At 38.7% G+C, this 69,773-nt stretch overlaps 1 protein-coding gene, 1 long non-coding RNA gene and 1 pseudogene across 6 annotated transcripts, besides 27 other annotated features; 2 read left to right on the plus strand and 1 right to left on the minus strand.

The window, feature by feature from the left end:
• Positions 3,315-4,136: an enhancer, noted in NCBI's record as "OCT4-NANOG-H3K27ac hESC enhancer chr4:88856983-88857804 (GRCh37/hg19 assembly coordinates)". NCBI's record gives its function as "activates a minimal SCP1, AML or CMV promoter by ChIP-STARR-seq in naive and primed H9 embryonic stem cells {active_cell/tissue: H9 hESC(naive and primed)}" and the evidence as "EXISTENCE:reporter gene assay evidence [ECO:0000049][PMID:30033119]".
• On the minus strand, positions 27,707-41,253 carry LOC124900730 (uncharacterized). Its single transcript, XR_007058172.1, has 2 exons — positions 41,123-41,253; positions 27,707-27,867 (listed from the first exon to the last, which is right to left on the minus strand). It is a non-coding gene; the product is annotated as an uncharacterized LOC124900730 (long non-coding RNA).
• Positions 40,952-43,194: a promoter, noted in NCBI's record as "-2267 promoter fragment". NCBI's record gives the evidence for it as "EXISTENCE:reporter gene assay evidence [ECO:0000049][PMID:23774402]".
• Positions 40,952-44,365: a biological region, named in NCBI's record as "SPP1 5' regulatory region". NCBI's record gives its function as "regulatory_interactions: SPP1".
• Positions 42,194-43,281: a promoter, noted in NCBI's record as "-1000 promoter fragment". NCBI's record gives the evidence for it as "EXISTENCE:reporter gene assay evidence [ECO:0000049][PMID:11861425]".
• Positions 42,204-42,213: a transcriptional cis regulatory region, noted in NCBI's record as "A/T element". NCBI's record gives its function as "mediates regulation by peroxisome proliferator activated receptor gamma" and the evidence as "EXISTENCE:site-directed mutagenesis evidence [ECO:0005528][PMID:11861425]".
• Positions 42,429-42,437: a transcriptional cis regulatory region, noted in NCBI's record as "ERRE-S1". NCBI's record gives its function as "mediates induction by estrogen related receptor alpha" and the evidence as "EXISTENCE:site-directed mutagenesis evidence [ECO:0005528][PMID:23680656]".
• Positions 42,456-42,476: an enhancer, noted in NCBI's record as "RAE (ras-Activated Enhancer)". NCBI's record gives the evidence for it as "EXISTENCE:reporter gene assay evidence [ECO:0000049][PMID:12650610]".
• Positions 42,504-42,512: a transcriptional cis regulatory region, noted in NCBI's record as "ERRE-S2". NCBI's record gives its function as "mediates induction by estrogen related receptor alpha" and the evidence as "EXISTENCE:site-directed mutagenesis evidence [ECO:0005528][PMID:23680656]".
• Positions 42,736-42,765: a protein binding site, noted in NCBI's record as "-443 site". NCBI's record gives the evidence for it as "EXISTENCE:protein binding evidence [ECO:0000024][PMID:18459127]".
• Positions 42,839-43,338: an enhancer, noted in NCBI's record as "H3K27ac hESC enhancer chr4:88896507-88897006 (GRCh37/hg19 assembly coordinates)". NCBI's record gives its function as "activates a minimal SCP1, AML or CMV promoter by ChIP-STARR-seq in naive and primed H9 embryonic stem cells {active_cell/tissue: H9 hESC(naive and primed)}" and the evidence as "EXISTENCE:reporter gene assay evidence [ECO:0000049][PMID:30033119]".
• Positions 42,950-42,965: a transcriptional cis regulatory region, noted in NCBI's record as "OPN/GLI site". NCBI's record gives its function as "mediates hedgehog-induction of promoter activity" and the evidence as "EXISTENCE:site-directed mutagenesis evidence [ECO:0005528][PMID:19556240]".
• Positions 43,024-43,057: a protein binding site, noted in NCBI's record as "-172 to -137". NCBI's record gives the evidence for it as "EXISTENCE:protein binding evidence [ECO:0000024][PMID:15479859]".
• Positions 43,029-43,052: a protein binding site, noted in NCBI's record as "-155 SRY site". NCBI's record gives the evidence for it as "EXISTENCE:protein binding evidence [ECO:0000024][PMID:26201802]".
• Positions 43,048-43,067: a protein binding site, noted in NCBI's record as "-147 to -127". NCBI's record gives the evidence for it as "EXISTENCE:protein binding evidence [ECO:0000024][PMID:14712233]".
• Positions 43,048-43,067: a protein binding site, noted in NCBI's record as "-147 to -127". NCBI's record gives the evidence for it as "EXISTENCE:protein binding evidence [ECO:0000024][PMID:14712233]".
• Positions 43,065-43,090: a protein binding site, noted in NCBI's record as "EBS". NCBI's record gives its function as "positive regulation of promoter activity" and the evidence as "EXISTENCE:protein binding evidence [ECO:0000024][PMID:21669963]".
• Positions 43,071-43,284: a promoter, noted in NCBI's record as "-124 to +90 fragment for core promoter". NCBI's record gives the evidence for it as "EXISTENCE:reporter gene assay evidence [ECO:0000049][PMID:7785924]".
• Positions 43,087-43,114: a protein binding site, noted in NCBI's record as "-108 to -80 Sp1 site". NCBI's record gives its function as "positive regulation of promoter activity" and the evidence as "EXISTENCE:protein binding evidence [ECO:0000024][PMID:17689681]".
• Positions 43,099-43,144: a protein binding site, noted in NCBI's record as "RE-1a; -96 to -51". NCBI's record gives the evidence for it as "EXISTENCE:protein binding evidence [ECO:0000024][PMID:11126367]".
• Positions 43,101-43,171: an enhancer, noted in NCBI's record as "RE-1; -94 to -24". NCBI's record gives the evidence for it as "EXISTENCE:reporter gene assay evidence [ECO:0000049][PMID:11126367]".
• Positions 43,110-43,130: a protein binding site, noted in NCBI's record as "AP-1 site". NCBI's record gives the evidence for it as "EXISTENCE:protein binding evidence [ECO:0000024][PMID:20609221]".
• Positions 43,116-43,141: a protein binding site, noted in NCBI's record as "-78 to -54". NCBI's record gives the evidence for it as "EXISTENCE:protein binding evidence [ECO:0000024][PMID:15479859, PMID:16009426]".
• Positions 43,140-43,149: a transcriptional cis regulatory region, noted in NCBI's record as "TIE1 site". NCBI's record gives its function as "mediates inhibition by transforming growth factor beta" and the evidence as "EXISTENCE:site-directed mutagenesis evidence [ECO:0005528][PMID:26584547]".
• Positions 43,145-43,177: a protein binding site, noted in NCBI's record as "RE-1b; -50 to -19". NCBI's record gives the evidence for it as "EXISTENCE:protein binding evidence [ECO:0000024][PMID:11126367]".
• Positions 43,184-43,193: a transcriptional cis regulatory region, noted in NCBI's record as "TIE2 site". NCBI's record gives its function as "mediates inhibition by transforming growth factor beta" and the evidence as "EXISTENCE:site-directed mutagenesis evidence [ECO:0005528][PMID:26584547]".
• On the plus strand, positions 43,198-50,895 carry SPP1 (secreted phosphoprotein 1). 5 transcript variants are annotated; one of them, NM_001251830.2, is made up of 8 exons: positions 43,198-43,284; positions 44,366-44,433; positions 44,543-44,581; positions 45,146-45,334; positions 47,530-47,610; positions 47,877-47,918; positions 48,959-49,282; positions 49,976-50,895. In NM_001251830.2, exons 4-8 carry the CDS (start codon positions 45,203-45,205, stop codon positions 50,378-50,380), a joined length of 984 nt encoding a protein of 327 aa, NP_001238759.1. In that variant the 5' UTR covers positions 43,198-43,284; positions 44,366-44,433; positions 44,543-44,581; positions 45,146-45,202; the 3' UTR covers positions 50,381-50,895. The 5 variants fall into 5 exon arrangements, with proteins under 5 accessions (NP_001238759.1, NP_001035147.1, NP_000573.1 ...); NM_001040058.2 differs by lacking the exon at positions 45,146-45,334; NM_000582.3 differs by lacking the exons at positions 45,146-45,334; positions 47,877-47,918.
• Positions 43,323-43,351: a protein binding site, noted in NCBI's record as "OPN/NF-kappaB site". NCBI's record gives its function as "positive regulation of promoter activity; antagonized by Brms1" and the evidence as "EXISTENCE:protein binding evidence [ECO:0000024][PMID:17227585]".
• Positions 44,336-44,365: a protein binding site, noted in NCBI's record as "CEBP intron 1 probe". NCBI's record gives its function as "positive regulation of promoter activity" and the evidence as "EXISTENCE:protein binding evidence [ECO:0000024][PMID:12837040]".
• Positions 67,721-67,885, plus strand: RNU1-36P (RNA, U1 small nuclear 36, pseudogene; annotated as a pseudogene).

A 69,773-nucleotide genomic window follows, 5' to 3' on the forward strand; every position in this document is an offset into this window, starting at 1 on the left:
GTGGTGTAGTTTTTAGTGTATAAGTCTTTCACCTCTTTGCATAAGTTTATTCCTAAGTATTATATATTTTTGATGCTATAATAAATGAATTTTTTTCTTAATTATCTTTTAAGGTTGTTCATTGTTAATGTATAGAAATGCAACTGATTTTTGTGTGTTGATTTTGTATCTTGCAACTTTGCTGAATTCATTTATTAGCTTAAACAGCTTTTTTTGTGGAGTTCTTACAGGTCTCTACAAATATGGTCAGAGGCGTTCGAACTAGAGTGACTCCATCTTGAATAGGGGGTGGGTAAAATAAGACTGAGACCTACTGGGCTGTGTTCCCAGGAGATTAAGCATTCTTAGTCACAGGATGAGAAAGGAGGTCAGCACAAGATACAAGTTACAAAGACCTTGCTGATAAAACAGGATGAGGTAAAGAAGCTGGCCAAAACTCACCAAAACCAAGATGATGATGAACGTGACCTCTAAACGTCCTCACTGCTCATTATATGCCAATTATAATGTATTAGCATATTAAAAGGCACTCCCACCAGCGCCATGACAGTTCACAAATGCCATGGCAATGACTGGAAGTTACCCTCTATAGTTTAAAAACAGGAGGGACCCTCAGTTCTGAGAAATCTCTGTCCCTTTCCCAGAAAACTCACGAATAATCCACCCCTTGTTTAGCATAAAATCAAGAAATAACTATAAATATATCCAGTTGAGCAACCCATACTGCTGCTCTGCCTATGGAGTAGCCATTCTTTTGTTTCTTTAGGTTTTTAATAAACTTACTTTCACTTTACTCTTTGAACTCGCCCCAAATTCTTTCTTGTGCAAGGTCCAAGAACCCTTTCCTGGGTTCTGGATCAGGATCCTTTTCCAGTAACAATGTCATCTGCGAACAGATAATTTTATTTCTTCCTTTTCAATTTAGATACCTTGTATTTCTTTTTCTTTCCTAATTGTTTTTGCCTAATTGCTAGGACTGCCAGTACTATGTTGAATAGAAGTGGAGAGAGTGGACATTCTTGCCTTGTTCCTGATCTCTTATATGAAAAGCTTTCAGTCTTTCATTATTGAGTATGATGCTAGCTGTGGGCTTTTCATATATGGCCTTTATTTTGTTGAGGTAAAGTATCTCTATTTCTAGTTTGTTGAGTGTTTTTATAATAAAAAGGCATTAAAATTTTGTCAAATGCTTTTTGTGTCAATTGAGATGATTATGTAATTTTTATCCTTTCTTCTGTTAATGTGGTTTATTACACTGATTGGTTTTTATATGTTGAATAACCCTTGCCTCTTAGAGATAAAACCCACTTAGTCATGGTGTGTAATCCTTTTAAGGTACATTTGAACTCTGCTAGAATTTTATTCAGAATTTTTGCATTAATATTTATCATGGATATTGAACCTCATAGTATTCTTTTCTCATAGCAGATTGATCTGGCTTTGCTATCAGGTTAATTTTGGGCTCAGAGAATAAGATTGGGTTTTGCCTCCTCTTTAATTTTCTGGAAGAGCTTGAGAAGGATTGGTGTTAACCTTTCTTTAAATATTTGGTAGAATTTTCCAATGAAACCATCTGGTCCTTGTCTTTTCTTTTCTGGGAGGTTTTTGATTACTGATTCAGTCTCCTTACTGGTTATAGGTTTGTTCAGACTTTTTATTTCATGATTAAATCTTGGTAGATGGCATTTTTCTAGTAATTTATCCATTTTTTTCTAGGATATCCACTTGGTATAAAATAAAATATTTCCTGTCATATGCAAAACAACTTTCATTTCATTCTTGAGTGGTGCTTACTTCTGATCACAATTGTGTATAACAGAGATGTCCAATCTTTTAGCTTCCCTGGGCCACACTGAAAGAAGAGTTGTCTTGGGCCACACATAAAACACACTAACACTAATGATAGCTGATGAGCTAAAAAAAAAAAAAATCACAAAAAAAATCTCATAATGTTTTAAGAAAGTTTACGAATTTGTGTTGAGCCACATTCTAAGCCGTCCTGGGTCACATACAGCCTGCAGGCCACAGGTTGAACAAGCTTGGTGTATAACCAAGTGCACTCTTAGAAAAATTTGAACATTTTAAAACCAAACTGCCTAATGAAAACCCCTATTATTCAAGAAGTGTCTATATAATATTTAATTTTTTCTAATTTAGCATAGACCATCAGTTAAAATTAAGAGAAACACAAGTATAACTATCAAACACACCCATGAAAAAAATCTCAGAGTAATAATTTGATTTTTGTTTGACTATTTTGTCTGTTTGCAAAGTAATGTGATAGATTTTCAGTAATTTATTGAGTCACTTTCTCAGTCATCAAGTTGTTATTGCATTTATCAGACTAAGAAGTCACTTCTTAAAGGCAGTTGTAATTACATTGTAGATGCAAAATAAAATAGAGAACAACTCTATCAATCCCCTTCATACTTCCTTCCTCTCAAGAGTAAGGCTCCATTTCTTTCAGAATATCCTTTAAAAACTAATTGAATAGAAATCCATCTCCTTCCTAGCATCAGGGATTGAGAATGGGTACCACACATACTTGAAAAAAAGTGCTGTAAAACGTTTGCATTTCAAGACAAAAAACTAACCGCTGGCTGACACACCTGAGCAAAAGGCAACTCTGCCTTCCCTGTAGTAAATGTAATTTAATATAGGTCATTAGCTAAGAGAAAAGCAGCAATTTGAATTTTCAAAGTTTGATTCTCAGGGTCCTCTACTTAAGAATCACCTGGGCTGCCCATTAATGGAAAGGGCAGGGAGGGTCCCATGAATTTGCATTTCCATGGGAAGCCAGAGTTATTTTTTTCCTTTGCAGAATCTCAATAAGCTCTGGAGAATTAGATGGACAGGAAAGATTGATTCTTTTGATTATTTGTGAGAATTATTGGCAGCTCCTTAAGTGGCAGTAACATAGAGTAAATTCCTACCTCAAAAATATCTTAATAGATTTTTAGGTTCAGACCTATAAATTATTAGATATATTAGTTTTTAGATTTCATATTTCAGTTATGTTGGATTCTACTAACTCATCAATTCATGGCATTAATTCATGGTATTTCCAGAGTTCTCTAAAGTCTTTTCATATCATACTCACTTTCTATATTTCAATATGCCCCAGGAGGGCAGGAATCTTTTTGTTTGTTCACAGATGCATAACAACTACCTAAAACAATTCCTGGCTCATAGTGTTACAGTTTGGATTCACCGCTGGTAACTCAGATACCTGCCATTGGTAACAATGGCAAGTGTTCAACAAATATTTGTTGAATGAATGAATAAATGTCAGATTAAATGTCAGTTTCTCATTTTGTTGAAGCCGTAACTGTGCGCACAAAGATTCAGAAGGGATTCTTAGGATTTGAACAAGGCCAGTGGCTTTTGATTCAAGGTACTAAGGTTTCATGCACATCCGTGTGAAGAGACCACCAAACAGGCTTTGTGTGAGCAATAAAGCTTTTAATCACCTGGGTGCAGGTGGGCTGAGTCCGAAAAGAGAGTCAGTGAAGGGAGATAGGGGTGGGGCCGTTTTACAGGATTTGGGTAGGTAAAGGAAAATTACAGTCAAAGGGGGGTTGTTCTCTGGCGGGCAGGAGTGGGGGTCGCAAGGTGCTCAGTGGCGGTGTTTTCGAGCCAGGATGAGCCAGGAAAAGGACTTTCACAGGTAATGTCATCACTTAAGGCAAGGACCGGCCATTTACACTTCTTTTGTGGTGGAATGTCATCAGTTAAGGTGGGGCAGGGCATATTCACTTCTTTTGTGATTCTTCAGTTACTTCAGGCCATCTGGGCGTATAGGTGCAAGTCACAGGGGATGCGATGGCTTGGCTTGGGCTCAGAGGCCTGACATTCCTGCCTTCTTATATTAATAAGAAAAATAAAACAAAATAGTGTCGAAGTGTTGGGGCAGCGAAAATTTTTGGGGGGTGGTATGGAGAGAGAATGGGCGATGTTTCTCAGGGCTGCTTCAAGCGGGATTAGGGGTGGCGTGGGAACCTAGAGTGGGAGAGATTAAGCTGAAGGGAGGCCTTGTGGTAAGGGGTGATATTGTGGGGATGTTAGAAGAAACATTTGTCGTATAGAATGATTGGTGATGGCCTGGATACGGTTTTGTGCGAATTGAAAAACTAAATGGAATAACAGAAGGAGAAAAACAGGCATAAAAGGTTTAAGAATTGGGATGACTCAGGACATCTGATTAGAGAGTGCCTAAGGAGATTCAGCATAGTCCTGCCAGCAAAGATTATTTATTTACTTCAAGAGTTAAGAGTGGCAGTTTGGGGATAGCACCAGGAGATATCAGCTGTGGTGGCTTGGAGAAACAGTGTAAACCGGCAGTGTAAACAAGAGCAGGGCATGTATGAGTAGTTGAGAACGCTGAATAGGAGTATGACTAGACAGAAGATAGTAGGGATGACAAGTTTTTTGGGCCACAGTCTAAGTTGGTCTGGTGTCTGGAATGAGACTGGGGCCTAATAAAAAGGAGCGTCTATACAGGAGCTTAAATGGGCTGTATCCTGTAGCATTCCGAGGACAGGCCTGAATTCTGAGAAGGGAAAGTGGTAAAAGTATTGTCCAGTCCTTTTTAAGTTGGTGGCTGAGCTTGGTGAGGTGTGTTTTTAAAAGACCTTTAGTCCATTCTACTTTTCTTGAAGACGGAGGACCGTAAGGGATATAAAGGTTTCACTGAATACTAAGAGCCTGAAAAACTGCTTGGCTGATTTGACTAATAAAGGCTCGTCTGTTATCAGACTGTATTGAGGTGGGAAGGCTAAACTGAGGAATTATGTCTGACAGAACGGAAGAAATGACTGCGGTGGCCTTCTCAGACCCTGTAGGAAAGGCCTCTACCTATCCAGTGAAAGTATCTACCTAGACTAAGAGGTATTTCAGTTATCTGACTCGGGACATGTTGAGTAAAGCTAATTTGTCAGTCCTGGGTGGGGCAAATCCTCGAGCTTGATGTGTAGGGAAAGGAGGGGGCCTGAATAATCCCTGAGGAGTAGTAGAATAGCAGATGGAACACTGTAACACCTTGTCCTCACAAGATTTGTCTCCATATGGTTCCATAAATGAGTCTACATATGCCATTCCACAGGAGACTTACCTGAATATCATGAATGGTGTCATATTTCAGGTACATATTGCTATAGGCAGATTGAATACTCAGTGACGGTGTAGACAAATCAGTCATGGTGAAACTGAGCTCATATTGGTGAGACCATGCATAGCCTCCATTCCTGCCACCATGTTCATTTTGTATACCACCATTGACAAATCATACAAATGGCTAGGGAATTAGGCAGACTGACATCCCTAAGAGAGATCATCTTATCCATTTAATTATTCAAAGCACTCATTCACCACTTGGATGCCCTCTAATGGGCATTTACATGGGATACAAATATCTTCCCACTCTGTGCCCATGCTGAGAGGCCCATCACAGACATCTCCCCAGACCTTGTCACCACTCTTCTTATTTTGTTCTTTCCAGTTCCTTAACCACTGGCCAATTCACCCTTTGTGCTATCTCCCCTTCCACATTAAATAGACACCCAAAAGACTGCCCAAAATTCTGCCTCCTGAGAACATTTTCTTTCCTCACTATCTTTCAGTGCCACCCATGTGGGGCTGTAATGCAGTAGCTATCCATTTCTCTTAGAGGTCCACATGCCATCCATCCATAAGCCAGGCCCATTCTTTCTTCTCCTTCAGCTGGTCATAGAGAATTCCCTCAACGAATTGGAGCAGTTGTCCAAGGGAAAAGCAAGAGAGTAGTAACAGCAGCTACCATGGAAGTCTGAGCCACTCACTCACGCAGTTTATTTGTGCCTCCAGACCCTTCTTGGCCCTGTCTCATATATAACATTTTCATTTTACACTGGAATGATATGTGCATGTCTAAATTTATGACGCATATTTTATTATTTTCAAGTCAGGTGTTCAGTCTTTGACTCACCCAGCAGCAAACTAAAAGGTGTTTTTCAAGTCAAGAATAGTTGTCAGAAGAGGCCAAGTCTTATTCTAAACACCTGAGAGTCTCGCCCTGTAAGCCTGCCAGAAGCTCTCTATAACATCTCTGTCTGAAGCTAATGTTTAGTGCCTTGAGTCTAACAGATCATAAGAGTGAAGCAGCCTAGACTTGCTGAAGAGCCTTTTGTGCTTTTCTTGGTGTGACCCTACTCAAAACTGGCAGCCTGACAGATTTTCCAGCAAATATTAGGAGCAGCATCCCCATATGTGGTATATGAAGCCTCCCAAATCCAAAGATGCTTACAAAATGCTGTGCCTCCTTCCTTGCAGTGAACCAGGCAAGATGCAGAAACTGATATCTCACTTTAGTAGGGATACCCCAAAGTACCCAAACAAGATGACTGGATACCTAATAACTTTGCCTATGTGGCAGGTCCTCTAGCACCCTCTAGCATTCATGTGTCTTACTTAAGGCATATAGGTTCTTGATAGTTCCTGCTCATACAGTCCAGTTGGCATAATTTCATAAAAGTAATGGACTAGCATAAAGTTCTGTTCCCTCCAAAGCACATTATAAGAGAAATGGGTGAGTTGATGTAGATAGCCCTTAGGGAAGTCAGTAAAGTATCCTGCTATCCCTGCAACTTGAAAACAAACTGCTTCTTATTAACTTAGCTGATAGAGATGTCAAAAAGCATTTGCTAGATCAGTAACTACATACGGGCCAAGGGCTATGTTTTATTTTGCTGTTTCAGTGAAGATACCACATCAACTGCAAGTGGCATTACCATCTTATATCTATGGTAATCTACAGTCATTGACAAATGGTCCCCCCAAAATAATATATTAATAAAATTTTTCCCACTGTTATATGGACTCATTAGCCAAGGAATGAGAAGGTCGTTTGGTCAAATGAAAATAACACCTGGCTAATTTTTTCTGAATGCTGGGCACTCTTGCTCAGAGAAGTGTTAATAACTTGTGGATTTCAGGGCTAGAGTGGGAATAAAGTAGTGTCCTATTAGTGGTTGGTGGGGTATTTGAGACTTTGAGGTCAAAAGGAGATCTGGTCTTGCTCCAGGAGGGAGTTGGATTCCCTGAGTTTAATAGGATGTTTAGGTAGCAGTTTCCATAAAAAGCAGAATTCTGTGTCCTGTCCAGGGAAGCACCCTTGGAAACTGCCAAACTTCTGATTGGAGTGGCAATGTGGATGTGAAATAAAATCACTAAGCACCCTCACCTCACGCAGGGAAGGTCCTGATGGCTGAGCTCAGCATAAGTTGCCCGTGCAAAAGAACTTGGACAATTCGCATTTTAGTGGTGAGCAGGATGGACCAAAAACAGAGGCTGGTTCTTATGCAATCTCCAGAGTCCACAAAAAATCATTGCATTTGGATGTGCCACTGTCTAGACAGCCCACAGCAAAGGCAAATTACTTTATCCATCCAATAAGACCCTTAAAAGTACTTTTTTTTCTGGTGCGTATATTTATAAAGCACTTTGAAGCCTTGATATAAAAGTACCCAGAAAGCAGAAGGGTAACCATAATCTAAGAATGAGTTTAAACCTGTGGAAGATCATTCAGGAGTGCACTTTGGAGAGTGAGCCAGGAACTAGCCTTTGTTTCCCTGCATGACTCTGTCAATCTTGCTTTCATGCTTCTTTCTTTAGCCTTTTCATAATAGTCTTAACAGTCATGTCAACACATCACTTATTACACATTGTTAAAAAGGATTACTTCTGGGAGACTGTACTGAAAGGAGAAATTGATGCCTTTTGCAATTTCCTATTTCTATTCTTCTAGTAGAAAGTCAATAAAATCTTATTTTAACAAAAACTAAAACTAAAATTTTCATGTAATGTTTTTACAAGGAACATTTTTTAAATCGTTCTTGCTATAAAAATAGTGCTGCTCACTCCATCAGTTCTTAATTTAAAACAGATTTTCAACACTCTTAGAGAAGTAGAGTAATTTGCCCAAGGTCTGTGGCTTTCTTCATTATTCCAGCCCCAGCACAAGGAAAATATTCTCTGTTTGGCTCTTCCCAGTTGCATAATGGAGAAAAAACTATCAGGACAATTCTCTTCAGTATGAAGTGGGAAGCTATGTTTTATTAGATTTTTTGAAGACACTCAAGCGTTTCATCTTTTTGACAAAATCAGTGGTTCCTCTCTGGTTAGCAAAATAAATGGCAACTTAATTAACTCCATGAATGTTACACTTGAAGTCTGCCTGTCCACACTTTCTTCTTAGGAGTTAAAAAAAAAAAAAAAAAAAAAAAAAAAAAAAAAAAAAAAAAGATACAAATCCCTAGGGAATTATTCTTATTTCAGATCACTGAAAACAGCACAAGCATATTTTTTAAGTGTAGAATTGTCCAAAAGAAATTCTATAAAAAGTGGTTTCTATTTTTTTTGAGGCAGGGTCTTGCTCTGTTGCCCAGGCTGGAGTGCAATGATCACGGCTCACTGCAGCCTCCACTTCCCAGGCTCAAGCCATCCTCCCACCTCAGCCTCCCAAGTAGCTTGGACTACAAGCACTCACCACCATACCTGGCTTTTTCTTTTTTTGTAGGAATGGAGTCTCACTATGTTGCCCGGGCTGGCCTCAAACTCTTGGGCTCAAGCAATCCTCCTGCTTCTGCCTCCCAAAGTCCTGGGATTACAGGCATGAACCACTGCACCCATCCCTCTATTTTTCTAAATTGCCTTGCAAGATACTCATGGAAATACAAAAATGTTAAGGTCATGGCCACAAACTATACAAGGTCCATGTCCTCTATTAAAAAACAAAATGAAAACCAGGCATCAATGTCATTATATGGTACATTCTGGGAGAAGATTTAAAGAAAAACAAAAAGAGAGACAGAGAGACTGGAAATGCTTTTTAAATGCCTCTGGAAACATTGTTTCTCTACTGTACTCCCATTTGTTTTTACTTTTCCATTTGTGGCCTCATAATGATGTAACAGGATCTGGATACATCATTCACCAAAATGACAGGTGAAGGTTTTGCCATCAACATGAGCTCGTTCATCAGACAGCAGAAGCTGACTACATTTCTAGATCTGTGATTTTCAAAAGGTAAAAAAAAATAAAAAAAAGACACCCTTAAGAATATGATACTCTGGTGGTTTCTGCAGAAGATAAATGGTAGAGAAACGTGAAAACAATATTCTCTGTGATGTTTCCCAGAAAACCTAGAGGTCCAGTCTGGATAGCTCAAAGAGGAGTTTGTTAACACATTTACAGGTTTTGCAATGAGTCAATAGTCCAGGCCTATCCTCTAGGATACCAAAACATTAGGGCTACATATAAGCAAGTCTATAGGAGGTCATTTCTCCCAGGATTCAGTAAATCAAGGTCTAAGTGTTTTCTTTCTTTCCTTCAGCCAAAATGTGAAGGACTCTATAGGCCCTGAATGCAAATAGAAAGATACAACTAAAATCAGCATGATAAAAAGCATTAGTAGAGAAGCTATTGAATCTACTACTATAAAAAAGAAACTGAGACACCTGGGGGAAGGGGCGGCTGTGGGCGTCAGCAGACTTAAACGTTCCTGCCTGCAGGCTCTGAAGAGAGCAATGAATCTCCCACCACAGCACTGGAGCTCTGATAAGGGACAGACTGCCTCCTCAACTGGGTCCCTGACCCCCATGCCTCCTGACTGGGAGACACCTCCCAGCAGGGGTCGACAGACATCTCATACAGGAGAGCACCAGCTGGCATCTGGCAGGTGCCCCTCTGGGAAGAAGATTCCAGAGGAAGGAACAGGCAGCAATCTTTGCTGTTCTGCAGCCTCTGCTGGTGATACTTAGGCAAACAGGGTCTGGAGCTGGAGTGGACCTCTAGCAAATTCCAGCAGACCTGCAGAAGAAGGTCCTGACTATTAGAAGGAAAATTAACAAACAGAAAGCAATAACATCAACATCAACAAACAGGATGCCCACCCAAAAACCCCATCCGAAGGTCACCAACATCAAAGACCAAAAAGGTAGGTAAATCCACAAAGATGAGGAAAAACCGGCGCAAAAAGGCTGAAAATTCCAAAACCAGAATGCCTCTTCTCCTCCAAAGGTTCACAACTCCTCGCCAGCAAGGGAACAAAACTGGGCAGAGGATGAGTTTGACGAATTGACAGAAGTAGGCTACAGAAGGTGGGTAATAACAAACTCCTCTGAACTAAAGGAGAATGTTCTAACTCAATGCAAGGAAGTTAAGAACCTTGATAAAAAGTTACAGGAACTACTAACTAGAATAACCAGTTTAGAAAAGAACATAAATGACCTGATGGAGCTGAAAAACACAGCATGAGAACGTCATGAAGCATACACAAGTATCAATAGCCAAATCGATCAAGCAGAAGAAAGGATATCAGAGATTGAATATCAACTTAATGAAATAAAGCATGAAGACAAGATTAGAGAAAAAAGAATGACAAGCAATGAACAAAACCTCCAAGAAATATGGGACTATATGAAAAGACAAAACCTATGTTTGATTGGTGTTCCTGAAAGTAATGGGAGAATGGAACCAAGTTGGAAAACACACTTCAGGATATTACCCAGGAGAACTTCCCCAACCTAGGAAGACAGGCCAACATTCAAATTCAGGAAATACACAGAACATCGCAAAGATACTCCTCGAGAAGAGCAACCCCAAGACACAAAATCGTCAGATTCACCAAGGTTGAAATGAAGGAAACAATGTTAAGGGCAGCCAGAGAGAAAGGTCGGGTTACCCACAAAGGGAAGCCCATCAGACTAACAGCAGATCTCTCTGCAGAAGCCCTACAAGCCAGAAGAGAGTGGGGGCCATTATTCAACATTCTTAAAGGAAAGAATTTTTTTTGTCAGACAAAAATTTAACTTTTTATGAGATTTCAGTTTTTGAAATACACAACTCTTATAGGTAACAAACCTGCATATTCTGCACATGTATCCCAGAACTTAAAGTATAATAAAAATTTTTTAAATTTAAAAAAGATAAAAATAAATGTCAAATTTCAGTACAGACATTCTTTCTCTTCTTATCTCACAAGTTATAAACACAATATTCCAATTTATAGTTAATAAAACCTTGATTATTTTAAAGGAAAAAACAATGAAGCTGAGTAAACAAGGTGAAATATGGCCTGTTGGGGCACTTCTATCATGGCTTTAATTAAATATTGTCCTAAATGAACAGAAAAGAAATTTAATGAAGGTTCATAGTGTTAGCTATATATATTGATAAATTATACATCCATATATATACATGGAGTATGTATTTTTGGAAGAGTAACCTGAAGAAAAAAGGCATACAGAGGCAGAATGATGGTGTGCTGAATGCAAATAAGAGCTATCTCACCTGTTTGGCCTTGATGTTGGAGGGGATACTCTCTATCATCCATGCAGCTTTCACCTGGTTAACTCCTGCTTCCCCTTTCAGGTTCGTTGTCTGATGTCCCCAGGTGAGGTTAGGTGTTGTGCTGTGTGCTCTGAGAGCAATGGCATGCTGGTAAATGTCTATAACTGGCTCTTTGAAGGAAAAAACCCTGATCTGCAGCAATTTCCATGGTGTGAATACTCACGCCATGGTTTATCTTGAGCTACCAACATGATGTCATTGAATGAAGAGTTAGGGAAATGTGTGCGGTAGCCAGCATTAAGAACAATTCCACCACACAACGACAGCCATAAAGAACCTCAGCAACAAGATCATCAGGAAATGATGGGGCATTTATTACCTTTGCTTTTTAGTATAATTTATCTAATTTATTTTTGATATAATTTATCTAATTATAAGTTTACATAACAATTTTTAATAATGTCTGTGTTTAAAATGAGCTCGCAAAATTCCCAGAAATTTAACAGTCAGCTCCCATAAACTGGCAGATGCTACCTCTTCCTCCTATCCCTGTTGCATAGCATCCTGTATTTATCTCACAATAGCACTACCATGATTGATTTTAATTGCTTGTTTAATTGTCTTTCTTCCCTGATAGACTTTATTCTTGATGAGGGCAGAGTTTCCTTATACCTTACTATTGAGCTACCACAGTTCCTGACACATCATGTTTCAGAGTTTTGTTTTATAAACAAATGAACAAAATGGATAAACAAATGTCATGGGCACCAGCCCTGGTTTCAGCACTAGCTACCAAGAGCCAGCCTTTGTGTTACTGCCCAGAATGCACCAGCCGACTTTGCACTATGGATTGCATCTCAAAGAATTACTCAAATGTTACCTATCAAAATTCAATGAATTAAGAAAGCTGTAACATACACAAATCAAAACACCATGTTGTACATTTAAAATATATACAATTTTAAAAAGAAAGCTATAACACAACAGAATATAAGATAGAGTTTGGATGAATACTACTCAATCCATCCATTTAAGAAAGCTTTTGAGGGCCCGTCATGCTCCAGGCACTAGTGATAAAGCAGTGAACCAAGGAGAAAATTTTCTACCAACATAGGCCTCACATCCTAGTGGTAGAGACAGGCAAAAAAATTAACTAACTAATTAATTACTGTCTTACAAAATGCCAAGTAAGGATAAATTCTATGAAGAAACAGAGACAAAATAATAAAGACTGAGAAGTACGAAGATGATGGGGAAAGCCTTCTTGAGGAAGTAGCATCTGTGAAGACACTTGAGTGAGGTGAAGGAACCAGTCACGTGACCATCCGAGGGAATATTCCAGGCAGAACGGACCACAGAAGCACAGGTGATGTGGCACGTGGAGCCCAAGCAGGTTGGAGAAATAGGAAAGACATACATATGATTGGAGTGGGGTGCGTTAGAGGAAGAGTGTACATGAGGTGAGAGCATAACATGGGGACGGATTATGTAGCGACTTAAAGGTCAAAGAAAAGATTTGGTTTCACCTTGTGCATGTGATGCTGTCAAATTGTCGGAAAAACAGTTTACAATATTTCACCAAAGCAGAATGAGTTAAGTGTGTGTGTGTGTGTGTGTGTGTGTGAACTTTAATCACCACCCTGGGTGCAGTTAGCTAATATTTGTAATATTCTAAGCAGTAATTCACACACAGGCACAGTAAGTGTTTGGAAAACCATAATCAGCAGTACACATTTGAGAGTTGCTTTTAGCAAGTGCTTCAAATTTCCCCATCTAAATCTTCACCAAAACGTTTAAAAAATAGCATCAGGGATATTAGAAATAACCTTACATTGCTGTGATTAGTAGTATTTAATAAATATAATTGGCTAGAAAGTCTATATAAACACTCTTTTCCTTGCAGGAAAAAGGTGTAAAAATCTGGCAGGCTCAACAGGACATGGCTGTGGCTCTGAAGTTCTGTTCATCAGGCCTGCGTCTCCCAACCCCACCCCATCCCCTTCTGTCCTAAGTGCACACACATACACACACTTACATTTCATACAAGGCTGTTTACCGGATCCTAGTAGATGATTGGCTCATCCTACACTGAAATATTGACAAGGCTGCCTTAAAGTGGATCTTGTGGAATGACAAAAGGACAAAGGACTGAACGAGATTGAATAAGTGCTTTTATATCTGTTTGCTAATAGTTGCTTATATGTGTGGCAGAATTCTGAACATTCCCATACCCTACCAGGGAGTGAAGCTATGGGGACGAAGACGAATGGCACTCACCCACGTCTAATGGGAGTGGTATAATATGTGGAAAGCCTGAGGGAGTTGTTGGGCAGCATGGTAACATGCCTAACTGGCATTTTAAATTCTCATTTAGAGTAACCGTTATTAATTTTTGAATATTTAAAAGTGTTCAGTAGTAATTAGCACATAAGCTTCAAGCTTTGCTTTTTTTTTTTGAGACGGAGTCTTGCTCTGTCGCCCAGGCTGGAGTGCAGTGGCCCGATCTCAGCTCACTGCAAGCTCCCCCTCCCGGGTTCACGCCATTCTTCTGCCTCAGCGTCCCGAGTAGCTGGGACTACAGGCGCCCGCCACCACGCCCGGCTAACTTTTTGTATTTTTAGTAGAGACGGGGTTTCACCATGTTAGCCAGGACGGTCTTGAGGTCCTGACCTTGTGATCCGCCCGCCTCGGCCTCCCAAAGTGCTGGGATTACGAGCGTGAGCCACCGCGCCTGGCCTCAAACTTCTTTATAAAATAGAACTAAACAATCATCCCCTTCTGAGGAGAAAACTTTGCTGAGGAACAGCAGACTTCAGTAGACTGATATGTGGGTGAAATGGGTGTTCTGCAGAAGGCCTGCGCTTTTGAGAACCCTAAATCCTTCCAGAACTAAAGATATTTCACATTTTAGTGTTTTTCTGTGAGCAAACTTAAGATTTGCTCAGTATGATGTTATTTACTCTGTTATTTCACACTTCACAGAGAACCTCTTTCTGTCACTAAGAAGGCTCAAGTGATAAAAGGAGAATGTTTCATGACTATTACTGCAAAACAAATAGTTATGCTAAAATATTTTTTACAATCCTGGAATCTCTGGGTCAGGAATTCAGGAAGGGCTGGGCTTGGTAGTTCTGGCTTGAGACTGCTCCCGCAGTTGCAGCCAAACAATGGCTAGAGCTGGTATAATGAGGACTGGGCGCCTGGGTGATAACCAGGCACCACCACCCCCACTCTGTCCATTTGGTTTCAGAGTTTCTGCATGTGGTCTCTCTGCATGGGCTAGCTTGGGCTTCCTTACAGTACGGCACCTCAGGGAAGATGGACTGTTTATATGGCGGCTGACTTTTTTGAAAACATATGTGCCAAGAAAACATGATAGAAATATGTATTTTTATGACCTCATAAATCACATAGCATCACTTTCAACCAACTCTCTTGGTCAAGGAAGTCACAGAGGCCCTCCGTCTTCGAGGAGAGTGGACTTCGAGTCCCCTTTAATGGGAGGGATGGCAGCGTTACCCTGTAAGGAGAGCACACGTGGGATGCTGCAAGATATTGTTGCAGCCATCTTTGGAAAATATAATCTGTAACACAGGACAATATGGGTATGCTGCACACAGACTCGACATCAGTGCCATCATCTTAGTCCGTTTGGGCTGCTGTAACACAATCCCATAGACAGGGTGGCATGAACAACAGAGACTTATTTCTCACAGTCTGGAGGCTGGGAAGTCCAGGATCCGGGTGCCAGCATGGTTGAGTTCTGCTGAGGGCTCTCTTTCTGGTTCACAGATGGCCATCTTCTTGCCGTGTCCTGACTTGGTGAAGAGGACAGAGAAGGTGAGCTCAATCCTGCCTCTTCTTAAAACGGCACTAATCCCATCATGAGGGATTAATCCATCATGAGGGCTCCACCCTCATGACCTAATTGCCTCTGAAAGGCTCCACCATTCCACTGGAAATTATGGTTTCAGCATGTGCATTTGGGGTGAGGGGAAGGACACAAACATGCAGTTCAAAACAGCCATTATAACCTGTTTCAAGAAGGATCATAGTATAATAGTTCATATCCATTTAGCCTTCGCCATGTTCCCAGCACTTGCTAAGTGCCTTATGTGCCTTATCTTGATCTTCACAACATTTCTATGAGGTAGAGATGACTAATTTCTCCATTTTTCTGAGGAGAAACTGGGTTTCAGAGAAATTAAAGTAGCTTGCTGTGGAATATCCCTACCAACTCAAATCATAATATCATTAAAATAAAGCTGTAAAAACAAAAACACAATAAAAATATCCAGTTGATAAAAGGTTTCTCCCATACATAATTAGAAAAATATAAATAATAAGGAAAATAACTTTATATTTTTGTTCTGTTTTGTTTTAATAAAATTCTGTTCAGAAATGATCTGATGTATTGATAACTAATCCCTTCAACGTCTTCAGTTTTTATATCTACAGGCAGCGTATTGTTATAAGGTGTCATTAGTATTCAGAACGATAAAAACACTTTTTAATAAACCCTCCATTAGCTAGAATCCTATGTTCCCTGAGGACTGGAATTCACCATGGTTTTTCCCTAATTTCATTTGGATTAGAAATTTTTGTCGCTTTTTATTCCTATGATCATACAACATAAAAAATGGAAAATTCAGAAAAACTAGACCTTTCCCACTAGCTGATAAATGTTTTGCGAAGAAAATGAATCCTATTTCCTTGTTCTGTTGAACTTTTCTTAGGGGAGTTTTATTAAAGAACCATGCCATTTAAAAGGAAATTTAACTCATCTTTCTAGCCCAGTTTACTCTTATCCTTAGGATTATATGTATAGGGAGAACTCTTCACAGGAAAACATTTTGTCCAGAAAATACCCTCTTCTCTCATCCAAACTCCCTGAAGTCTACATATAATTATTGGAATCTTAACATGTTATTCACACTACTACTTCTTACAAAAAAAACTCAGTTAAAATATTGACAAAGCTTCCATAAAGTGGATCTTGTGGAATGAAAAAAGGACAAATAACTGAATGAGATTGAATAACTGCTTTCATATCTGTTTACTAAAACTTGTTTATACAAATGGTACTTGATATTTAGAATTTCTGAAACAAACCTGAACTTGAATGGAGCACCCCAGCCCTGTGGAGTGGGAATGTCTTTAAGACTTAGGGTCAGCCAGGAGAGGTGGCTCACGCCTGTAATTCCAACACTTTGGGAAACCAAGGCAGGAGGATCACTTGAGCCCAAGAGGTTGAGACTAGCCTGGCCAACATAGCAAAACCCCATCTCTACCAAAAGTACAAGAATCATCCAGACAGGGTGGCCTGTGCCTGTGGTCCCAGTTACTTAGGAGGCTGAGCGGGGAGAATCACCTAAGCCTGTGGAGGTTGAGGCTACAGTAAGCCATGATCACGCCACTGCTCAATCGTGATAAAGCTTGAGCAACAGAGTGAAACCCTGTCTCAAAAAATAAACAAATGAAACAAGATTTAGGGTTATTTGGTTAAAAAAAAAAAACAGGAAAAAATCCTTGTTCATTTATTACTTTCAGTATCTGGGTAATGAGAGCAGTTTCACCAGTAAAATTTACATGAGAGCACAATCAGAGGTAATATTAACGTTTATATGGGCACCAAATTGTGGAATAACCCAAAAGGAGATATGTAATTTCATTAGTACATCTCTCCCTGATCCTCATCCAAGCGGAATTCGTTGGATCCTCATTTGTTTATACTGTATCATTTTATCTCTTAACATATTGCATAGTAATCATTTCAAATCCTTGCTAGCCACTTACTTGTTTTGTAACCATAGGAAAAGTACTTAACATTTCTGTGCCACCATTTTCTCATCTGTACAATGGGAATAACAATAAAGTTATATCACAGAGTTGTTAGGATGTCTTCATGTTTGATAAATTAACCACTGATTATGTTTGTGTCTCTCTTCTGCACAAAACATTTAAGAAGAAAAGGAATTCAGAAGAATCAAACAAGACTCACCAAGCAGTTAAATACCTAGAAGTTAATCATATCTTATTATAGAGAGATAAATTCAAAAATTCCAGCCCTAGTGACATTTTAACAGGGCCTTGATGATACATGCTAAGATATGCATAAAGGACAATATAATAACAATCAAAGATTTTCTTCCTGAACTGCTCTTCAACCTATGTTTATTTCCTTTGGCCCTTGGCCATCTTGTTTCATTCTCTTGCCTCTCCTAATGAATTTTTCATCTTGATTCACTTTTGAACTGTTTTTTAGTTGTTAATGTTCTATTTCTTTTCCAAACCTTTCAGTAGCTTGCTGCTTCCTGAAACAGTGTTTCCTGATTTATATTCCTTTGGCATTGACCCAGATCTCCTTCCCTTCAGTGCCTCCCACCAACTACTGTGCACCTCCTCTTGCCATGTATGACCCTGACGGGCATGAATCACCTCTCTCCCTGCCTAAACCAGAAAGGGCTGGACAAGGAGCTAGCCAATATGTAAACCTATGTCAACCAGGATAGGGAGGTGAAATGCAAAATTTAAAAGAGTCATTTTATAACATTATGAGATTGGGGATAATTACCCACCCCTGCAAATATTCTTTGATTTTAAAAAGGGTCAGGGGGAAGGAATATAAACGTGGATAGACCTTACAGTTTTCAAATGTTTGAAGACACAACTAAGAATTTTGACAATTCCAGCCCCTTGTGAGAATTTGAAAAGCAGGAGTGTCTTACATCTGATATTCTTGTACAGTGAAAACAGCAGGGACATAAGAACCTGGCATAAGAACCTGTATGTCAGTCAGGGTCATACATGGCAAGAGGAGGTGCACAGTAGTTGGTGGGAGGCACTGAAGGGAAGGAGATCTGGGTCAATGCCAAAGGAATGTAAATTAGGAGACACTGTTTCAGGAAGCAGCAAGCTACTGAAAGGTTTGGAAAAGAAATGGAATATTAACAAACTAAAAAACTGTTCAAAACAGTTCAGACATAGGTCAATTTCAGGTTCTATCACTAAGTAGCATATGACTGTGACTTTGACTGAGACCTGCTACAACCTCTCATCTGTAAAATATATTTAATAATATCAACCTTACAGGAATGTTGTAAAGATTAAAGATAATATAGACCAATTGCTCAATAAAGATGACTTGAGTAAATGAGTGCTGAGAGTGCCCTGGAATTGCAAGAAAAGTCCCCAAAAGGGTGGAATCGAAGGAGCAGCTATCAGGATGGGAGAGATTAGGGAAGGAGAGGTTTGGAGAGTCAACTGCATTTCTTTGGCTTATTCATGTAAGGTAACTGGTATGGACTGGATAACCTTTTGTTTAAAAAGAATCCTGAAACCAGTGTATGACCAGCTGACAAGATACTTCCTTTTCTTTCAGAATTAGTACCTCTACAAATTCTTATTGTAATGCAAGCGAGTAAACTCAAGAGAGAATATGTGAAAATGCAAAAGGAAAACCAACCTCAGCCAACCCCCAGCCATCTAATGGCCCTGTGAGAACTTCAGCACAAAGAGAATAAATCACATTTGTTCCCACTGCACACAAAGATTGATGGTAAAAAGAATCCTACCACAGAACTCATTTATATTATAGAAGAAACTGTAATGTCAAAACTCATCCTGGGGCAAAGCACAGTAATCCAAGCACTTTAGGAGGCCGAGGTGGTAGGATCAGTTGAGCCCAAGAGTTCAAGACCAGCCTGGGCAACATGGTGAAACCCCGTCTCTACAAAAAAAAAATACAAAAAATTAGCCGGACATGGTGAAGTGCACCTGTAGTCTCAGCTACACAGGAGGCTTGGGTGGGAGGATCACCTAAGCCTGGGAAGTTAAGGCTGCGGTGAGCCATGATCACCCCACTGCAGTCCAGCCTGGGCAACAGAATAAGAGTCTGCCTCAAAAAAATAAAAATAAATAACTTTCATCTGAAGTCTGAAAGTAGATATCATTTTGTGTTTAACATAGAGAGAGGTACTGAATAGAAAACAAAGTTGTTCTGCTTTAGAAATGGGACTAAAATTTGGGGATTGGGGGGTAAAACAAAAGAGGAGAAGACTTGGAAGCTGTTATGGGCTGAATTGTGTGTCTCCCAAAATTCATAGATTGAAGCCTTAACCTCCAGAATCTCATAATGTGACTATAATTTGAGATAGGGTCTTGAAAGAGGTAATTAAGCTTAAATGAGGTCACTTAAATGAGGGTGGCCCTAATCCAATCTGATTATGTCCTTGTAAGAAGAGATTAGGACACACAGACCCTAGGGATGTGTGTGCACAGTGGAAGGGCCAGGTGAGGGTGCAGAAAAAGGGCAGCCACTTGCAAGCCAAAGAGAGAGGCCTCAGGAGAAATCGAACCTGCCTACACCTTGATCTTCGACTCTAGTTCCAGAACTGTAAGAAAATATGTTTCTGTTGTTTCACAGAATACACCCAGTCTGCGTCCTTTGGTGTAGCAGCTCTAGCAGACTAATACTGGAGATGACAGGGAAAGGACGTGAGCAGGAGTGGGCAATGCAGTGACCAAGAGTGAAAGCAAACAAGTCTAAGGAGAGACAGCCAGTAAGAAATGGTGGATAGATGGCCAATGGAGGCCACGGTAGAACCATGATGACTATTATTAAATTTTAACCTTTGGCTGGTAGTCAGTAATACTGTAATTCTACTGTACAACTCCAAAGCTTCAGTAATAGGATGCTATATATAAATATCTTGTGGGGGTTTGTGTGTTTGTTGTTGTTGTTGTTTTAGTCAATGAAGGAATCAAGGCATTGTCTGGAGGGGGGCAAAATGATTTAGAAAAAAGACTGCAGTTGCAAGAAGTGAGAGGGAAGTGAAAACTAAAACTTCAACAGCTACAGATACCAGAGCAAGAGGAGACTGTGGAGACCTAAGTTATCCAGGCAGCTGCTCCTGGGACCACTGGTGCAACTGGACAGCATGGAATGAATGCCCTGAGAGATGCTTGGTTTCTGCCTCGAAGGGCCCAGAGGGATTTTGGCATGCCTGGAAAGTGAATCTTAATTTAATTTTTAATTTTTTTAATTTTTAATTTTTTGAGACAAGGGTCTCGCTCTGTTGCCCAGGCTGGAGTGCCAGTGTTGCGATCGTGGCTCACTGCAGCCCCAATCCCCTGGACCTAAGTGATCCTCCCACCTCAGCCTCCCAAGTAGCTGGTACTATAGGCAAGCACCACCACACCCCGCTAATTTTTTGGTAGCAATGGGGTTTCACCATGTTGCCCAGGCTGGTCTCAAATTCCTCAAGTGATCTGCCTGCCTCAGCCTCCCACAGCAATGGGATTACAGGCAGAAAGTGAATCTTAAGTAGATAAGAAGAAAGGAAAATGTTTAATACATAGTTGTCATTTGGTGTACTACTTTACACTGAATCTCACATTAAAGTAAGACAATTAAATGTATCCACTGTGACTGAGCTCAGATTCCTTCTGAAAAGGTTCAGTGTAGCAGACAGTTAATGTTTGTCAGATTTAACATTAGCAGAAAATAGGAGTTTAGATGCTATATGTTAAATCTGTGCTCTCAAATTTAACAGGTGATAACCCTGATTAGACTTAGTGTCTCAATACTCATCGTTGCCTTGATATATTGCCATGTGATGAATAATAAATACGCTGATACATGATCAGTAATAAATACCTTGGCACATTAATGTGAAACATACTAGAAAGAATGAAAATGGACTGAAAAAATTCTTTCTTTGACATCCTAAATACTTCATTACCTCTAAAGCACATGTAACCGTCTTAACTAACATGCAAAACAAATTACTGTGGAACGGGGCTACTTATTTTAACATTTCACTTTATTTTTTCAGCCAGCTAAAGAGGGATCTCTATGTAAGAAGAATAGAATTTTCCATCTAGTGAAGAGATTTTGAAGAATGATTTTTTTAAATTATTGAATTTGTAGTAATTATTATTCCAAACAACTGACTTTTGAGGGCTCAAATACTGATCTTTCTATAATTGTAGTCTCGTCAGCTTCAGTTAGGTTCTCCAGTGTAATTCCTGACTTCTAAGATTGGGATTTGAATTATGCAATTTTTATCAATTCAGCAAAATGTACACATGTGCTGTGGTGAGGGTTTCATCTTTCTGAGGTTATGCTTATGGGCAGGGGAGAAAAAAAGATCTCCAATGGATAAACTGTCATTATAGCTTGGTCATAGTGGACTTTCCTAGACTTCTTTTTTACTACTTAAACAGGAAGCTAAAGAGACAAGAACTTTCTTCACAAACCTGACTTCACATATTTTTTTAAAACTGCATAAACCAGAGCCAAAAATAACTGCCTGATAACTTCTTCTTTAACTCCAAGTTACTTTCCAAATTATACCTTTTTATAACAGGAAACAAACTATGTTGATTGTATTTTGTACAGGAGTGTGCTTTCCATGATTTTCTAAAATAGACTAAAATAGAAATTTTCATAACAGCCTAATCTGAACATAAGTATTTTGCTATTTAACACTATGAACACAATAAGCTATTGTAATACATTTATTATAACATAATGTTGTATCATATATATGTGGTGTGTGTACATGTACATAGAGAGAGAGAGAGAGAGCAAATATATATATATAGAGAGAGAGAGAGAGAGAGAGTCTCTGTCACCCAGGCTGGAGTGCAGTGGCGAGATCTCGGCTCACTGCAGCCTTGACATCTCAGGATTCAAGTGGTCCTCCCACCTCAGCCTCCTGAGTAGCTGGGAATTCAGGCCTGTGCCACCATGCTTGACTAAGGGTTTTTGTATTTTTTGTAGAGACATAGTCTCGCTTTGTTGCCCAGGCTGGTGTTAAACTCCTGGGTTCAAGCAATTCTCCCACCTCGGCCTCCCAAAGTATAAGGATTACAGGCGTGAGCCACGGCACCCAGCTGTGTTATATATTTAGTTGTCAGCTTTTTTACAATCAGCTTTCATGCTAGAATTCAAACTCTGAAGGCAGGGGCTTTGTTTGGTTTCACCGCAGTTTCATTAACTGAATGAGTGAATTTCTGATTGTTACCTGCACATACTTACGTATCATGTTTCTTTTGTGCTGTAAAAATAACTAAATTAATTACATCATAATATGAAGATGGAAAATACAACATTCCTGCTGTTTCATAATTACAAACCTTAACAGAATTAATCCAAAAAAATTGTATTACTCCTTTAAGCAATACATTTCTTACTTACTGTTTCTCTAGTTTTGGATTCTATGATTTTCAAATACAAAGGAAAATAAATGGAAGAAATAATAATAAAGCTACTTGGTAAGTTCATAATTTCCCCATGGTGATGGGATAACAAAAAGGGTGCATTTTTCAAAAATGAGGAATTATCTTGTATTGGGTTTTATGTATGTTTTTAAATTGAAATGCATTTATGAACTTTCATATGTATTGTGAACAAAACCAAAATTTAAGTAGAAATATCTTTAATTGGCAATACATTTTATAATTTAAGCTTTTCAGTGGTCAGTAATTAAGTAAGAAACAGTTTTTATATTTTCTGCATTGGACAAAGTATGCTAAATGATAAGAGTAAATCTACTGTGTCTGGTCAAGCAATATATTCCAGGGAAAAAAAAAGGTACTTTTTAAAACCATTTTGACCAATGAAATTAGATGTAGTAGTCAGGCTCTTTTCTCCTCAGGAATGTTCACCAACTTCGAGTCAAACCTGCCTGCATTCAGCTCCTCAAGTACACACCCCAGGTCTTTTATTTTCTTGCACATTGTGCACATACTGTTCTCTCTCTTCTGGAACATTCTTTTTCTTGCTTTTGTAGCAAACTCCCCTGAATTTTTTATGTCCCAGCTTATATGCATCCCCTCAGAGAGGCCTTCCTTGACCACACTATCTAAATAATCTAAGTAATTCATTTGTAACTATTGAACCTAATTGTTTATTTGGATTTCTTTGTATTATTTTTTTTCCTCTCCTCCCTCTCCCCATCCAACTGAAAGGAAGAACAGATGTTATTTCCCATGAAAAGGAGCATATTTCAAGCTTTATGGTAATTTAGAGGAGAAAGATAATACTTCTTTTGGGATGGCCAGGTAGGTTTTGCAGGACACATGCTGTTTCCTTCCACCACAATGGAATAAATAACATTCCTTCTCATGGATGCTAGCTCATACAACTAGTGTGACCACTGAGGGAAAAGGGAATAGTTACCCATTGATTCCAGCTTCCTTTCCTCTATCAGCTGTGTGCAATTGCTGCCCATTTGTCAAAATTTCCTGCTTTCACTATGTTCATGTTTTCCTCTCCTTTGCTCATAAACTTGTGAACTCCCTAAAAGTTGTGATTAATAACATTTACCTTAGCTACTCTGAGTATTTGTAGAATACTCCCTTTGAGTATTTGTAGGATGGTGGAGAGTCTCATGGTAGGAGGGAGTCCAAGGTCAGTGATGTGGTAGCATTTCACTGGCTACATAAACAAAACCAGAAGAAAGACAGAGATTTGGGCTTTGGAGACCCCACAGCAACCCACCTCCCTTCGGGCCCAAGCCCATGATGGCCGTTCACTCTCATTACTCTCACTTGCAACCTGTGTGTTTATTTCTAGTTCTATAAATGTTGCTCTATAATTGTCTTTAATAAATGCTCTGTCACACTTGAGCAGGTGAGGGCATTAAACTAGCCAAAGGCCAGAGCTGTCTCCAAATTCTGGGGAGAAGGGGTTAGTGTCAAAACACAGCCTGTGTTTGGAATAAATTGTCATGGGTGTATCAGTGGGTTTGCTTTGAAGACGTAAAAGGAAAATGTGCGGCTGTTTCATGCTTCTTAGCTCAAAATCACAGTGATATACTTCTTATGTTTTCCAAGAAGAATCACATGACCAGCCTCACATTGGCATGCAAACTCATTTCCAGCCACATGAATCAAGCGAGATGGGAACACCAATGCATTTGAGTCAACAAAGGTTAACTTTGTTCTGGAGGGAAAAAGTGTTATCATAAATTCCCTGAAAGTGTGTACATGATTATTTACCATTTCCTAAACCTGAATACATTTATAAATAGTGCCATTTAGCTATTTTCAATTAAGTCTTTTGTTTCCAGAATTCTTATAGGGGAAATCCTGCATGGACCTTACCAGCTATCAAAGTCATTATAGCAGAGCTTACAGCCTGCTACAAAATTGGTGTCCCAACAATGACAAAATGGACGTCCCCTCAAAAATGCAACTGGCAGCCTTTTTTGCTGGGTTGATATTTGTTAATGCAAAGATTGGCACCACTATTCATTGGAGGGAAGCAAGGGAGAGACATAGAGACAGAGACAAACAAGGAAACAAAGTTTCTATCAATTGTTTTCTATCTAAACTATTTTTAAAAGTTGCATTTGCACTTCTCATGGAAAAGATGATGTAGCATAATTAGCACATGTGCTTATTTCCCTAAACAGCTCATAATTTTCCATCTGCAGAAAAATGTCATTTGACTTCAGTAAGCTGAAAACACTCAGGAAACAAAGGGAACATAAGCTGAACGTTGACCACAGTTTTAGATTTGATATATCCCAATATATTGCCCATCTAAATGCAGTAACTTTAGTTTGTTGCAGATTCCCAAGTCCCAGTTATTCTGCATTCTCTGCTATTATAACATACAGTAGCATTTCTCATCACGTATGTGCAGATTGTGCCCAATTAAAAGAGTTTTATTTGTAAATGTTTTTCTATTGCTGCCAATTTGTCAAATTTCCTAGCTATAACTGGTTTTCTCTTCCTTGCTTGTAAGATGGAACACCTGATAAACTAACATGATTTCCTACATTTAATGTCATATATAACTTTATGCATATATCTAAAATGTATTTCCAATGCTTTGAATTTAGCACAAACTCTGGAATCTCAGGCATTGCTTCTGAGAGATAACATTCAACTTTCAGTGAGGCCTTACTAAGTTCCAGGCACTTGGAACTAAGTAATCTTTGTATGTGTGAGCTCATTTAATCTTTACAACAACATTCTAGAGGAGGTGCTGTTTCTGTCCCTATGTACAGAAAGGCCCAGAGAGGTTACAGAGGCCCAGAGAAAGTAAACAGCTTGCTCGAGGTGCCTCAGTTAGGAAGTGACCAATGCAACATTCGAACTAAGGCAGCCTGACCACAAATCCCTTGCTCCTAATGGTAATGCTATAATATAATGTAGAATACTGAATGGATCTGTGATTTACAAAAAAAAAATTTTTTTTTTTTTTAAGATGGAGTCTTGCTCTGTCCCCAGGCTGGAGTGCAATGGTGTGATCTCAGCTCACTGCAAGCTCCGCCTCCTGGGTTCACGCCATTCTCCTGCCTCAGCCTCCCCAGCAGCTGGGACTACAGGTGCACGCCACCACAGCTGGATAATTTTTTATAATTTTAGTAGAGATGGGGTTTCACCATGTTAGCCAGGATGGTCTCGATCTCCTGACCTTGTGATCCACCTGCCTTGGCCTCCCAAAGTGCTGGGATTACAGGCATGAGCCACCGCGCCCGGCCAAAAAAATTTTTTGGGGACAGAGTCTCGCTCACTCACCATGGCTAGAGTGCAGTAGTACAATCATAGCTCACTGTGGCCTTAAACTCCTGGGCTTTGGCAATCCTCCTGCCTCAGCCTCCCAAGTGGCTGGAACTACAGACGCACACCACTGTGCTTGGCTAATTTTTTGTAGAGATGGGGTCTTACTATGTTACTAGGGCTGGTCTTGAGCTCCTCAGCCTCCATAACTGTAAGAAATAAATTCCTTTTCTTTATAAATTTTCCAGTTTCCGGTATTTTGTTATAAGCAACAGAAATGGACTAAGACATTAGTACATTCCCATTTTCTCTTCCACTTTTCTGTGGCTACACACAGTCATCCTTTCCCATCAGAGAGCTACTACTCAATCAAAAAAGTAGAAATTTTAGAACTCATGTAGTAGCTGGTCAGTCATCCAGTGATATTACATCATGGGGATAAGCTTCAAGGAATAGTGTGTTTAAAATTGCAAAAGAAAATATATTAAATTAATGTGCAAAGGACCTTGACACAAATGCTCCATGCTTTGGGACATTTATTGAAATTTAGTTGCAGACTATTTCCTTATTGAGTTTTGCTTTTCTGCTTTCCTGGAATATAGTCATAAAGCCAAATTTGACAAACTTACACTGGTAAATCACATTCTGCCAAATTACATTATTTCTTTATACTCCCACAGAGATGTTTAATGACTATTTAGAAGAATAGAAAAGATGATGAAGACTCAAAAAAAATGTAATGTTCAACTTTTATAAAGTATTGTAAAATAATTTCTCAGTTTCAAAAATATTCTTACCTTAAGCACTCATTATATCTTATTTAAAAAAAAATTCTAGGATGTGTTAAAAACCACCCCCAAAACAGTAAAGTTTATAAGCTAATAGACATTCACAGCAACTTGCTCTCTTCTTATCCAATTGATACTTTCTTATCTTTAGTCAAAACAATGAACATTTATAACAACTTGGTCTGTTTTTACTAAATTTGGCACTTTCTTACCTTTAGTCCTTCCCTTAAAAACTCCTATAACAGGGTTCTCTGTCTATGGAGTAGCCATTCTTTTATTCCTTTACTTCCTTAATAAACTCACTTTCACTCTACGGACTTGCTCTGAATTATTTCTTGCATGACGTACAAGAACCCTCTCTTGGGGTCTGGATCCAGATCCCTTTCTGGTAACATCTTTCTGGTGACCACGGAAGGTACTATAGTGAGGAAACCCCCAACTCAAAGGCTACCTTTGGGTAAGTGATGGAGTCCAGTAGCATCTTCCTGGCAAACCCTGAAGGGACAATATTGAAGATACCCCGACCCAAGGGAAAATCATCTGTGTGTACCAATTGGCTGACTTTGGGTAAGTAGGGTGCATATACCTGGGTAAAGGATGGAATTGGGTTAGAGGCCCAATTTAGGGGAGTTACAGTCTCTCCTAAAACAGGGTGGGTAAAAGGCTCTTCTTAAGAAAATGCAAGGATGCTTGACCAAACTTGGGTCTGAGGCCCAATTTAGGAAGGTTAGAGTCCTTCCTAAGATTTAGGGAGTTAGAGTCCCCTCTCAGTAAAGTCCCTGTGGCTAAGAATGGGTTTGGCACTATGGGATGTTAACTACTATCCTCTTTGGATTAATCTGCCTTGCACTCTTTGCTGATCGCTATGGGTAACAGAATTAGGCATGTACAGGACCATGGGACATGAGGAGCTTTCTCCTCCCCAAAAGGGGAAACTTGAGAGCTGATGGGTCTGCTGGAAAAGATCCCTTCACTACCGACAGGTGGGAAATGCCATATTTTCCTTTGCTAAATCTGGCATCCCTATTGTCTAAGTCCATTTGTGCTGCTATAACAAAATTCCTAAAACTGGATAATTTATAAAGAACAGACATTTATTTATCAAAGTTCTGGAGGCTGGGAAGTCCAAGATGAAGGCACTGGCAGGTTTGGTTGTCTGGTGAGGGCTTCTCTCTGTTTCCAAGATGGTGCCTTGTTGCTGTATCTTCCAAAGGACAGAAATGCTGTGTTCTCACTTGGTATAAGGGAGAAGGGCACAAGAGGGGCAAAATTCTGTCAAACTCTTTGATAAGGACACTTAATCCCACTTATATGAGGGCGGACTCCTCATGACTCAATCACCTAAAGGCCACAGCTCCCAATACTGTTGAACTGGGGATAAATTTCAGCATGAGTATTGTAGGAGACAAACACATTCAAACCATAGTACTTACCATAGGGTTAAATATAAATTTCTGTTTTATCATGGGTTAAAAAATGTCTTGGTGATCAGACATATTGAATGGTGATGGCCACCCAATAAGATGTGCTCGGTATCAGTGGAGAAACTAGTATTTATCATTCTTATAAATAATCTTTTAAACTTTTTAATAAATTATTTGAATAAAACAATTTGGTTTAAAAATAAATAACTTGGATAGAAAAATCTTGGCTGTTCAGGCAAACCATCTTCTGAGACCTGGTCCTGCAATTAAGTAAGTATATGCCATTGAAAAACCATTTATCCTCTACAACTTTGTATTAATAAAATGACCATAATTCCTTTCTTATTGTGTTGAGAAGAGGTAGATTCAATTGTGAAAGTTTCTTTATACCCATTCGTCTCTCACTCTGCTCCATAGGCATAATCATTGCTGACCATTGGATGTGTAGCATTCTCACCATTTTGTGTACATTTTTATATGTGTGTGTATGTGCACATGTTCTTTTTTATTTACAAAAATTGAGTCATATTTTACATATTGTACTGAGACTTGCATTTTCATTTAAAAGTCTTGGATATCTAAAAGCACTTTTATTTATTTAATTTTACTAAATAGGTAATACATATTCTTTGTGCTGGGCTGAGTCTAAAATAGCCCACCGTGATCCCCAATTTGTGGTATTCATGCCCCCATGTAATTCGCTCCCCTTGAGTGTGGGATGGCCTAACAACTTGTTCTAAGGAATCTAATATGGCAAAAATAATGGGATGACATTTTCATGATTAGGTAACACAAAATTTTGACTTCTGTTTTGCAAGCAGACTCCTCTATTGCCTTCTCAGCTTGTGTGCTTTGATAAAGCGAGTTGTCATGTCGGAGAAGTAGGGATGCCTCCAGCAAACAGATAAGTGGGAACTGAGGCCCTCAGTCCAATAGTCCTCAAGGAACTGAATCCTGCCAACAACTATGTAAGCTTGGAAGCAGATCCTTCCACAACCAAGCCTTTGAATGAGACTGAACCCTGACTGACACTTTAATACCAGCTTCGTGAGACACTCTGATACAGAGAACGTAGTTAAGCTGTGCCTGCATTCCTGACCCACAGAAACTCTGAGATAATATATGTGTGTTGCTTTAATCTGTTAAACTGGTGGTAATTTGCTACTCAGCAATAGGTAGCTAATGCACACATTATACAAAATTTAAAAGCTATAAAAATTATTTCTCTGAAAATTTGTTTCCCTCCCATTCTTTCCTCTAGCCAATCAGATCCCTTTCCCAGAAGCAAACACAGTTACAAGCATCAATTTAGACAGTCAATCTGAAAGTACTTCAAATTTTTAAAGGACCATGCATATTAAAGATACTGATATTATTCTTATTACAATTCAAAGATTTACAAATGATTCTAAGATCTTTGATTAGTGAAAGTGAGAACATGAGACCAGCCTGGGCAACATAGTCAGACCTCATCTCTACCAAAAAAAAAAAAAAATTAGCTGGGCAAGGTGGCACATGGCCTGTAGTTCCAGCTACTCAGGTAGCTGAGGTGGGAGAATCTCTTGAGCCTAGGAGGTCAAGGCAGCAGTGAGTCATGACTGGGCCACTGCACTCCAGCCTGGATGACTAAGCAAGACCGTGTCTCAAAAAAAAATTTTTTTTTTAAAGAAAGTGAGGACAACAGGGATAACTACAGAACTATCCATAAGAGACTGTAAAGAAAAGGCAAAAAAATTAACAGGTAAGTAAAAGACAAGTGTCAGATAAGTTACATGTCAAATGCAAGTAGGATTATTTATACCTGGTACAAATTCAAAGTACAAGATTTTGTAAAAGGAACTGTTACTTATTACCAGAAAGGGATCAAAAGATCATTAAATACTTATCCCTAATATCATTGATTCAGTGACCCATGCCGACCATAACGCAAGGCATTATCAGGATGCATGAAAACAAAAGAGAAAGCATTGTATTGAATGGTTCAGAGCTATGCTCATGCATCTGACACAGTATATCGAACACAGTCCATTGCACCTCAAAACTGACTTGATGTAACTAGAAATGACAGGGTAGGGATGAGGGTGAAGGATTCACTCATATACTTGAGCTAAAGAATAGACTAAAATTAAAAAGATATTTCATCTGGAATAGAGGTGAGCAAACTTTTTCTGTCAGAGAGCAAATATTTTAGGCTTTGCAGGCCATATGGTCTCTATCACAACTATGCAACTTTACTGTTACAGCACTAAAGCTACAACATAAATGACGCGTAAATGAATGGGTATGGCCATGTTCCAATAAAACTTCATTTACAAAAATAATCTATGAATGGATTTGGGCAAAGGGCTTTTGAACTCCTGATCTAGAAAGATAAAGACAAATGATGCAAGCAGCTGAAGTCTTCTAGTTTCATCTGATTAGAAGCTTGAACACATCAGAAAAGAGCCAGCTGCCAAGAAGAAACCCACCTCCCCACCTCATAATGTCAATTCCAGTACTGCTTTCTGAATACATGGAATTGACTGTCATTGAGGGCATCTTTTTTTATTTGAACTAAATCTGCTCTAATCTTCATTCCTTGTGATTTTCTGCACTTTTAGAATTTAAGTTGTCTTAGAGCTGAAATGAAGCCACAAGTCAAGAACCATCCCCTTTTTTCTCAATGCCCTGCCTTCCTACCATCTCTCTTCCAGCTGGGAGAGTCTAGGACTGGAATCATAGTGCTAGATAGGAAATACTATTTTTAATAGAGGTCTCATTTTTATCTTTTAGGATTCTTATCACCCTTTTTTTTCAAAAATGCATTTTGGTTAACTGCATGGATACATACAATGTGTATTTTTAAACCATAACTGAAATTGATATTTTTATTTTGTTGTTTCAAAGCAACTAAAATTAACATTTACATGCCAATGTATAGAACTAAATGTTTTATATTTTGTGCAATATTTACTCCAACACTTAGCTTTCTTTTAGAATTCTTTCTGAATTCTTAGCTTTCTTTTAGTAAATTCCTCAACTGTTTACTCTATACTTTTATGTTTCATAAATTTTTGTTAAAAAAAAAAAACACTCAAATCCTGTGTGTGAAAGAAAGATCTACACACAACCATGTACCCGCTCAAACCTGGTACTATAGGATAAAAGTTTAATTGATCTTATTTCCTAATCCTAATCTGCCTGTCCACCTGGTTAACACTCAGGCTAGAAGATAGGACCACAAAAAATAAGTCAGCTGCCAATTTTATAAAACTGCTGTGGAAGTAAAACATGTTTTAGAAAAATAGATTTACTGTATGTAGGATTTCTATCCTTCTTAAAAAGTAAAATTTTTATACTCATTTATATTCTAGTCAGCGATTACAAAATGTTTGTAATCTTTGTAATCATCATCTTTATAATCTTTGTAATGAAACTCTGTCACCCTTTTCCTTCTAAATTCAGAATAACATCATCTCTACGATAAACCGGGTTCCTAAGAGACCAAGCTTGATGAAACAACATGTATGTTTTCAATCTTACTAGAGGTTAAGACACCACAATTTCACTTGTGTCTGAACCAACTCCTCGTAAACAAAAATAAAGCTGAAACCCCAGTCTGAGATGCTTTGGCACTGTCTAAAAACAGAAAAAGGCCACTTTACTGATCCCAGCCTCCACTTCCTCCCCAACCCAGACAAATGGGTGTACCCACTCTGCTGATATGTCACACATAACCTCTTTTGCTACTTCACTAAGAACTCTGGCTAACCCCTTAGCCCAGCTATGACCCACAGACCAAAAGACCACCAAAGGTTTAGGAATATCAGTGAAATAAATATACAGGAAAGGGTCAAAGCTTCAGCTCCCAACAATAAACAGTTTCTGACATAAGCTACTGTTTCCTTTAATTATGGTCATCTCCATATGAGGATGGTAGAGTGCTTTAAAATTCTTCAGGTTTCCTAGAATTTACCTCCCACACAATATTTGATCTGGTGAGAGGCAACTAAGACTAAAATTAATCTGTGAACACATCCTTACTAGTAAACGGAAGTCATTCAAAACCTTCAGAGAACATGACTTTAAGTTCTCAAATATAACTAGATGGGTTGATTTTAACTTGATCTCTTATTTATTTATTTATTTATTTATTTTCATAGAGACAGGGTTTTTGCCATGTTGACCAGGCTGGTCTTGAACTCCTAAGCACAAGCAATCAAAGTGCTGGGATTACAGACTTGAGGACCAAGCCTGGACAATTTAACTTGATCTCTAACTGCCACTGGCTACTTGTTAGAAGGTCAAAAAGCAAAAGGTATCCAAAAAACAGGTGGCCTAACTAAGAAGTAAAAGCAAATGATGCTGTGTGAACGATTCAGAAGTTGCGAGATGAATTTATCATTTAGTGGAAGGCAGCTGTAGCCTCTTTCTTCTCAGAAATAAGCCAACTTAACAATATTTAATTATGTGGTATAGGCAAGATAAAATTCAGGTTCCCAGATTCCCAACATGGGACACTATCCACTAAAACCTATACCACAGCTGATTCTCTTCTTGCAAAAGTGGGAAAAACAAAAACAGAGGATCAAGAGAAGCCCGCTATCCTAATCACTTATCTACTGATATTGCATACCATCTCCTTGTGGAAAAAATTAGTCACATACTTATTGTATAAAATAATCAACTTCAATTTTAACATATTAGTAACCTCGCATGAACTTATTCTGGCTTTTAGAAATGGGGGAGCAAAAATTAATAGAAAATAGATACATATAAAGTTATAGCACCATAACTTAAATTCCGTTTCATGAGTCTAGTGACCTGGAACACAGACGATAAAATCCAAAAGCTATGAACTGAGCAATATTATGCATATGGCATTGTGTTAATTAAGGTAACATCTGCTATCGTAACAGATGTCAGGCACTAAAGGCAATAGAAACTTATTTCTCATTCATACTGATGGCAACGGTGGGCCATCCGGAGCGGTTGCTGTCATCTTGCCAGCTGCAGCTGGGAGGCGCCAGCGGTGGTGGCAGGAGCGGCTGTGGGAGCAGTAGTGGCGGGTTGCGGGGGAGGGGGTACCCCTGTGCCCTATGTCCAATGTCTGGGAGGCAGCCGACTACGCCACCGGGACCCTAGCACTGCAGGGCAGGACCTATCCCCAGGCCCAGAGCCTCCGTAGCTCAGCCCCTGGCCCCGCGTTGCTGCTGTCACCCTCTGCTGCTGCAGGGAGGATGTGTGGAAGAGGCAGACAGTCCCCGAAGCCCACAGCCCTGGGGGCCACCACGATGGGGCCAGGCCAAGTCGCCCATGGGCAGGGGAGCAGCTGTCAGGCAGAGAGGGTCCCCAAGGCAGAACTGGGTCCAGGGCAGTGTGACGCTTGCACACAGAGCGTGGTGGCCGAGCCAAGGCGCTGACCTGGGGTGTGCTTCAGGGCCCCATGGCTGGAAGTGGGAGCAGTGCCCGCTTCAGGACCCAGCCAATTTTTGCAGTGACAGCACCCACCCCACCAAGCCAAGTTCCTGCACGTCAGGAGAAGGCTCTGCACAGGGCTGACTGGGGCTGTGTCCAGGGGTTCCGTCCCGCATTGAGGTGATCACCGGGCCTGACACTCTCAACTGCCAGGCCAGGCCCTGATCCACTCCCAAAGGGTCCCCCTCAGACAAGGCTGTGAGCTGGGTGGGCAAAAGCCCCGCCCTCCCAGGAGCAGGACCTGGGAGTCTGTGCAGTCTGCACCCTAGGGGGCCTGTCTGCTCCTGCTGCCTGGTCTCTCCCCACTCCTGGCACCCACTCCAATCTTGGAGTGGGGTTGGGGCCAAGCCGGAGAGCTGTCACAGCCCAGCTGGCTGTGCGCATGCTCCGGACAGCACTGACACACCAGCCCCCTGCCACCTCGGCCTCCTCCAGACTTTGGGCACTGATGAGTGTTGCGGGGAGGGAAGTGGAGGTGAGGATGAGGGCAGCTCAGTGCTGGCTTGCAAGTGCCCCTTTGTGCAAGCAGCCTGGGTGCCATGGACAGCCACAGGAGGCAGACCGGCTCCTGGGCAGAAGGGGGCAGGTCCAGGTGAGGCCCCATTTTCAGGCCAGGGAGAGCCTGAAGGCTGGGGGCCAGGCTGCCAGTCCCACAGACTGGAGCGGAGACTCGTGGTGTCTTTTCCAGGCCTGCCCATGGTTGCCCATGGACCAATTGGTGTGCACTTCTTCACCTCTGAGGTCCATAAATGCCCTGGGCTCAGCAACACCAGGGCAGAGGATGGAGAGATGAAGGGACAGCCAGCAGCAGAGAGGAGATACCCACTCTGCTGAGAACTGAACACTTTTCGGGATGACCTGCCTATATCTCTGATAGGAGCTGAACACTCGTCAGGACACCCTAGCTATGGAGAGGAGCTGCCCACTGTGAGTCTTCCCTGAGGTGTTCTGTTGCTCAATAAAACTCCTCTTCGTCTTCCTCACCCTCCACTTGTCTATGTACCTCATTCTTCCTGGTCACAGGACAAGAACTCAGGACTTGTGGAATGGTGATGCTAAAAGAGCTGTAACACAAACAGAGCTGAAATATGCCCCTTGCTCGTTTTGTTGGTGGGCAAAGAGGAGAGAAGAGCTGCAGCCCTTCAGGGAGCCTAGACCTGGGATCTCCCTGAGCTAGGGCTGTGACTCCCTTTTTGAGACCCTGTGGTCCCTGGTGTCTCTGAGCCTCTGGGCACCACCACATTCCCTAGTATGAGCCAGGACAGCTGCCTGTGGGGCGCTGGTCCAGCCACAGCCTTGAAGAGAGCTGGCGCCCATGTCGGCACCTGGAGCTTCCTGCCCCGCAGCAGCAGCTGGCGTGTCTGACTGCACAGTGGCCAGACTCTATGCTCATTCACACCCCATTGCCACTCCATGCCTGACTCGCGGCATCCCTTGGAGGCATGGGATCCAGGCCAGTAGCATGAGCTGAACACAGCCTGCCAGGCTGAGTGGGCAGAATGAGTCCAGTGGGCCAGAGGCAAAGGCACCACCGGCTGTATGTTTCTGGCCAAAAAAGCAACACTCCAAAGATCCTGTAACAATACGATATCTAATGCTAGGGTTCCAGATCAGCAGACAGCTCAAGTCATGTTCTCCCTGGGCTCTGCTATCCAAAATGCTTCAGTCCTCTTCATCTGGTGAAAGGGTAAGGAAGAAGACTATGGGGGAGGCACGCTTTTTGAAGTTTTTAGGCACTTCCGCCTGGAAGGGAAACACATCACTTTGTTTTACATTCCCTTAGCAAGAACTAGACATATGGCCACATCTAAATGCAAGGGAGGCTGAGAAATGTAGTTTCAGCTGGGCAGCTGCTTCCCAGCAACTACTCTGAAGACAACACATCTTTGGTGTACAGCCAACAGTACCTGCACAATTATTATGGTAGGTGCTACATAGAATTCAAATGTGGTAAGGCATAAGACCAACTATGAAACATGTCTTTCTGTAGAAATATGATACTTGTTAAAATACAATAAGCAATTTGTTCAAAGTTTAGAGAGTCAAGAAAACTAATATTTAAGATCATTGTATCTATTAAGAATGAAGCTAATGATATTAACCCATAATCAGTAGGTGTGTGTTTTGAACTGGTGATTCACAGCTGTTTGAGATTAGCAGAGACATACTGACACTCTCCCACACTGTATGGCTCATGACCATAGCATGGCGTTAGCTGGGTGGCATATGTGAAAAAATTAAGCTTTTGTTCTTCTTAGATTTGAACTTGTTAGAGGCAAGATTTTTGAAAATCCTTACAAAATTTCTCTCTTCGGTATCATTGGAACTTACAGCTTTTGTTGTATGGTTATTTGGGTTTTTGTTTTTGTTTTTTGTTTTTTTCTTTTCATTTTAACCAAGTTTGGTCAAATTTGGATGCTTATAATTTTGATTCACATCTTAGAAGTTAGTCTCTGGGGCCAGGCATGCGGGCTCGCGCTTTCAACCCCAAGACCACTTTGGGAGGCATTTTGGGAGCTGAGGCAGGAGGATCTTTGAGTCCAGGAGTTTGAGACCAGCCTGGGCAACATAGGGAGACCTCGTCTCTACAAAAATTTAAAAATCAGCCAGGTCTGGTGGTGCACACCTATAGTCTAAGCTACTGGGAAGGCTAAGGCAGGAAGAGCGCCTGAGCCTGGGAGGTCGAGGCTACAGTGAGCCGCGATCACACCACTGCACTCCAGCATGGGTGACTGAGCAAGATCTTGTCTCAAATAAATAAATAAATAAGTTTGTCTCTAAATATTAGCTCCTCAACTGAGCTGCATCTTAGCATCCTCTTGAAAGCTTTTCTTAACACTGATGTGTAGAACTAAACACTTCCTTCCCTGGAACCCTACTGGCCCTGTAAATATACACCTAATATTTATGCAAAGAGTAAATGCAATCAGGTAAACAGAAGTGACCGGCACATTAAATGGCTTCTATTATAGTTATGTGAAAAAATTGAGGTCATAATACCAAACTTATGTCATCGTTATGAATATTAGACAAAATGCATATTTTTAAATCTAGTACTTTACAGGTGTCCCATAAATATATATACAATTACCATTATTGTTGTTATTATTGTTGTTATTATTTTGAATATCTCTCCTTTTAAAAGGCAAAGACAGAAGTTTTGGGCTCACTCTTTGTTACTGTAGAAAAAGTAAATGTTAAGGGCATAATAATTACCAGAAAATTCCCTTGTTTCTTAGGGAAAAAACAAGCAGCAGAAATTGCGTTAAGCATGAAATGGCTGAAAAGAGGGCAAACTGATTCTGGATGACTCGTGAACAATATCATTAGATACAAAGTGAAATTAATAGGTTATCTAGACTAATAAAATCCACAGATGCTTGGAAATGAAGGAGATGTGAATGCGGGAAAGAAAAATCTAAAAACATCTCCAGATTATGGCGAAGCCCTATATGCCTGACCTGTTTGGCAATAAAACTACCCCCAAAAACCACAAGAGGCATTTTCCAGGAAAGAGGCAAGCCAATCTCTTCAGTCAGTTTCTCCTCAATCCCCTACTCTGGGTAATGAAATCTGAAAGAAATTCATGTGACCCATACTGGGAAAATGCCTCTAGAAAACCCATATTGTGGGAGGTAAGAATAAAAAATTCTCAGAACATGAAAGATTGATTTATTAAAATTGTAGGTTGGGATTGATTTACCTCCTTTTTTTAAAAAAAAGTTTTATTTTTATTAGTAGTATTATAATAATGCTCATTAATTTTTATCTATAGTTTAAAATATAGCAAAACACATGATATTTTACTTAAAAACATCATAACTCTTCGACTTCACCTGTCCCCTGGTCTATTAAAGACTCTTTGAGTTAAAATCTTTCTTCAGTGTGAACTTCTCTCAAGAGCATCTCTACTTCTACCATCTGTTTACTCCTCTTGTTGTAGTGTCAATATTTTATTCCTCATGAACTTGAAAAGGAAACATAAATCACAAAATTTTAGAGCTGAAATGGACCTCTAAAATAATCCAGATTAACTCTATCAAGGAACTTGAGACCTAGACAAGAGAAAGGATATGCCAGAACCCCATAGAAAAGAATTTGAGATGGGAGACAAGAAAATCTAGGCTCTTCAAATTCTGCAATGGCATTTTTAAAATGTATACATAAATTATTTTAAGAACCCAGTAGAAGCTCCAGCCTCTTGGAGTTTATACTAAACTCACATGCTACCTGGGCTACCATGGGATTAAACATTATTAAAATAATGCTCCTTCATTCACTTGTTCCTCTAAACATTTACAGAGCACCTAACAGGAAACTGTGGATACAAACATGAATAAATCCCAGTCCCTGACTGCTGGGAGTTTGCTTTTTAGCGTGAGGAGGACAAACATTTAAGGCAATAAAGCTTCATCGGTGCTATGCTAGATCAAGTGCAGGCTGCAGAAGGAGTTAAAAAGTGGGAGTTGGTTATTTCTATTTAGACCAGAAAAGGTTTTATAGGGGATGCTTTGATGCATGATGTGCAAATATTTCAGAGACAGGTGCGGATGAGACTGGAGGGATATTCTAGATATAAGGACCATGCAATGTGAGTAAAGGCATGGAGACCTGAAATAGAATGACACACTGGGGAACCCACATGGCTCTGCATGATTGTTTTAGGGAGTACAAGGAGAGAAGTTGGGCAGAAATAAGGCTGGAGAGACAGAAGAATGCCAGACCCCAGAGGACCTCATGTTATGTAAGAAATAGCAATCACCTGGGCAGTCCTTTTTAGGCACAGGAAGCATGCCTGAAGTTCTCAGGTGTAATTCACTCAAGCGGAACACTATCTATATTGGAATCTGAAGACGTTTAATTCAGGAGGCCGGGAGCGGTGGTTGATGCCTGTAATCCCAGCACTTTGGGAGGCTGAGGTGGGCCAATCACTCAAGGCCAGGAGTTTGAGACCACCCTGGCCAACATGATAAAATTTCATCTCTACTAAAAAAAAAAAAAAAAAAAAATTAGCTGGGCATGGTGGTGCATGCCTGTAATCCCAGCTACTTGGAAGGCTGAGGCACAAGAATCGCTTGAACCCAGGAGGCAGAGGTTGCAGTGAGCCGAGATCGTGCCACTGCACTTCAGCCTGGGTGACAGAGTGAGACACTGTCTCAAAAATAAATAAATATGTTTAATCTGGGGCTTTATGAAGGCAACAGAAAATAATCAGCAAGAATAACTCAATTTATGTAAGAACTATATACATGTCATAATTGAGCTAAATTTCTTCACTGAATAAATATTTTTGGCACATAATCTGCAGAGGGATTAGCATATCATGGAACTTACACTCTATGAGGAATTCAAACATTAAAGAAGAAATCAAATTTTAATATAGAATATTTTAAATTACAGGTTTAAGAAACATAAATGTTATGCTATGGGATAGGGGCATTAATGTAAACTATGCCTTGACAAGAATTGTCGAAACAAAAAACCTTAGCCAAGTGTAACCAGAAAAATATCTGACTGAGCTGCTTTTGTTGTCTAGTTTTACTCCCCTTTCTTTTGATTTTGTTTTCTCTTTTGCACTGAAATTGTCACCTTTTCATATCAACCTTATGATAGATTCTCTACCAAAAATTACTCAAACATCAGATTTTAAGCAAGAATTCTCATAAACCAATTTCGGAGAATGATTTTCTCCCCTCAAATATATCTGCAAAATGACTGTCACTGACCGCTTATTGCCACAAAATGTCTTTTTCTGAACAAACAAGGTCCTCCTGCAGCTGCTAGACTTTCTATTTGTGCTTTTCCACCTTGTTCTATCTCCCTCTTTGGATCCTCTCTGATTACAGCCTCCTCTATTGTTCCCCAGGTTGTTATAGGTCTCGAGTTTATGCTGCTGTGGTTGATGTTGAGTGGGAAGGGGGACTTTCTGTTTGGATCCAATCCCAGAATACCCATCCCTTCAACTCCAATGTGGACACAGGGTCTCTACCATATACCTTCTCTACCCAGGGTGCTGCCAAGTTTACTGTTTAGCCACACCCCCTTAATCTCATTGGTTACTCAAGTTTCAAATTTCCTAGTTGATTTTCATGAACAAATGGGCTCCATGAGGGTAAGAATGGTGTCATTTAAGAAAAAAAAGTTAGTAATTTAAGTCTACCTTAAAAAAGTCTATCATTTAAAGAGCATTAGAATGTCCTCAGAGTTACTAATACTACTTTAATGAAGAAATAAATGCTAGATTCTTGAGTACAGGCAGATATTAGATATCAATATATGAGATATACTCTGAATTCAAGCATAGTGCCTATGCATTGTATTCATAAGCAAAAACTATAAGGTCAGAATTCGTGTCATAGATGCAGGGCTGAGTGGGCAATCACCAACAATTTATTGAGCACTTACTCCATAACAGTTCTATGTGTCTAAAGGAAAACTTTTTTTTATTTGTTTTAAATTGAAACTAATGTTTACCAATGGTACGACCACTTTGTCAGGAGCTGACTTTTGTTGTCTAAGCTATTGAGCAATGGAATAAAAGAGTTTATGGTGTTTTTGTTTTTTTTTTTTTGTATTTCTGAAATGCTCTAATTTCATGTCTGAACTTGAAAATAGCACCCTCTTATCATCCACCTTTGCTTGCTACCCTGTGATAAATAATGCCCCTTTTCCCAGTCTATATATGATGAATGGTGCTAGGCTTCCGATTAGCTTTAATTCCAAACTTCTTTATGACAGATTAGTGGTGTTACCAAAATATCAGAGTCATGTCTGAACCTTGACTCAAGGGAAAAAAATAATTACCTGTGGAGCTGAAAACACTGAAATAGTTGGTTACACTTTACTAAGTAAAATATAATTAGAAATGTTCAAATAAACTGGAAGTGAGTTTAATAAAGTTGTCCACCAAAGTAGTGACATTGAACACTTACTTTTTATTATATGGGAATTTTCATGTAATTCAGGAAAAAGACCTTAAGGCTCTTTATTTGTTTCCATGTGTCCTCTTAGTGTGTATAATTTAAGATCACAAATTACTCTTTGCATTCTAGTTTGACAACTAAACTTTTTTTACTTTCCACTCACAAGATTTATAGGGAATTTGTGCATTTTGACCTTTTGATTCTAACAACCAATCATTAGCCAATCAAGAATGGAAACTTTGGAAATATTACAGATAGAGCCACTGTGATTTAAATCATTTAACATGTTAATTCTGACAGAAAATCCTACTCAGAAAAAACAACCAGCAGCAGCATGTTTGAGTGCAAACAGCAAGAAACATCCCAAAACATGACCTCCCCGATAGTCAGAATGACGCAGCATCCATTTCCTACTTTACAGAATTGCCTCCCATTATAAATCACTTTATCTTCTCAACTCCAAAGCATCCCAGACACATTCTTTACCCGTGAATTCACAAGCCTTTTCTCTGAGAGAGGCCTTGGGACTAGGAACTTTTTGAATGAGTGTAGAAGTCGGGAAGGAGACAATAGTGTCAACTTGGGATTGCCTAAGGCAACAACAGAGCAAAACAAGAACGCTTTGGTTCTCTGGGTCTCTGTCCCTGATTGCATAGCGGGTCATTGTTGGGAAATATTTCCTCACCTGGCATTCCAAGAAATGGAGAGCTCCACAGCTGTATATAGTCCTGTCATTAAATACAGGAGTGTTCTATCCCGCTGGAATTAAGAAAATTGGTAGAACCAGATTGTGGTCTGAAATCTTTTTTCAGAAATGCTGCCATCGTGTGGCACTGCGGAGCTATGACCAGAAGAGTCCTGTAAAGGGTCGTATGGTTCATCTCAAGATGGCTGGGCTCCAGCATAATCTATTCCTATAATTAATTCTAGCTTCATATTGAATCATTCCCGTGGGCACAGAGTAAACTACAGTAAATCCTGTGGAAATTTTGTTGTTTTTAGAATTTTCAGACTTCCCTCCACTAAATTGACAACATGACACGCTTATGCGGGTATGTTTAAAGGAAAAAAATAGTTTTTAGAAGCAGAAAAAAGAAGTCTATTTTGCAACTTTATAATCTGTGTGCTTTCTATTTTATAGAGATAGTCGTCATCTTACTTATTAAAATGGGTGCTTATTACCTACAAACCAATCATATCAATTCATCTGGAATACATCCAATTTAAGGGAGACATATTTCCCCCTACCAAATGTTCATGAAACCTATGAATTAGCTATACACTATCACTGCAAGACATTATTTAATCTATATTTATATTAAAAGTAATATTTGGCAAAAGGAAGCTGACACTTTAGGACTAATAAAAACCACAATTACTTTTGCAGCAACCTAATAATAAATAGGACCATTTATTTTTCATCTCAATTACACACAAGTCTTAACAATAAAGGTGTAAGGTAAATAAATAGTGCAATCTGCATTTCACAACTGAGAAAGCAAATGAAGATAAGTAATCTCAAGGCAATATTAAATATTTTAAAAGGACCCAGAGCTCTGCTATCCCTGAATTCTGCTCTAATATTCGGACTTTCCCTGTAATTTTCTTTCATTCAGACACCTTTTAAATACCTAGTAAAGTGTTTTTTAATACAGAAATTTTTAAAAATGTTTTTCTTTTTAAGTGGCCTACTTTACATACCTTGGGAGAAAAACTAGAAAAAAAGATGATTCCAAAATCGAATCTGTTCCTTTAGAAATGTGCAAAATTTCCTTATTGATGCATACAATTTAAAGATCTTACGTCTACTCTCATTTTAATAACCTGTTCTTTTAAAGGACATTACAATTCGTGACTGCCTGCCCCTCTTAAAAATTTCATAATAGTTAACACACATATAGTCCTTAAGATACGCAGAGCATTTGCATCTAATATGTGCTAAGCATTGCTAGTTTAACATACTAATTCATTTAAACCCCTCAAAAACCCCATGACCTAGGTAATAGTATTGCATTTCATGGATGAGGGAACAAGGATAGGTAGGCTGGGCGATTTGCCCAAGGTTGCACAGGTCAGCAGTGACACAGCGGAATTCAGAACCACGGTCTGGCTCCTGAAGCAGCCCTCTCAAGCAGTCATCCTGCTCTCAGTCAGAAACTGCTTTACTTCTGCAACATCTAGAATAAATTACCATTCTTCTATTTCATATAGAATTTTATATTTTAATGTCACTAGTGCCATTTGTCTAAGTAACAAGCTACTGCATACTCGAAATCACAAAGCTAAGCTTGAGTAGTAAAGGACAGAGGCAAGTTTTCTGAACTCCTTGCAGGCTTGAACAATAGCCTTCTGGCTCTTCAATAAGTACAATCATACAGGCAAGAGTGGTTGCAGATATTACCTTTATGTTACTTAAACCGAAAGAAACAAAAATCCATTCTATTTAATTTTACATTAATGTTTTTCCCTACTTTCTCCCTTTTTCATGGGATCCCTAAGTGCTCTTCCTGGATGCTGAATGCCCATCCCGTAAATGAAAAAGCTAGTTAATGATATTGTACATAAGTAATGTTTTAACTGTAGATTGTGTGTGTGCGTTTTTGTTTTTTTTTGTTTTAACCACAAAACCAGAGGGGGAAGTGTGGGAGCAGGTGGGCTGGGCAGTGGCAGAAAACCTCATGACACAATCTCTCCGCCTCCCTGTGTTGGTGGAGGATGTCTGCAGCAGCATTTAAATTCTGGGAGGGCTTGGTTGTCAGCAGCAGCAGGAGGAGGCAGAGCACAGCATCGTCGGGACCAGACTCGTCTCAGGCCAGTTGCAGCCTTCTCAGCCAAACGCCGACCAAGGTACAGCTTCAGTTTGCTACTGGGTTGTGCATTCAGCTGAATTTCATGGGGAAGTCCAAATTCTAAGGAAAAATATTTTTAATTGTAATGCTGTTAAACAGACTTAAATTTTCTAGCCTTTTTAATAAGCAGATTAGATACATTGCAGGTCTCCTGGAACAAAGGTGTCTAGATATTTTGAATGCCAATCAAATTTAAAACTTAAAAATACTTCCACTGGGTCCTCAAAAGAACGGAAACCACCGATGCTAATCAGAAAATAGTAAAATTAAATTCCCCTTTGGAATAATTATACCTATATAATTTTCAGTGGGTGACTGTGCAGGAATTTAAAAGAAAAGGGATCTTTTATGCTAATTAAACCAATTACAATGCTATTTTTTAAATGATGTATCTCACTTTTAAGGGGAAGAAAACCCTTTCTGAATATGCCACTGCTAAATTTAGCTGTTAAAATATTCACCAAGATACCTGTATGACACTGTGTAGGCTTATTATTACAAATAGAAAAGCTGTTGGCTATTTTCAATGTTTTCCTTTGAATTTCAAATTTTTAGAACATCTTACTTAAATAACAAATTTCAGAGATAGTTTGATTTCACCTAAGTAGCACCTACTTGATAATTAAGCTAAAAGTCACATTTAAAGTACATGTTGGAAAAATGGATAAAGCAAATTTTTTTCATTTTTTTCTGTGAGTTTTTTCTTCTCTAAAAAATATTCCCATACTAGCTTATTAATATAATTAAGTTACTGTTGATCTGTTTGTAGGTTTAGAGAGCTAGATATATAAGGTAGTAATGGTATAATTTCTGGAACTCTAAATTTTAAAGTTGAATAAATACAGACTTGCAAAATTTCCCTTTCCCTTGCCTAATAGTGAAAGATGGATAATAGGTGGCAATATAAATATTAACTTGAAAGACTATAATACTAAAAAGAAAAGGCATCTCTAAGAAGTAGAAAAGATTCTATAGAAAATATATTTTATTTGTGATCATTTTGTAATGTGGTAGTATAAAAAGGTATCACTGTTGTAACCTATGAAGATGTCAGCTATTCCTTATGAAATATTTTGCAGGAAAACTCACTACCATGAGAATTGCAGTGATTTGCTTTTGCCTCCTAGGCATCACCTGTGCCATACCAGTGAGTACAGTTGCATCTTAAAGAAAATTCCTGAAAATAACTGAATTGTGTGCTTCCATGTGCTAGGAGGACATTCTTGTAATCTTTCTTCATCTTTTCTGTTTCTAAGGTTAAACAGGCTGATTCTGGAAGTTCTGAGGAAAAGCAGGTAAGCATCTTTTATGTTTTTATATAGTTAAATCATTTACTCAATTATGGCGAGAGGTGCAAGAAACGTATTTGCTGCGATATTACTTATCTTCTCAGTCAAATCCATTGGTTTACAAGTATTGATTGACTGCCTGCTATGAATCTAGGCCAGTACCAAGCACAGTATAGTTTTTAATAAATATAAGTTTATAAAACCAACCCAGATATTTTAAATATAATAATATCTAGGCATGTATGATGAGTTATCGCATGTAAGATAAGTTATATGAAGTTGTGTGACTTTTTTTCCATTAGTCCACATACTGATCTAAAAGCAGAAAATTCCAGCTTTTGCTTTGTTTAGTGGATTGCTAAGTTTAAAATTCACATTGGATATTAGTCAGAACTGTTTGTATGACCATAATATTCACAATATTGTCTGAGATATTAGCTGAGAAGCCCATTGTGAAAAGAAAGTCTATGTGTGCTGTTTGTATCTATTGTGATTGTCAGCTGATGTTAGATCACATTTTCTAACCAAACATAAGACCAACCAAACTCTTTATTATAATTATTTGACCAGCACTAAAGATGTACCTACCCCTCCACAACAGATGAAACTGTGCCAGCCAAACAACAAATGGGCATTGTCCCCAGAAGCTTGGACAAAAAGGCACACAGAGTTCAATTCCAGTTGAACAGAATAAAGGCCAAAATAGAGCTGCCTTGGGGGTCACTGCAATTAGACTGCTTAATGAAGACATTAAAAGAAGTATTCTGTGTTCGTTTGTGTGTGGAGGGGTGTGTGTGTCTGTTTTTCAACTGATTTGAAAATACAGGTGTTGAATCCTAATAATAAACCAGAAAAATTAACATCTCCAGAGAAGATAGAGGTCATACTATTTGAGGCAAGAATTAGCGTCTTTTTAATAAACGAAAATATGGCAAAGATGCATTTTAGAAGGCACGTGGAGCTATAACAATTTAAGAAATACGTGAAGAGCTCAAGGCTCAGCCTTCTAGAATCCCAGAAACTTAAAGCTAGTAAAAAATTGGGGAAGTCTCTAAGGATATATGCCTGAAAATACACACTGGTTATCTGTGAGTGTTAGGATTACTGGGTGGTTTTTAGTCTATTCATTTTGCTTACCTTTATTTTCTTCATATTAGTTTTTAAAAATTATAAATGTAACTTATACATCCATTCTCTCTGAGCCTGTATTACATGTGTCATGAGAATAGATAGATAGATATGAAAAAGTGAAGAGAAAAACTCTGAACTCATCTGGTCTCACTGTTTTTCCGCCTTCTTTTTTTTTTTTTTTTTTTTTTTTTGAGACGGAGTCTCGCTCCGTCGCCCAGGCTGGAGTGCAGTGGTGTGATCTCGGCTCACTGCAAGCTCCGCCTCCCAGGTTCACCCCATTCTCCTGAGTAGCTGGGACTACAGGCGCCCGCCACCACGCCCGGATAATTTTTTGTATTTTTAGTAGAGACGGGGTTTCACCGTGTTAGCCAGGATGGTCTCCATCTCCTGACCTCGTGATCCACCCTCCTTGGCCTCCCAAAGTGCTGGGATTACAGGCGTGAGCCACTGCGCCCGGCTGTTTTTTCATCTTCTTAAAGCAAGGAACCCCTTCTTTCAGCAAAACCTTTCGGAGAAGCCCAATACTAAGCTCCTCTGGTTAGAGCCAGCCATGAGAGAAACTCCAAGTACTTCTGACTGGTTCTCTCTCTACTCATCCACCCCTTAGGTGGCTGCAGAAGGAACTCTGTGCAACCCCCAGAGTTCTCATTCTCAGTGACAGGGAAATGTAATGATTGGCCCTGGATGATTCAGCAGATCAGATGATACTTACTCAGAGCAATTTCCACTCCTTTGCAGTAGCATATTATCAGTATTTTCCAGATAAATAACTTGGCTAAAGAAAAATCCATTTCATTTACATCTTTGGCACCTTACAGCAATAGAACTTTTGTGCAATGATTTTAATATTATATTTCTACATTGGCTGATAAGATACATATGGCTATTGAGCACTCAAAATGTGGGCTAGTGCAACTGAGGAACTGAATTTTTATCTTCTTTTTTTTTTTTTTTTTTTTTGAGATGGAGTCTTGCTCTGTCACCCAGGCTGGAGTGCAGTGGCGCAATCTTGGCTCACTGCAAGCTCTGCCTCCTGGGTTCACGCCATTCTCTTGCCTCAGCCTCCCCAGTAGCTGGGGGTACAGGTGCCTGCCACCACGCCCGGCTATTTTTTTTTATTTTTATTTTTTTTAGTAGAAACGGGGTTTCACTGTGTTAGCCAGGATGTTCTCGATCTCCTGACCTCGTGATCCGCCTGCCTCGGCCTCCCAAAGTGCTGGGATTACAGGGGTGAGCCACCGTGCCTAGCCATTTCATTTTAATTAACTTAAATTTAAATAGCTCCATGTGGTTAGAGGATACTGAATTAGCACAGTCTTAGAGAGTTCCTTCTTGTTCCATGGACTGGACACAATGAAGATTAACAGTAATTAAGGTCACTTCTGGTTTAGATGTGCTTTATCTGAGAGGAAAATTCAGCCAGCAAACATACAAAAAGAAAGCACAGTGTGAAGTTCGGTGTTAAGAGCTAGTTTGCCTGCGTTTGAACCCTGCCTGGCTCTGCCATTTCCTACCACTTAACTGCACTGTGGCTGAGTTTTCTGATCTGTAAGGTGGGAATAATAATGATACCTATCTCATAGGGGAATGAAAGGATCAAATGAGTTCATATTTGTAAAGCAATTTGAAAGAGTGCCTAGCCCACAGTAAGTGCTACATAAGAGTTTGTTAAATGAATCTGCAAAAAAAAAAAAATTACAAAAAGGTACCTAAGGGTCCGGGTGACTATATGCTTCCATCAAGACTAGTGAAGAATGGTTGTTTTTTCCATTCATCCCTACATTTCTTTTTTTAATAATGATAAACATGCAACTTTTTTGTAGCTTTACAACAAATACCCAGATGCTGTGGCCACATGGCTAAACCCTGACCCATCTCAGAAGCAGAATCTCCTAGCCCCACAGGTATTTTTAAACTTCTCATAATTAAACTACAGTGATGAAAGATAGCCACACTCAGGCCATTTGGGCTGCTCAGATGAATCCTGCCTGCCTGCTGGCAAACATGTGCTTAGGACATTGACTGATCTGCCATGTTGGCTTCTCTCTGTGTTAAGCCATCCACAGATGAGGCTGAAAAATAAAAACTGCTTTGGATTAAAAAGGTTAACTTTTGAATAAAAAAGCTAGGCATGTGTGATGCGCACTAACACGTGCCATTCCTTCTTCAGAATGCTGTGTCCTCTGAAGAAACCAATGACTTTAAACAAGAGGTAAGTTCTCATTTTCAATCAGAGGCCCATCATGCCTTGAAGAGATGAAAGAAGGCATTGCCTGGATTCTCTTCTGATGAAATTTCATTAGCAAGTTTTCCAGCTAATTGGCAGTCTAAAACTTGCTCATAAATAAAACATGTATTTACTAAATATCAGAAATACTAGGTTTCCTCGGATAAGTTTAGCATTACAGAAGATGTTTATTAATGCCTGTTATTTGAAACATTAATCTGCTTGCAATTTATTTAAGGTATTTTGTAGATATCTAATATCTAATAAGCATCTAATTAATGCATATCAAAGCTAAGATTTTGCCTTTAGGAAAGTTTTCTTTCCTAATAAAATAGTTTATTTGACAACTATTCTTTTTATTAGGATCATTCATATATTTGCTAAGCAAAGAGTAAATTTATTTTCCTTAAGATTCAATTTGAATATACTAAGAATATTAAAGCAAGTTAGATAAATTACCCAATATATTTGTCAATTTGAAATTTGATAGACATTAGTTGTTTAATTCAATGGGCAGTTTTGAGCTGCAGTTTATACACACATGCATAACAGAGTCACCTTTCAATTATCCATGTTAATAGGAAAGTGGTTATAGATTTTAGTACACACATTAAAATATGGATACTCTTCTCTTTTGATAAATCTCATTTCAAATAAAAAAACCAGTCTCATAATTATGTATCTGTATCTATTACATCATTGAATTTAGTAAATAATGTTTAATATGTATAAGGAAAAACAATGTTATTGACATGAAGATTATACTCACATATTTGGCTTGAAAATATCTATAAAAATAATTTCTGTTGCAAAGTAAGAAATGTTCTTCAGAATGTTATTAATCCCTGTGTTAAAAGAGAAATTGGAAGATGCTCACTTTAGCTCCTAAAAGCCATGGTATGTACTGTGAATGCAAAGATTCTGAAACTAAATAAAAAGAAAGATAGTAAAAGACTAATGTGCTATAAAGGCTAAGGGAAAATAAAAACCCATATATTAATTTTCCCGGCCATCTTAATTTTCAGACCCTTCCAAGTAAGTCCAACGAAAGCCATGACCACATGGATGATATGGATGATGAAGATGATGATGACCATGTGGACAGCCAGGACTCCATTGACTCGAACGACTCTGATGATGTAGATGACACTGATGATTCTCACCAGTCTGATGAGTCTCACCATTCTGATGAATCTGATGAACTGGTCACTGATTTTCCCACGGACCTGCCAGCAACCGAAGTTTTCACTCCAGTTGTCCCCACAGTAGACACATATGATGGCCGAGGTGATAGTGTGGTTTATGGACTGAGGTCAAAATCTAAGAAGTTTCGCAGACCTGACATCCAGGTAAATCCTTTAACAGACACACCTGATGGTTCTGACTAGCGCTCAAGTCTAGGAAACCACAGTTTGCATATTCATTCATTCATTCATCCATTCATTCATCCATTCAGCAAGAATTCATTCATATTCTACTTTATGACCATTGAATACAAATCTTTTTCTGCTTGGCGGTTTTTGTAAGTCTACATAATTTCTCTCTAGATTTGATTCTCAAACACAATTCTACTTTTTGAAATCCTGGATCACTTATTTTCAGATTAAAATAAATGGAAAACACCAATTATTTAAAAAAAATAATGGTCATGTTTTGAAGTTAAATACCTAAGAGGAATTGTAGTTGCAAATTACACTGAATCCTTAGTCACAGAATCTGGATTTGACATAGCCTTGCCGTTTACTATTCTCTTTACTTTTTAACTAACAATTCACTTCCTCTTTATGTAGGTTTCAATATAATGAAACCTACCTCATAGGTTTCATTACATATGTAAGTGATGTAGTTATTAAACTAAATGAGATGACATATGTGAAAGGCCTTGGTAAAGTACTATACAAAGTAACATGCTAGTATTATTTCAGCCAGATTTAGACAATTTTTAGTATAAGATGACCTAAAAGCTAGAGAGTGGAAAAGGATTACCATATTCCCATCCCTAGCCGTTCATATAATTATTCTTCATTTGTGCCGTGATTCAGTACCCTGATGCTACAGACGAGGACATCACCTCACACATGGAAAGCGAGGAGTTGAATGGTGCATACAAGGCCATCCCCGTTGCCCAGGACCTGAACGCGCCTTCTGATTGGGACAGCCGTGGGAAGGACAGTTATGAAACGAGTCAGCTGGATGACCAGAGTGCTGAAACCCACAGCCACAAGCAGTCCAGATTATATAAGCGGAAAGCCAATGATGAGAGCAATGAGCATTCCGATGTGATTGATAGTCAGGAACTTTCCAAAGTCAGCCGTGAATTCCACAGCCATGAATTTCACAGCCATGAAGATATGCTGGTTGTAGACCCCAAAAGTAAGGAAGAAGATAAACACCTGAAATTTCGTATTTCTCATGAATTAGATAGTGCATCTTCTGAGGTCAATTAAAAGGAGAAAAAATACAATTTCTCACTTTGCATTTAGTCAAAAGAAAAAATGCTTTATAGCAAAATGAAAGAGAACATGAAATGCTTCTTTCTCAGTTTATTGGTTGAATGTGTATCTATTTGAGTCTGGAAATAACTAATGTGTTTGATAATTAGTTTAGTTTGTGGCTTCATGGAAACTCCCTGTAAACTAAAAGCTTCAGGGTTATGTCTATGTTCATTCTATAGAAGAAATGCAAACTATCACTGTATTTTAATATTTGTTATTCTCTCATGAATAGAAATTTATGTAGAAGCAAACAAAATACTTTTACCCACTTAAAAAGAGAATATAACATTTTATGTCACTATAATCTTTTGTTTTTTAAGTTAGTGTATATTTTGTTGTGATTATCTTTTTGTGGTGTGAATAAATCTTTTATCTTGAATGTAATAAGAATTTGGTGGTGTCAATTGCTTATTTGTTTTCCCACGGTTGTCCAGCAATTAATAAAACATAACCTTTTTTACTGCCTATATAATGTTTTTAAAGGTTTATTTTGGTTTCAATTGATACATAATAAGTGTACATATTTATGGGGTACGGTGTGATGTTTTGTTACATATATACATTGTATAATTATCAAAGGGTAATTATCATATCCATCACCTGAAACACTTGTCATTTATTTGTGCTGAGAACATTCAATCCTCTTTTCTAGCTATTTTGAAGTATACAATACATTATTATTGACTATAGCCAAGCTACTTTGCAATAGAATACTAGAATTTATTCCTCCTAGCTAACTGTAACTTTGTACCCATTGACTAACCTCCCCTCATCCACCTTCCCACTCTCCCAGCCGCTGGTAATCACTATTCTACTCTCTACTTCTATGAGGTCAACTTTTCTAGATTCCACATATGAGTGAGATCATGCAGTACTCTTCCTTCTGTGCTTGGCTTATTTAACTTAACATCCTCTAGGTTCGCCTATGTTGTCAAAAATACCAAGAGAAAACATGCACAAACTATACATCTAAGAAGGAATTAAAATCCAGAATACATAAGGAACTCAAACAACTTAATATCAAAAAAAAAAGAAAAAAAAAGACAACTCAAATAATCCAATTTAAAATGGGCACAAATCTGAATAGACATTTCTCAAAAGAAGACATGCAAATGGCCAACAGGTATACAGAAAAATGCTCAACATCACTAATCACCAGGAAAATGCAAATCACAACCACAATGAGATATCATCCCACCCAAGCTAAAATGGCTTTTATCAAAGAGACAAAAAATAACAGACACAGGCCAGGATTCGGGGAAAGAAGGACACTCGTACACTGGTGAGAACTGTAAATTAGTACAGCCACTATGAAAAACTGTATGGAGACTTCTCAAAAAAACAAAAATAGAACTACCATATTATTTAGCAATCCCACTGCTGAGCATATAACCAAAAGAAAGCAAATCAATATGTGGAAGAGATATCTGAACTTCAATGTTTATGGCAGCACTATTCACAATAGCCAAGATGTGCAATAAATGTAAATGTCCCTCATGATGAATAGATAAAGAAAATGTGGTATATACACACAATGGAGTACTATTTGACCATAAAAAGAAATTAAATCCTGTCATTTGCAGCAACATGGATGGAACTGGAGGTCATTATATTAAGTGAAATAAGACAGGCACAAAAAGACAAATATCGCATGTTCTCACCCATATGTGGTAGCTAGAAAAGTGGATCACATAGAGATAGACTGTAAATTGGTGGTTCTACAAGAGGCTGGGGAGGGTGAGGGTAAGGGGCAGATGAAGAAAAGTTGATTAATGGGTACAAATATACAGTTAGGTAGAAGAAATAGGATCTAGCATTTGACAGTACAGTAGGGTAACTATCAATAATTTACTGTATATACATTTGTTAAAAACCCTAAAAGACAAGAATTCAAGTGTTCCCAACATAAAGCAAAGATAAATGTTTGAGGAAATGGATATCTCAGTTATGCTCATTGGATCATTACACACTATATGCACACACAAAAACATCATATGTGCCCCCAAAATACAGACAACTATTGCATATCAATTTTTTAAATAATCAATAAATTTAAAAGGAAACTATAAAGATATTAGATAAATACATGAGTGAGTAACTTCACAGTCTGGGTGTGGAGAAACCTCTTCTAATGATGAGAAGACAATGCCATGCCATAGTCCTTGTAGATATCATTAGTCAGGTGCAGCAGCCCCTTAGGCTCCCAGCATACTTGCTGCAGTGGGCACTTCCTCACACTCACCTGCAGGTGATGGCTGGATTGATGGTGTTGTTCCCACATGCTTGGCAAGGGGCTTGGCACTGTGCTCAAATCCAAGGGCATGACCAAGTTACTCCTGGAATCACTTATTTGAATAGTGGTACTATTTAACAACTATTCCCTGCATCACTTCTCTATTAGTCAGGGTTCATTCAGAAGACAGAAAAGAGACCAGTCATTTGAACAGGGAAAATTTAATTTAAAGAATTATTAACTAGAAAGAGGAGAATAACCAGAGAGAATAAGAGAAATAAGAGAACATTAACAATACCATGGGGCTGAAAGTGCCCATATAAGGAACAACTTGCAAAAGGAGAGGCCCTCTCCTGAGATTCAGACTTCACTGGAAAGGGTACAGTCACAGCCCAAGGGATGGCAGAGAAGTCTGCTGTGTTATCCTGAGTCAGAGCTGGTCCACAGTGGTCCAACTGGTGGGCTCAAGTTGGAAAACAAGAGACTTCCCACAGGGGTTCCAGCAGACTGAGGCCAGCAAAGAAGGAAAACCATGGGGCAGGCCAGCTGAGCAGGAGGCTAGCTGGAGGGTGAGTGCCACAAGGTGCTCTGTGTGCACAGCAGTGTCCCTCCAGTGCCCTCTACTGACAAAGCTTGCCACTGTGCCAGTTGGCAAAGGAAGCACGTTCACAGGGTCCATCTCCAGCAGTATCACAGAGCAGGGCAGAGACAATGGATTTGGAGCAGGGAGGCACAAAACTGACAGGGGAAAAGGCTGATTCCTCCTAGACAACAAGAGCACAAAAATGAGCCTGGGACATTTTTTCATGATAGGATGAAAGCAAGCACGAAAGGACAAAATGGGGTTATATCCAAGGGACCAAAGAGCAGACTTGCAAGGGGCTTCCATTGGCCAAAACTGGCGTAATTTGAGCAATAACAGAATAACGACAGTAACGAATTATAACAAATTGAATTTTTAAAATTCCACTAGTATATAGTGATACTACAAAAGAGCATTAAAGAAGGAAAATTCTTCTTTACAGATGAATGCCAGCTAGTAATAAAACTAGAAGGAATGCTAACATTAAAAAATTATTTCATAACCCACAAGGAAATAATTGAGGAAGTGATCACTAATGAATGTTAAAATTATTGTGCAGAAGATGATTGAGAACATCTCACCTGGTCTCAGAGTATTCACCTGTTCTCAGAATATTACTCCACAATTATTTAATAATTCCAAAAGAAAGAAAGTGCTTTCAACCAGAGAGATTTGCAGTCACCGTCTTTAGCCAGTAATTAATGAGACTTGTAGATACGTACCACCCAGTGTGAGGCAATAAGAAATATGCAACATCATCTAGAAATTTTTGTAAAAAATGTTTACAAAATCAAATGACTAGAAAACAAGCAAATCCAGAATTTGAGCTACTCTATAATAGAACTGGTCTGAGCTTTTTTTTTTTTTTATCTTTTGAGACGGATTTTCGCTCTTTCACCCAGGCTGGCATGAAGTGGCGAGATCTCGGCTCACTGCAACCTCCCCCCGGCCCCGGGTTCAAGTGATTCTCCTGCCTCAGCCTCCCCAGTAGCTGAGATTACAGGCATGAGCCACCGCACCCGGCAGTCTGAACTTTTTAAAAAGCAGAGTTGTTAGATAAAATACAGGATACTGAGTTAAATTTGATTTTCAGATAAATAACAAATTAGCTTTTAGTATGAGCACGGGACATTTTATGCTAAAAGATGATTCATTGTTTATTTGACATTCAGGTTAACTGAGCATCCTTTTCTAAATTTTCTAAATCTGCCAATCCTACAAAACAGACAATTTGATGAGAGAAAAAGGGCAAGAGAGGAGATAGTATTCTAGATTAAAAATATACCAGGTATAAAATAGATTAAAAAATATACCAGGTATAAAAAGTAAAACATGGGCCGGGCGTGGTGGCTCATGCCTGTAATCCCAGCACTTTGGGAGGCTGAGAAGGACAGATCACCTGAGGTTGGGAGTACCCGACCAGCCTGACCAACATGGAGAAACCCCTTCTCTACTAAAAATACAGAATTAGCCAGGTGTGGTGGCACATGCCTGTAATCCCAGCTACTCGGGAGGTTGAGGCAGGAGAATCGCTTGAACCCAGGAGGTGGAGGTTGCGGTGAGCCGAGATTGCACCATTGCACTCCAGCCTGGGCAACAAGAGTGAAACTCCGTCTCAAAAAAAAAAGGTAAAACATGAACCTTGATTGGCTCCTGGATTGAAAAAGACACACAGCCATAAAAAACCTTTTGGGGACAATTGTGGCAATCTGAATATACACAGTATATTAAATGATATTGTGAAATTACTGATAATTTTCTTAGATGTGATCATTGCATTGTACATGAAAGTGAATGTTCTTACTCTTGAGAGAAGTATAATGAAATATTTAGGGATGAAGTGCCATGGTTTTTGTAATTTACTTTCCAGCGGTTCAGAAAATAATGACTGGGAGAGGAAATGTGAAGATGTAGGTTAGAGGTTACAAAGTAGCAGACATGGGGAATAAGCAAGTCTAGAGATCCAGTGTACAACATGAGGACTACTATTAATAAAATTGTACAGTATTTGGGATTTCTGCTAAATGAGTAGATTTTAGCTGCTCTTGCCACACACATAAAAAAGGCTATCTATAGGAGATGATGGGTATGTTAATTTGCTTCACTACAGAAGCCATTTTTCTGTCTATATGTATCCCATAACATTATGTTGTATACCTTAAATATACACAATAAGATTTCTTTTTAGCTTTTTGGAAAGTGGCGACTGAGTCTGTGGGTGCTGCCCCAGGAGTGGGAGCTATCATACACCCTCCTCTTCCAATCCATGTTGCAACCAATAAAGGCTGTTTCTACAGTGTTAAAAAAAAATTCAACGGTAGGCTGTCATCAGGGGAAAAAAATTAGTAAGAAGTCAGAAAAAAGGTATACAGAAAGAGAAGAAACTATGGGGAAAAGCATATTATTCTTTTAACTTTTCTCAAGGTTTAAAAATGTTCCAAAAATTGGAAGTAGGAGGATAGAGCAGGGAGAACAGAAAAATGTACAATGAATAATGTCCATCAGATAGTGTCTCAGACATAGGTATAAAAGTCTCAGAACAATTCCCTCATTATTCACCTCACAAGATCATAAAAAAGGCATTCATAAATTTTTATAAATAAAAAAAGTGTCAAGACCAATTTCCCATCACCTATGCGTTTTTCAATAACCCTGTAGATACTCCCTTTGATGCAGGTCTTCTTTAGTCAAACAATCTTTTCATCCCTTGCCCATGGCAATGATATGGCCTAACTGTGAATCAAAGTATTTGTCCTGGTTCCTGGCATAGCCTTTTCTCCTCTGCCACCCCCAGTTTTTCAAGTTTCTAGTAACAATTGCTCCAAATCCTGTTTGATTGCAATTATAGCATAATGGCCAAGTTTCCATGGGATTCAGCTTTGTCAGTGGAGCAAGGCAGAGGCAAAGAACTATAATGAGCAATTCTGATATTGACCTGTACTGAGCATGCAAAAAGGACCTTAAAAACCTATTTGTAGACATTAAAGAAAAGATTGTTTTCTACTTCACAATTTCATAAGGTAGTTTTTTATACTTCTTCAATTTAGTAGCTCACTTACTGAAGCATAATTATATTCTCCGCTCAAAACATCCAGAAAGCATGCATTCTCTAAAACATTGCAAGTTGAACTTCAACGTTATTTCAATGCAGACTCTTTGACTTATCTATTTTATTCTAAATACCACAGTGACTCGTGTTTGACTAATCCAATGTGATTATTTTAATCCAGAGTGTAGATGGATATTGCATATTAGATCCAAATTTCTGATAACATTCCCCCAAAGATGCAAACACGTAAGTCCCAAAGACCTATGTAGCTGAATCTGCTCTTCTAGTCACATTGAAAGAGCATAGATCAGCAACCAGAAAGAGAAAAGAGCGGTGGCCTCTGAGGCTCCACCAAAAAAATGTGGGGCAGACCTAAGGGGAAATCTAAAAGTAGGGTGCCAAAGGTGTCCTTAGTATTACTGACATCATTTATAATGTATCGAGGTTTCATTTTGAAGTTATTATTGAGTAAAAGAACAAAATTCTTGTAAGGAAATGATACCGCTAACTTTTTGAAGGTTGGGAGAAAGAGGGAGGGGAGGGCTTACTCTAGGTATAGCTCAAATACTTGAATTTCCCATACATCATCTTCTTTATCATTCCAGATACAGGCGGTGGAGAGGAAGCAGGGCAGGAGCTGACACCATGCAGAATGCAGCCAGGCTGGACCTCGCGGTGCCTCCTGAGACCCCTCGGGGGGTGGTGAGGGTCCAATAAATGACCCAAGTTCCAATCTCAGGGAACTAGAAGAAAAGCCAAACAAACCATCATAGGCAGAAGAAGGGAAATAGTAAAGATATCAGTGAAAACCAATGAAATTGAAAACAGGAAAGCAACAGAGAAAATTAAACAAAAGGCTGGTTTTTGTAAAAAAAATTAATAAAATTGAAAATCTTCTAGTGAGATGGACACAGGTAAAAAGAGAGAAGACACAAATCTCCCATATCGGGAATTAAACAGGGGAGATCCCGCAGCCATTAAAGGGCTAATAGAGGAAGACTACTGTTATGAGGTGAATGTATTCCCCCAACCCAAAAAGAAATGTTAAAGTCCTAACCCCCAATATCTCAGAATGTGACCTTATTTGGAAACAGCGTCATTGCAGGTGGAATTAGTTAAGATGAGGTCATCAAGGAGCAGGGTGGGCTCCTAATCCAGTATGATGATGTCCTTATAGGAAGAGGCCATGTGAGGACTGAGACACACAGGGAGAATGCCATGTGACAACAAAGGCAGAGGTTGGAGTTATGCAGCTACAAACCAAGAAGTACTGCACGTTGCCAGCAGCCACCAAAGCTAGAAAGAGACAAGCAAGGATTCTCCCCATGGGTCTCGAGGGAGCATGGCCCTGCTGACTCCTTGATTTCAGGCCCTGGCCTCTAGAACTGTGAGACAATACATTTCTGTTGTTTTAAACCACCCTGTTTGTGGTACTCATTACAGCAGCCCTGGAAATCCAATATACTATGAAAAGCTTTATACTCATAAATTCAACGACTTAGAAGAAATTGACCAACCCCTTAAAAACCATAAACTATCAAAACTCAATCAAGAGGAAGCTGATAACCTGGATAGCCTTATAAGTAGTAAAGAAATTCAATTCATAATTTAAAAGTTCCTAAAAAAGAAATCTCCAGGCCCAGATGGTTTCACCGGAGAATTTTACCAAACATTCACAGAAGAATTAACACTAATTTTACACACTGTCTGTCTTCCAGAAAATAGAAGAGAACACTCTCCAATACACTTTATGAGACCAGAATTACTCTGATATCAAAACCAGACAAAGATAGCATCAAAAGAAAAAGAAAGAATAGCATAGATCGATATCTCTCACAAGTGTAGACACAAAAATGTTAGCAAATCAAATTCAACAATAGAAAGAATAATGCATCTCCATCAAGGGGGATTTACTCAGGTATGCAAGTGTTGTTCAGTATTTAAAAATCAATATATTTTATTATATCAAGAAGCTAAAGAATAAAAACCATGATAATATCAATAATGTGGCTAACGTATTTCACAAAATTCAACATCCATTCAAAATTTACCAAAATACAAAAACAAAAACACCCAGAAACTCTCAGGAACAGAGGGGAAGTTCTTCAGCCTTATAAAGAGCATTTGGGAAAATCTACAGCTAACATCATTCTTAAGGACGAATACTTAAGGTTGAATGCTTTTCCTCTAAGATTGGGAAAAAAGCAAGAATGTCACCTCTTGGCCAGGTGCAGTGACTCACGCCTGTAATCCCAGCACTTTGGGTGGCTGAGGCGGGTGGGTCACGAGGTCAGGAGATTGAGACCATCCTGGCTAACATGGTGAAACTCCGTCTCTATCAAAAATACAAAAAATTAGCCGGGCGTGGTGGCAGGCGCCTGTAGTCCCAGCCACTCGGGAGGCTGAGGCAGGAGAATGGTGTGAACCCCGGAGGCCGGGAGGCAGAACTTGCAGTGAGCCGAGATCGTGCCACTGCACTCCAGCCTGGGCAACAGAGCAGAGGGAGAGTCCATCTCAAAAAAAAAGAAAGAAAAGAATGTCATCTCTTACACTCTTATTCAACATAGCACTAGAAGTTTTATGAACTGTAATAAGGCAAGAAGAAGAATTAAAAGGCACACCGATTGGAGAAAAGAAAATGAAACTGTCTCTATTTTCAGATAACGTGATTATCTATGTAGAAAACTCTAAGAAATCTACAAAAACATTCCTAGAACTAAGAGTTTGGTAAGATTGCAAAATACAGATCAGCTCACAAACATCAACTGAATTCCTATATTGTAACAATGAACAAATGGAAACCAAAATCGAAAACACAATACCATTTACAATTGCTTCAAAGAAAATGAAATATGTAAGTGTCAATCTAATAAAGCAGTGACCTTTTTGGCACCAGGGACCAATTTCATAGAAGACAATTTTTCCATGAACTGGCAGGAGGTGGAGTGGGGAGGATGGTTTGCGGATGAAACTGTTCCACCTCAGATCATCAGGCATTAGTTAGATTCTCATAAGGAACATGCAACCTAGACTCCTTGCAGGAGCAGTTCACAATAGGGTTTGTGTTCCTATGAGAATCTAATGCCACTGATCTGACAGGAGGTGGAGCTCAGGTGGTAATGCCAGCTCGCCCACCACTCCCCTCTCGCTGTGTGGCCCAGTTCCTAAGAGTCCACAGACCAGTACTGGTTTGTGGCCCGGGGGTTGGAGACCCCTGTAATAAAGCATGTACAGAATCTGTATAAAGAAAGTTACAAAATGCTAATTACAAAAAAGAAGACCTAAATACTTGGGGAGACACAACATGTTCACAGATTGGAAGGCTCAACATAGTAAACAGGTCAGTTCTTCCTAAATTGAGCTGTATAGGTTTAACACAATTCTTACCCAAAAATCATCACCATTTTTTGTAGACATAGAGAAATTTACTCTAAAATTTATATGGGAAGGTAAAGGCTTTAAGAATAACCAAAACAATTTTGAAAAAGAACTATAAATCACTCTTTATGATTTTAAGGCTTACTATGTAGCTACAGTAATCAAGAAAGGGTGGTACTGGCAGAAGAATGGAAACATAGATCAATGGAACAGACTGGAGAACCCAGAAATATATCTACATAAACATGCCCAATTGTTTTTGACAAAAGAAGGAAAACAATCTAAAAAGGAAGAAGAGATGGTCTTTGCAATAAATAGTGTCGGAGCAATTGAATATCCATAGGCAAAAACAAAAACAAAAACAAAACCCTTAACCTCACACTTTATACAAATATTAACTCAAACTGGATCAAAGACTTAAATGTAAAATATAAAACTGTAAAACTTCTAGAAAAAAAATAGAAGAAAATCTTCAGACCTAGGACTAGGCAAATAGTTCTTAGACTGCACACCAAAGGAATAATCCATAAAAAGAAATAATTATAAATTAGACTTCATAAAAATTTAAACCTTTGCTCTGTGAAACTTCCTGCTAAAACGATGAATAGACAAATCACAGACCGGAGAAAATATTTGCAAACCACACATCCTGCAAAAAACTTTTATCTAGAATATAAAGGTCTACACACTAACTACTCATAGTGCAGAATCCACAAGTTAAAGGGCTTAGTCTCACAAGACTGTCCTCACTTCAGACACCAGTCCTCACCAGTCCTGGGTCTCCAGGGTACCCATAACTAATGTCCAGCTTGGCTACAAATTCAGGGGTTTCTATGACCTCCTTTCAGGTTTAATACTCTGCTAAAAACAACTCAGAAAAACTCAGAAAAACATTTACTCATGTTTACCCGTCATATACTTTGGCTGTGTCCCCACCCAAATCTCATCTTGAGTTGTAGTTCCCATAATCCCATGTGTCGTGGGAGGAACCCAGTGGGAGGTAATTGAATCATGGGGGCAATTACCCCCATGCTGTTCTCGTGATAATGAGTGGGGTCTCCAGAGATCCCATGGTGTTTGTTTTTTTTTTTTTTTTCAGACCGAGTTTCACTCTTGTTGCCTAGGCTGGAGTGCAGTGGCATGAGCTCAACTCACTGAAACCTCCGCCTCCCAGGTTCAAACAGTTCTCCTGCCTCAGCCTTCCTGAGTAGCTGGGATTACAGGCATGTGCCACCACGCCTGGCTAATTTTGTATTTTTAGTAGAGACAGGGTTTCTCCATGTTGGTCAGGCTGGTCTCAAACTCCCGACCTCAGATGATCTGCCCACCTCAGCCTCCCAAAGTGCTGGGATTACAGGTGTGAGCCACCATGCCTGGCTGATCCGATGGTTTTATAAAAGGCATTTCCCACCCTTCGCTCTGCACTTCTTGCTGCTGCCACGTGAGGAAGTACATGTTTGTTTCCCCTTCTGCCATGATTGTAAGTTTCCTGAGGCCTCCCCAGCCATGCTGAACTGTGAGTCAATTAAACCTATTTCCTTTATAAATTACCCAGTCTCAGGTATGTCTTTATTAGCAGCATGCGAACAAACTAATACAACTGGTTTATTATAAAGGGTACAACTGAGGAACAGCCAAATAACATAGATGCATTAGGCAAGGTATGGGGGAAAGAGGGGTGTGCAGAGCTTCCATGCTCTTTCTGAGTGTACTACCCTCCCAGCACCTTGATTTGTTCACCAACCTGGAAGCTTCCTGAAACCTATGCTTTAGGAGTTTTTAATAGAGGTTTTATTGCACAGATATGATTGTTTATACCATTGGTCATTCGTGATTGAACCCAATCTCCAGCCCCTCTCCCCTTTCCAGAGGTCAGAGAGACAGACTAAAAGTTTCAACTCTCTAATCATTGTTTCCTCTTTCTGGTTACCAGTCCCTGTCCTGAAGCTGTCCAGGAACCCTGGCCACCAGTCATCTTATTAGCAAACAAAAGATACTCGCCACTTAGGACAGTCCAAGTGTTTTAGGAGCTGTATGCCTGGAACCAAGGACAAAGATGAAATATATTTTTTATTAAACCACAATAAAGAATTCTCAAAAGTCAAAATTTAAAAATCAAACAATCCAATTAGGGAATGGACAATAGACATGCCCTGACATTTTAACCAAAGAGGATATATAGATGGGAAATAAACACATGAAGAGATGCTCAACATCTTTAGCCATCAGAGAAAAGCAAGTTAAAATTGCAATAGCATATTACTATGACACATCTATCAGAATGACTAAAACTAAAATTAGTGACAACATCAAATGCTGGCAAGGATGTGGAGAAACTGATCGCTCATACAGCTGGTAGGAATGTAATATAGCATAACGACTCTGGAAAATACATTGGCATTTTTTTTTAACTTAGACTTACCTATGATCCACAAATTGCGCTCTTGGCTATATATCCTAGGGAAATGAAAACTTATTTATTTTCATACAGAAATTTGTATATGTTTAGAGCAGCTTTATTTGTAATAGTCCAAAACTGGAACTATCCAAATGTACTTAAATGGGCAAATGCTTGAACAAACTGTAGCACTGTATGCACTCTATGCAATACTATTCAGCAACAAAAAGGAAGGAACTACTGATACACACAACTTGAGTGAACCTTGAGGAAATTATTCTGAGTGGAGAAAGCCAATTACAAAAGGACACATAGTGCATGAATTCATTCATATAACATTTGTGAAATAATGTAATTATAGAGATGGAGAACAGATTAGTGGTTGTCAGAGACTAGAGATGGAGGAGATGTAACAGTGTGGCTATAAAGTTGTAACATGAGGTAGTTTTGTGGTGATGATACCTTTATTTTGATGGTGGTGACAGTTACACAAAGCTACACGTGCGATAAAATTGCATACAGCTATGCACACATGCAATAACTGAAACCTGAGAAAGCTCTATGGATTATACTGATGTCAATTTTCTGGTTCCAATATTGTACCTGGTTTTGTAAGATGTTAACACTGAGGAAGGGTTGGTGTAGGGTACACAGGACCTCCCTGTATATTTCTTGGTACCTTTCTGTAAATCTATAGTTATTTCAAAGTAAAAAGTTTAATTACAAAAAAAGATACATAACTAATCTCCCATCATACCGCCTTTTCTAATTTTCATTAAAATGCCCATGAAGACAGAGAATAAAGAAGAAGATTTACACCAATGAATCATCTGAGTATATCCTAATCTCTCCTAACCAGAAGACAAAAAAGTGTAAGCAGATTTTTACTCCAGATTTCCCCAGATTTTGCTTAAGGTAAAAGAAATCAAGAAACAGGAGGAGGAGGGGGAAAAGGGGAAAGACGAGGATAAAGAGAAAAAGCAGCAGGAAGAGGAGGTGAGGGGAGAAGGAACAAAAGAAAGAGAGTCAAGGGTGATGTCATGCCTATAGTCCCAGCTACTCAGGAGACTGAGGCAAGAAGATCCTGTGAGCCCAGGAGGTCAAGGCTTCAGTGAGCTATGACTGCACCACTGCATTCCAACCTCAGAAACAGAGCGAGACCATGTCTCAAAAAAAAAAAAAAAAAAAAAAAAGAGGAGAGACGACAAAACCACTTCATACCTGCCCACTGTCTGATGGCTAACTCAAAGATGAAGAACTTGTGCCAACAAGAAAGGTTTGCAGTAATTCCTCCACCTTCCATTAATGATCTGAAGGACAGTAATGTTCTGTACTGTACCGTTTCCCTGATATCTTTATTTATCAGAGCAGAGATGCCAAATCCCAGAACACAATTGAGCAGGAAATAGAGACGGAAATAAGCCTACATCAAATTCTAAAAACTAATTTTCCTGCAGATAAAGCAATATATGTGGATTAGAGATAAAAATAATCCTGGTAGCAGTATGTGCAAGGATTATACACATACATTTTTGTGTTTTTTTTTTAATTTTTTTTTTTGAGATGGAGTTGCTCTGTCACCCGGGCTGGAGTGCAATAGTGCGATGTCGGCTCACTGCAACCTCCACCTCCCAGGTTCAAGCGATTCTCCCACCTCAGACTCCCAAGTAGCTGGGACCACAGGTGCGCGCCCCCACGTCCGGCTAAGTGTTGTATTCTTTTAGTAGAGACGGGGTTTCGCCATGTTGGTCAGGCTGGTTTCAAAATCCTGACCTCAGGTGATCCACCCACCTTGGCCTCCCAAAGTTCTGGGATTACAGGCATGAGCCACCGCACCTGGCCTACACACACATTTTATGTTGACAAATTCTTTATTTACTGAGACATTAGAAAATTACATGTCAAAGAGTGCTTAAAGATATCCATTAATGGAATTTAACAGAGGCTATATAGCTTGCAAAATATGAAGGACAAAATAAAGAAAACGATACATAAAGTGAAAACTAAATCATTGAATAACAAGAACCTATTTTTCAAGAGAAACACTGAAATAACAGAATGATGAAAGAAATCAATTGTAACAACAAATATAAATAGACGAAGCCTCTCTGTTAAGACAAAGATTCACATGATGGAAAATAATAATAATAGATCCTACATCACTTATTGTTTCACTTTGCTTTAGGTGTTTTCCTTACAAATAAAGTAAAACATTTTTAAAGATTTGCAACATTACTGTTAAATAAGAAGTAAAATTTAGAAACAAATAACATGAAATGAAACAAAGAACTTATTCTACATTGTTAAAGATCCAATAAAGATATAACTATCATAAACCACTATGCAGCAAATAACAGACCAACAAAATATTATAAACCAAAAACTATTAGAACCACAATGAATAATCAATAAAAACATACAAATAGTGAAAATTTCAACTTATTACTTGGAATCACTTAGATTCGCTAAGAAAATTGGTGACATACTCAGCAGAATAGTTTCACAAGGAGTCATACAAGACAGACCAGCCTTTACTCTAGGCTAGTTTGGTCCTACTACGGAGGCATTGTCCTTCTGAGTATTCTCTTCAACACCTCATACAGTATAAGATTTCTTCAATTCAGATGACAAAAACTTGAGAAATTTCCCGGTCTATGTGAACATCAGGAATTTTTCCACCTGCTTCTTTCTGGTAGTTCTTTCCCTTGCCTCAGGTGGGTTCACCAAACGCATGATCTGAAAACTCAAGGGAAACTCTGTGGAGGTAGCTGGAGCTCTTTCTCTGCACAATACTCTTTTTTTTAGTTCTTTGTGAATTCTGTCCACTTTGACTTTCCCCAAATTCTCAATGAACTCTGTCTTCTCAATTGAGTGAGACTGATAGCTTGAAATCTCTTTCTAGGGAATCAGTAGAGAAACCATAGGGTTTACTTCCTTTTTTTATCTTCTTTGAAAAATTACTGTTTATACTGCCTGTTGTCCCATGTTTCAGAACCATCCTTTATAAATTTTGTCTGTATTTTGTTTAAGTAAGAGGGTAAATCTGTCCGTGTTGCTCCATCAGAGCCAGGAACAGAAATCCTTTAAAAATAATTTTAACTTTAAAAAAGAATGAAAAATATAAAATAAAATACATGACCATGGAAAAATGAAAAGTGAGCTGGCAGAATTCACAGGAGGAATTAAAGATTTTCAATAAATAATTAGGAAAAGAAAAGCCACCTTTAAAACCACAAAATCATGAATGGTACAATAATATGAAGGTCAAGATTTATAAAAATCCTATTAAAAATAAAAATAGAAAATGACAGAAAGAGAAATTAGAAAGGAGATAATACAGAAACATGACACAGTAGCTCAACATATGCGTAATAGGTATTGCTAAATTTACAGAATTAATGAAACAGCAGATTATTTGAAATTATAAAAGAAGAAAACCTTGTTAAAATAAGTAAAAATTTGAATTTGCTGATTAAACATGCACAATATCTCCTAGGTAAATAATTATGCTGAATAATCAACAGAAAGATGTATCTGAGAGCAGGATAACAATAACAATAGTAATAATAATAATTTCACTAAACAGACATAACTTTTGGGCCAAATAATAATCATAATAAAATACTCATCTACTCAGCCTGAGAGAAAAACAATGGGTTTAATCTGACCTCCTACTTTTCCCATAACAACATTTAATGGCAGAGGAAAGTGGAGGAATATTTAGAAAATCCTAAAGAGGAGGAGAAAAGATTAAACTGAAAAATATAATGCCCAATCCATTCGTTTTATGTCTATGGTAACAGAAAGGCCTTCTTAATTTTAAACAGTTTTGGGGAATAATGAAGCATTAATGGGTTGTTCTTTGAAAACAAACCAAAAAAAAAACACCTAATAAAAAATCTACTCCAGAAGGTTTAAATAAAGAGAAAAAAATTCAAGGAAGAAAAATTCATGTTAGTAAAGTACTGGTAGTAACTAACTATTGGGTACTATGCTCAGTACCTGGATGACATGATCTTTCATACCCCAAATCTCAGCATCACACAATATACCCAGGTAACAAACCTGCACATATACCTCTGAGTCTAAAATAAAAGTTGAAAAAAAGAGAGAAAACTAGCTTTATTTTTAATGGTTTGCTTTAATGTAACAGCGGTGTGTTAACTCAGTACAAACATTGAAGGTGATCAGAAAACTCATGAATTTTTATTATAGGAACTGTGGAATATTCTATATATATCTGAAACTTATAGTTACTTGTTTTAGGATATCCATAATAAAACTCTTTCATGTGGTTTTCTGGGTCATTGTTTTCAGGAATAAGCTTGGTGTATAATATTGAATGCTCTTAGAAGTTGGATCTGCATATTTTCTCTTTTATCTCTACAAATTAAACAATACTAGGAACTATCTTCTATAAAATATAAATTTAACAATATGTTAATGACTATCTATAAAGATAATATACTTTTAAAAAAGTACTGGTAGTGAACAATGAAAAATTAAAATATATAAAATAAGTTATATTTACTGTTGTACCACAAAATGAAAGTTTATAGACTTTGGCAAATGTAAAAGATATTTATTTTAAAAGGTGTTTGTTGGTAAAAAGTTTACATTTGCTAATATCCTTATCTTTAAGAAGAAAGGTCAAAGGCTACTGTATTAGTCCATTTTCACACTGCTATAAAGCTACTATCCAAGACTGGGTAATTTATAAAGGAAAAAGGTTTAATTGACTCACAGTTCTACATGGCTGGGGAGGCCTCAGGAAACTTACAATCATGGCGGAAGGAGAAGGGGAAGCAAGGACCTTCTTCACCTGGTGGCAGGAGAGAGAAGTGAGGATGCAGGAAAAACTGCCATTCATAAAACCATCAGATCTCATGAGAATTCACTCACTATCACGAGAACAGCATGGGGGAAACTGCCTTCATAATTCAATCACCTCCCTCCCTTGACATGTGGGGATTACAACTGGAGATAAGATTTGAGTGGAGACACAGAGCTAAACTATATCAGCTACTGAAAAAAGTTGATAAATTAAAAAAAAATTAAAAATAAAAATAAAAAAAAAAGTAGACAAGGCTTAATTTTGTTGATGAAACCTATGACAGACTTCTAGACCCACCTTACTTTCAAATTCTTGGGCACTTAAAATAATTACTTAAGTAATATAAAGTGTACAGAAGCCAACAGAGAATATGTTTCTTTGCCTTAGTCCTCCAGTCCTACCCTATGTATAACGTGCCCCCAGCATATACCCTTTGTATACATAGGACTGTTGTCTTACCACAGAAACTAAGAACTAGAATTGTTGGATCAAATGGAATGCACTTTTTAAATAGTAATATATGCTGCCCAACTATCTTCCGAAAAGCCTTCACTACATTATTATAATCTCACCAAAAGCACATAGATGAGAATACCTATTGCCTATATTTATTAACACTGAATGTTATTGATCTATTGAATAAAAAGTTATCTTAATATAAAATTTCAAAAAAAAAAAAAAAATTGAAGATAAGCCACAGACTGAAAGAAAATATTTGCAAAAGACCTATCTGATAAAGGATTGTGATTCAAAATATACAAAGAACCCTTAAAGTTCAACAAGAAAATAAGCCACCCGATTGAAAAATAGGCCCAAAAGACTTACCAGGCAGGGTAGATACCATGACCACAAGGGTAGTTTTCCCTAGGGCAAGGCTTCTCTATTCCACTGAAGACTTGCTGATCCCTGTGATTTCTCCAAATGTGGGAAACTCAACTGCGTAATTTGTGGTAGCAGCATACTGCATTCATGCTTTTCCCCAGTAAATAAAAGGAAAAAATGAGCCAACAACCTGAACAGACACCTTACCAAAGAAGATATACAGATGGCAACTGAGCATATGAAAAGATGCTCCACATATATGTCAATAAGGAATTGCAAATTAAAACAACGAGATCCAATTGCCCGCCCATTTGAATGGCCAAAATCCAAAACACTGATAATGCTACTGCTGTTGAGGATGTGGAAAAAGAACTCTTATTTATTGCTGATGGGAATGCTGTAAATAATATTACAAAGACATGTGTACCTGTATATTCATTGCAGCACTATTCATAATAGCAAAGACATAGAGTCAATCTAGGTGCCCATCAATGATGGATTGGATTTTTTAAAACATGGTACTATACACTATGAAATACTATGAAGCTATGAAAAAGAATAAAATCATGTCCTGTGCAGCAACATGGATGCAGCTGGAGGCCATTAACCTAAACAAATTAACATAGTAACTGAAAGCCAAATACCACATGTTCTCACTTATAAGTGGGAGCTAACCTTTGGGTGCCCATGGATAAAGATGGCAACAATAGACAGTGGGGAATACAAGAGGAGGGAGGGAGGGAAAGGGGCAAGGGTAAAGTTGAAATAATTTTTTTAATTTTTTAAAAGGATATTTTTTGGCTCATGGAGTCCAGGGGTGGATCTAGCTTCAATTAGTTCTAACTCAGGGGTTCAAATGATGTCCTGAGAACCTAGTCTTTCTCTGTCTCTTTGATCTACTCTCTTAAAATACAGATTCCTAGGACCTAGCTGAGACATAATGAATCAGAATCCCTAGAAGTTAGACTCCAGAATCTTTATTTAAAATAAAACAAAACAAAAAAAACTTCCCAGAAGAATGTCATAAAGCTCTTATTGGTTAAATGTTTTATCCATGTATAGCAAGCTAGTTACAAGCTTCTTGCAGGCATAAACAACTTCTTTAGCATCCTAATCATATCTAAGATTGTACGAAGGGGACATAAAACAGGTACTCTGCAAAGTCTGGTAGATCTGGGAATGCTGGAAGCCTCATTCATGTTGGCATCAAAAGGTATTTGAAAAAAAATTGTGATAAGCTTTGGAAAAATCTGGGCTAGTGAAAATTGGATTTAAAGTTTTTTTAAAATACAACTATACCCAAACAGTACTAGTGAATAAACTAGAGTTGATGAAGAGAAGAGCTGCACACAGTATTTCAAAGAACTCTGTTCTTGGCCCCAATTTGTTCAAAATTCTTTTGAACTTGGATAAAAATATAGATAATAAATATCATAATCTGCATCTGACAAAACCAGGAGATGGCACACAATAAAAATGTATTTCATAATGTTCTTGAATAGCATGGCCACCCAAACATTAGTTCAATTTTAGTATTCTTCCAGTATCCACATTATAAATATTTTTTGTATCTCCATTGTTGGCGCCATTTTTCCCCTGAGCATCAACATTTTGGCTGCCAGCTTGTCTGGACTTACATCTTTAAAACTCTAAATCTGGTGGGAAGAAAAGCTTTTCTTTTCCAACAACTGGAAAAAAATTTCTGGCCTAATTTTTTTTTTTAACACAACAGGATAACATACTTGTGAAATACCATTCACAGGGGCCAAGGAGACGTGATGCTGATTGGGCAAGCCTGAGCTCCACAATCACCACTTGGGAGCTAGCAGTGGTGTCTGCCACACCTGAGACACATATAGGCTAAGAATGGCAGCAGGGGTGGGTAGGTGGGGGTGTCCCCAAGAAAACTTGCACTAGAAAACAGACTGGCTGCTGAGCTGCTAATAAGCCAGGGTCCCTGCTCTCCAGGAGCTTATGTGCCACTCACGAAGACGTCTATGTGAACAGATATTTTCAGTATAAGGTGGCAAATGTTGGAATAAAGGTTT

This window comes from Homo sapiens, chromosome 4, assembly GCF_000001405.40.
Source record: "Homo sapiens chromosome 4, GRCh38.p14 Primary Assembly".
In the NCBI taxonomy this organism is placed as follows: domain Eukaryota; kingdom Metazoa; phylum Chordata; class Mammalia; order Primates; family Hominidae; genus Homo; species Homo sapiens.

Bases quoted from the DNA above. Each gene is read 5' to 3' on its own strand.
- SPP1 (NM_001251830.2), top strand. From the start codon at position 45,203: ATGGGCATTGTCCCCAGAAGCTTGGACAAAAAGGCACACAGAGTTCAA. The intron at 47,611-47,876 runs GTATTTTTAAAC...TTCCTTCTTCAG, and splicing joins AGAATCTCCTAGCCCCACAG to AATGCTGTGTCCTCTGAAGA. The intron at 49,283-49,975 runs GTAAATCCTTTA...GCCGTGATTCAG, and splicing joins TTCGCAGACCTGACATCCAG to TACCCTGATGCTACAGACGA.